General features: G+C 38.3%; 1 protein-coding gene and 1 non-coding gene across 2 annotated transcripts; one reads left to right on the forward strand and one right to left on the reverse strand.

Moving 5' to 3' along the window:
• The first annotated feature begins 288 nt into the window (after positions 1 to 288).
• MRPS31 (mitochondrial ribosomal protein S31) lies at positions 289 to 28,523 on the forward strand. Its single transcript, XM_057707670.1, has 7 exons — positions 289 to 494; positions 3,696 to 3,977; positions 8,150 to 8,308; positions 9,455 to 9,595; positions 12,196 to 12,275; positions 15,903 to 16,046; positions 28,225 to 28,523. The coding sequence occupies exons 1-7, from the start codon at positions 370 to 372 to the stop codon at positions 28,452 to 28,454; spliced, it is 1,161 nt and encodes a 386-aa protein (XP_057563653.1). The 5' UTR covers positions 289 to 369; the 3' UTR covers positions 28,455 to 28,523.
• Positions 28,524 to 29,075: 552 nt separating this feature from the next.
• TRNAG-GCC (transfer RNA glycine (anticodon GCC)) lies at positions 29,076 to 29,148 on the reverse strand. Its single transcript has one exon. It is a non-coding gene; the product is annotated as a tRNA-Gly (tRNA).
• Positions 29,149 to 50,781: the final 21,633 nt, after the last annotated feature.

Consider the following 50,781-nt stretch of genomic DNA (forward strand, 5'->3'; position numbering starts at 1 on the left):
CAAACGCCGCACAGTAGGGTCAGCTCTGCGCCTCATCTTACGGGCCCCACCAGCAGTTTTGGCACAGTTGATCGCCCCCTCCACTCTCAGCTCTCAGGTCAGGGTCCCGCCCGCAGCGCCGTGCCGCACCCTCACGGACCTCAGTCGACTCCACCTTTGGGATCAGAATCGCCGCGGGGTAGGAGCCGTCTGGAGGCAGCGGGCTCGGCCGCGGGCGAGCCCGGAACACAGTTACCGGCCTCTGTTGTCCGCCGGAACACGAAGGGAGAGGAGCGCGTCGGGCTGGGGAACGGAAGCGGGAGCGGGGGGCGTGTTTGGCGGAGGACTCGCCAGCCTCGCTGTGTTCCTGGTTCTGTGTGTTTCTCCGTGATGTTTCCGAGGGTCTCGGCGGTCCTCCCTCTTCGCCCCCTTTCCCGCCTCTGTCTGTGCTCCGGAGGCCCGGAGACATCGGCGGCCGCCGTCGTGCTGCTCGCTTCTCCGCGCGGAACGCTCAGGTACCGCGTTTCAGCGCTGTTGGCCCCGCAGGTCCTCAGGCAACTCCTGTCCCCACTCCTGTACATTCAGTTCTCTCTCTCTGGCTTCCTGGGGTCCATGTTATGATCCGCGGGATCTCAGAAGTCGTCGCTTTCAATCTGAGCAAAGGGAAATCCCAGAAAGATAAAATGACTCGCCCAAGGTCGTAGCGTGCGTGAGAAACAGCTCTGGTGATAGGCCTGGTCCGCCGCCCTGTGCTGTTTCTACTACACACCGTGCCTCATCCCTCTTGCCACTTCTCCCCTCATTTTATCCAGGTTCCAGAAAGCGGAGTTGTTTTTGTTTGTTTGTTTTGTCGTTGTTTTTGCCTCCCAAGACTCTGATGGATTCATTCTTACCTCCATTATTATAAAGCGCTTACCGTGTGCCAGAACTGGGTTTAAACCCGGAATAACATAGTCCTGCCATCGCAGAGCTTGGAGTTCCACCAAATAGGCAATTCAGGTGTAGCAGAGTAATCGCTGAGATAGTGTAGGTAGCACAGAATGCCGTGTAATTCATTGAACAGGTAGTTGCTGGATGAGCAAATCGAAACGCCTAACCATTGCAGGAGAGATTCAGAGTATCCTTTCAGGAAAAGAAGTCTGATAAAATCTGAAGGGGGCCCACGGGTTGGAGTTAGCCAGGCAAGAAAAAGATTTGCAGCATACTTGGTGTTGGTATTTATTCTCTGAGAACTCTGTTGGTGATGAGAACTTAATTCTTCCGCCTGTATATTCCGTGCAGATCAGTTGGGGGACCGTTTAGTTAAGTAAAGCCCTGAAGCAGGTTGGGAGCAGTGGGGATGAGAAGAGGTAGCTGGATGGAGAAGAATTCACAGGTGAAATTACTGGGATGTGTTGTATGATGAGATAAGGGTAGGGTAGTCAGAGCAAAGATTTCAGCTGGCTGCCTGGAAGGAATAGGGTACCATTAATGTTAACAGAAGAATGAGGAGCAGCTTTGAGAAGGCTTTTAAAATATAGTTTTTAGAATACAAAAATACCTATTTATAGTAAGAGGCCCCTTCAGTACAGAAGAGTGAAAAATGGAAAGTCTGAGAAGCAAGCTCTTGAATGTGGTTTTGAATGTGCTGCATTTGACATGCTGATGAGATGCTCTCAGTGCGAAGAAGCCCAGGTGGGAGGTTAGTGCTCGAGTTTTCTTATTTTAGTGTTATGGAGTTACTTCCTTATACTTGATTTTCCTAGTATAAATATAGGTTACTTTCTGTAGCACTAGAGCAGTCTTGGAAGGAAACATTGAAGTACGGTTTGTATGTGAGACTCATTCTCCTGATTGCCACCTTTCTGTTGTAATACCTTTAGTATTAATTTAATTTTCACATGTGAAATAATAGAGCATTCTCCTAAATTCATTGGTAGCACATATTGAGTATTATAATGAGCATCCTGTGTACTGATTATAAGGATACTGGTTACTCAGTTTTCATTTTGATTTTTAAGCGTCTGATGTGTTGGCCTCTGGCATTCTTACGAGCAGATCAAATAGTTTGTTTCAGCATTTTTGGAAATAGCCATTTTCTCTTTCATTAAAGGGTCCCTAGTCTGGCACTACCACTTGCTAGCTTTGAGAACTTGAGATAGTATTTAACCCAGGGTCTGATGCAGGTTCTTGAAATCAGTTGCACCAGAATCACCTGAGGTCTTGGCTAAATGCACATCCTTGGGCCTGATTCCAAATCTACCGACTGAGCATCTCAGAAACCCATGTTTTAAATAAGCTCCCAAGGTGATTCATATAACCTCTAAAGTTTAAGAACCACTAATTTAACCTTTTGAGCAGCAGTTTCTTCTATAATACAGGAATGATAAAATCTGTTCTGTAAGATTGTAAGAAGTAAATGACATGTGTAACATATTTACTCAGATATGGTCCTCTGATGGTCAGCATCAGCGTTACTTGGGAACTTGTTAGAAATGCAGACTGAGTCCCTCCCCAAAGCTACTGAATCAGAATTCCTTGGTGGAACCAAAGAATCTGTGTTTAACAAGTCCTCTAGGTAGTTATTACACATATTAAAGTTTGAGTAGCAATGCTCTAGCCTGTTAGATTCATGAAGATAGGAACCATGAAATTCTTATATACTAAGGTGTCATCAACACCTAGTCTAGTGCCCAGCATAGAGTAGATATTCACTATATCTAATAAACGACTTTTCATACATTGCACCCTCTTACTGAAACTGACACATTCATTAGTTTTTAAAGTTCTTCAATATTAACTATCAAAAAGTTTTTAATGCCACAAAATAAGGTTAGTATTTGGGTTCCTTAGAATTGGGAAATCTTTTTTTGCGTGAGTTTGAAATTGATGTGATCATTTGTGTTGTGCTTTTTCACAAATAAATCTAAAGAAGAAAGCAGAATAACTCTAGCCACCAAATATTCTTTTTTTTCTGTTCCATTTTAGCTTAGTTAACAAATAATAATTTGTTAAATGATATGTAGCTCAATGAGAAGATTAAATAGATTAGAATCACACCCAGGACTTTTTTTTTTGAAGAAAGTAATCTTTTTTACTGATAGAAATTTATTTTCATATTGTTTAATTATGACTTTTTATAGAGATATTATATCAGGTTAAGAGCAAGGACTTGGCAGTCTGTCAGTTTAGGGTTAGAGAATAATACATTGAAATTTATTGACGATGTCAGTGTTTTGCAACTTTCTTAATGTCATGGAACACATAGACAGTGATATTAGTACCAAACCTTGAGGTAAATGGAAGGAGGCAACAGGCGCACCAACAGCCTGGGGCCGCCCACAGCCACCTCAAGAACCAGGTGGTCATTATCTCAGCACACCTGTAACTCATTTGTGCTCATCCGTGTGTCTCGGGCCTTAGTGAGCTCTGAGCTACATGCACTTGGGTTAGTTACTTCTATGGTTTCCAGTTTCCTTATCTGCAAAATGGGCATCATACCTACCTTTAATGGAGTTGATGTGGGTGTGAGAAAATGGACATAAGATGTTGCATGAGGCTAGGCACATAGTGTACGTTCAGTAAATGTTAAATTGCCGTTCTTACCGTTGCGAACAGCAATGATAAGCAAAAGGGAAGGGTCTGGATTGAAAAAATTTTAAACATGTAGAAGCAGCGTTTTGAGCCCTGTATCATTTTGCACTGTTTTGTTTTTCATTGTTTTCTTTAATCTTCAGGACAAAAAATAATATTCAAAGGTATCTTGGCACTAACAGCGTGGCCTATAGCAAGAAAGATGAGCAGTCTGTTCCAACCCGTGAGATTTCCAAGGAGTCAGAGAGCCAACATAGTGTAAAGGAGAATGTGAAAAAAGACTTGGTAAATATTATTAAGAGCATGAAACTTGAATTAAGCACAACAAATGTACAAACGACAAAGCCACCCAACAGAAGACAACCTGAAAGTTTGGAGGCTGCAGTTGGCAGACTTCAGAAAACTCCAAAAGTCCCCCAAAGGAGGTAAATTGAATTGCAATTTGAATGTTTTTTTTTCCAGTAATTTTTGAAACTCCAGTAAGCCTTTTCTTTTAGAAAAAAGATTTTTTTTTAGAGTACCTTGGAGACACAGAATTAATGAAGACTAAATATTAGTTTGTAAACACAGAGGCTAATAATTACATGAGAAATACTATTATTGTTCTCTATTTAAATAAGTGGATATCTATATAGAGGCTAGAGATAGGAACAGTAGTGATCTCATTGAGAATTCCACATTCTCTTACATATCCATCAGTTATTAACTGCGTTTAATTGCTTCTTTAAGCTGTTAAGAAATTATTTACATCCTGATTTGAAGATAGCTTTGTGTCTCTGAAGAACTTTTCTTTATTTGAAATTTTATTAGAAAAAATTCCACCTACCATAGAATTTTGGCATGTTAATTACAGCTGTTTTATATGACTTCCTTTGACCAGTAATTATCAGGGCTCTCAACTTATGCGGTTTCCTCAAAGTAGTGTAATTACTTGTGCTTGTCAAAAGAGTATAATATTTTATTGATTCTAAGGGCAAAATGATATTTTAGCATTGTGTTGTAGTTTAAATGGCAGAATTTTGTTTTAGTGATATATAAGTATGTAAATAATGGTTGTATCAATGACATTGTCAAGTAATAAGAAATGTGGCTTTAAGATCCCCATCACTGACTTCCCTTAGAAGAACAAACAGATAGTAGAGATTTCTATTCCCAGAAAGACTTAGCACTTTAATGGAACTGCTTGGTTTCTGCATTGTATCATATTGTATCTAAACTACCACTGGAAAGCATAACTGGGTGGTAGACAGTAAGCTAATTCAAACAGGAAATGCCCGTGATAGGTATCCTCTCCTCCTTTTTAGAAACACTATAAAACAAATAAACAAAAAATATATACATATATAATTAGATAATACTCAAATACATAGTTATAAATACCTAATGAAGAGTGAAGTTTTTTCTCCAGCTTCCAGACCTGTTTATGATCCATTTTGCTTTCTATTATAATTATACAATTTAATTAACTTTTAAAATATTTAATTTATTTATTTATTTTGGCTCTGCCAAGTCTTAGCTGTGGCACACGGGATCTTCATTGCAGCATGCAAGATGTTTAGTTGCGGCATGTATGCAGGGCCTAGTTCCTGGACCAGGGATCGAACCCAGGCCCCCTGCATTGGGAGCACTGGAGTCTTACCACTAGACCACCAGGGAAGTTCCCAGTTTAATTAACTATTAATGAAATGGTTAAAATAAGTTGATTGCTTTGCAAAGACTTAGTAAAGGTCATTTTAAATGTTGCTTTCCATTTAGGTGTGAATGAGACAAGCATAAAAATCTGGAAAAATTCTGCACTCAGACTGCTTTGTAAGCATTTTAAGTTGTTGCTCCATGTTTCCACTTTAAAGAAACCAAAATTGGCAATTGGTTGGAGGATGTACTATGGGCGTGGTGTGCATATAAAAGATGTACCTTGGGTTCTGTCAGTGGTCCTATGTTCAAAAAGAGGCTTTGGTCCTACCTCAAAAGATTGCTGAATGAGATATATTTGTTTTGAGTTTTAAAAAATGTATCTTTTAATGATTCCCACCCCCCTCCAGTCTGCTTTTTTGGTTTTTTTTTAAAGGCATCCCAGATGCACAGAATTCAGTGAATCATCATCTTTGATTCCTGATGTACTGTCCTCACTGCTCTGTGCATGGCCTGCTTGTAGTTTGTTTATTTGTATTCTATATTGACCCCCCACACACACACATTGATATAGTTACCATGGGTACATAACAATTGCCCCCAAATGCAGCAGCATAAAACAGCCATGTTTTAATGCACACAGATTCTGTGGATCAGTAATTTGGATGGAGCACAATAGAGAAGACTAATCTCTGCTCCATGATGTCTCAGGCCTCAGCTGGAAGACTTGGAAGTTGAGGGGCTGGAGTCATCTGTGGGTTTGCTCACTCAGGTAGTCAGTGCTGGCTGTTAGCGGACACCTTAGCCAGGACTATTACAGAAACACCTATATGTGGCCTGGGCTTCCTCACTGCATGGTGGCTGGGTTCTAAGGGTGAGTGTCCCAAGAGAAAATGAGCCCCTAGGAATTTGTATGGTTTTTATAACCTAGTCTTGGAATCAGATTGGACAACGTCACTCTCATTCCTGTTCCATATTGATTTTTGAAGGGTCACAGCAACTGCTAGAGAGCCATCTTCACAAAGATACGGTGGCATCGAAAGGAATGCAGTGGTCTAAAAACTATTAAAACTGTGACCTACTTTGACTTAGTAGTTCACACAGTCACTGACAGATATGGTTAATATTTCCCTATGGTATTCCGGGGTGCCTTAGGGCACAGTTTGGGAATCGAGGTCATGGTCTACATTGAGCTGCCTGTGAGAGGCCCTGGGACCACACCTTTAAGTTTCTTAGGATTCCTGTTGTCTGAGGCACCATCTTAAATCTTTCTAAGATCTCAACAAAGGGTTTTGCAGCCACAGCTTTATCTTTAGACCATGTTTTCCTAAATGCTGCCCTGGTTGATCTCTGTACAGAAGCCATTTCTAAATTTTAGCATCATTTGCTATCTGGAGAGGCTAAGAATGAGAAATGTTTTACTTTTGATCCCAGCAAGTCTTGGCTCCTTTGTGTGGAACAGTTCTTTCTTATGTCTCTCCTCTCACATTTTACCATCGGCCACTGAGAAGGCAGGAGACGCCTTCAGTATTCTGCCTGGAAGTCTTCTTACTAGATCATCCAGTTCACTGAGCATATCTCTTGTTTTCCATATTACTTCAAGCAGTAGTGTTGCTAAACAAAGGTCCACTTTCCTCCAGCTTCCAGTAACATTGATTTTCCTACAGCCCTCACGCACAGCTTCCTTGAGGCCCACCAGGCTCTGTCTCTTTGAGGCTCTAAGCTTTCACTGACGCTTGCCTTAGGATCTTTCTGGTTCCCCCTTCTGCCCAATAGCCAAACCTCTCCCATACGTTTTAGGGTTTTGTTTTTTGTTTTTAATTACAGCAGCACCCAACCTCTAGGCACCAAAATCTGTTCCAGTTATCTGTTACTACATGATAACCATCCCAAGGCTTAGTGGCTGCATCTCTCTGCAGTTTGGGCAAAGAGCTGCAAAGATAGCTGTGTCTGCTCCACTCAGCATCAGCAAGGGCAGGTTCAAAACTGGTATCTGGAATCCTCTGAAAGCTTGTCCATGTGCATTCCAGTGCTTACGGAAAATTTAAAACAGAAGTAAACAAAATCGTATGATGAAGTTTTGATAATTATCACATCTTGCCATTCTTGTGTCATCTATACCTTTACCCACTTTCCATCTCCCACTTGATGATGATTTATGGGGTTTTTTTCTAGGTAAAATTTACATACATTAAAGTGTACAAATCTTAGCTGTGAGATATTGACAAACTGATGTGCCCATGTAACTGTAACCCACACACTTTCCAAGATGCAGAGCATTTCCTGTTTCACCTTGCCTGTCAGTAACCTTCTGTTCTGAGGCAGCCACTGTTCTGATTTTTTTCATCTTGATTTGGCCTTGTCTAGAGTTTGATATACGTGGACTCATACAATATATACTTTTTAAAGTCCAGCTTCTTTCATTCAATTTCATACATGCTGTGGCAAGAGCGAAGTACCGTTCCATTGGTCAGATATCTCACAGTCTGTTTATCTGTTCTGATGATAGACCTTTGGGTTGTTTCTAGTTTGGGGCTTTCTGATTAAAGCTTGTATAAACAGGTTTAACCACTTTTATATTTATTTGCGGTATGTATTGTTTTTGAAATAAAATGGCATCTAACTTAAAAATCCACCAATTTATCATTTCTGAGGTTGATCTTTCATCCTTCACCTTATTACATTGTTCTGAGTTAGCATTGTGCTTCAGCAAGGATCCATTCACTTTAACCTTCAACATTATAACATTTATATAAAACTCATACCTAATATTTAAGAATTCTTTTTTAAAAAACATTTTTATTGAAGTATAGTTGATTTACAATATTGTTAAGAATTCTTGATTTTGTCAGAAATTGAGTTGAATGATACTTTTTGAACAACAGATTTTCTCCCAAGAAATCATTTTACTTTCCACGAAAGTAAGGCCTCTTTTCTCTCGTTTGTTTTCCGGGTTCTTCTTCAGGAGGGAGTCCCTGAGCCCGGAGTTGGTGGCGGCTGCGTCCGCAGTTGCAGACTCTCTCCCTTTTGACAAGCAGACGACCAAGTCAGAGCTGCTCAAGCAGCTTCAGCAGCACGAGGAGGACTCGAGGGCACAGAAGGATGGAGGGAGACCTAAAATTAGGTTAGTAAATCAAATAGCTGTGTCAGTGATGCTGATATCTCAAAACAGGCTGGCTTCACGTGAGTGCGAATATACATAATATATTCATTTGTGTATAAAATACGCCTCATAAATATTAGCAGTTTGATTTCTTTTAAAACTCATGTGTTAAGATAGCTGTTTTAAAAGACCAATTGAATGTTTAAACTTCTTTTGAGAAGTTATTGATACATAATTTCTTGTCCCTGAAAAAGAAGTGGTAAATTCAATAATGTTACTATAAATAAATAAATAACAGGATAAGACAGTTTCTCTGAGAAATTTTTTTTTTTCAGTTACATAATGTGCTGGTTTTATTTATGTATTTTTTTGGCCATGCCCTGCCGTTTACAGGGTCTTAGTTCCCCAACCAGGGATTGAACCTGGGCCCTGGCATTGAAAGCACTGAGTCCTAACTTTTTGACCACCAGGGAATTCCCATGTGCTGGTTTTATGTACAGGATGATCACTCATTTTGTTTGTGTTTGAACAAATGCAAAGCAACAAATAAATATGGCTAAATTTCAGCTTTAATACAGTTTTTTAATCTAGGTGATAGGTATATAGATATTGATTATATATCTACTTCTCTATATGTTTGACAATTTTTCACGAGTGACTCTTACTTTTTTTTCTTATTTTTGGCTGCATTGGGTCTTCATTGTTGTGCGTGGGCTTCTCCTTGCAGTGGCTTCTCTTGTTATGGAGCACGGGCTCTAGGTGCATGGGCTTCATTAGTTGCAGCACATGGGCTCTAGAGCGCAGGCTCAGCAGGTGTGGCGCACGGGCTTAGTTGCTCCGCAGCATGTGGGTTCTTCCCGGACCAGGGATCCAACCCATGTCACCTGCATTGGCAGGCGGATTCTTAACCACTGTGCCACCAGGGAAGTCCTTAATTATTTTTTAAATGAACATTTCTGAAGAACATCTTTAAAAGACAGAAGGCAACATCAGTCTTAGTGGTCTGTGGTGTTAATGTGCAATGTGTAATCTTTTATTTAAACATGACTTTTTATGAGGTACTAGTGCGTACAAGTGAAATAAGTGATATGAATCTCATGTTTAAGAAAGCTTATTACTTTTCTGTAGCTAAAATTTCTACCACATTTGACCTTTTTCTTATTTCAGTTTCAGTAACATCGTATCAGATATGAAAGTTGCCAGATCTGCCACAGCGAGAGTTAGCATGAGACCAGTGCATCAGATTCAGTTTGACGAAGGGTCTGATGAGTTTGTTGACCAAGAGAAGATCGCTGAGCTGAGAAAAAGGTATTCAGGCCCCACAGTCTGCTTGGTTTTGTTTGTTAAACGGTAGATTTATGTTGTTGCTGTGCATATTGTTGCTGTTGGGTATCTGAACATCACGATGCATTTGTATCTATCTCCTTACTCTCCATGTACCATTTCCTAGGGAAGGAAAGATGTAGTGGGTTTAGCAGCCCTACATTTTTCTATATTGTAGATCGGAACGGGCACTGCCTCACATTTATCCATGGTGAATAAAGGTCTCCTGATTTAGAGTAAGTGGAGTTGACCAAATTCTGAACAAATGAATGTTTTGTGAGAAGCATTATTTTTCATTCTGATGTGTACCTAACAGTGTACATTCATGCACCTTTATATCTCTCTATAATCATCTTTCTTCACACCTGAGAGAAATAACCCACCATCAAAAAAAGGAAGAAGATCCGTTATGATACCTTAAAGTGGTGGATCATTTGTGGCAATCTGAATTTGGTAATTTTCAGTTCTTAAAGATGCTAAGCCATGCCTTATGTAGTTATTTTATAATAGAGCTGTCTGTATGTACATAAAGTATCTGTTCTTTCTCTCTTTCAAGTCTATAAAGTGATAGTTGGGGAGGGGGAACCAATTATTTAGCGTGGTGTGAAAAATACTAACTGAACTTTATAGCAGGGTGTGCTTACAATTGGAATGTTTTCTGTGTGTTGTGTATTCCATGGGTTACTTCTGTGTATAATCTCAGGAACCTGACCTGACTTAGCTCCTTCTGAGTATTAAATTATTAATTTGTACAGGAAAATTGGAAAAGATGGTCAGCAGTTAACAAAGGAAGTGCAGGGTTATACTGACTGGAAGATTATTTGAATTACTAATTTAAAGTGATTCTTATATCTATGATATTAAATAAAGTAGAATGTTTTACTTGGAGTTTAACTTAAGAGTCCCGCAGTAATGACCTATCTGGGAATGGAATCTAAAAAAGAGTGGATAAATGTATATGCATAACTGACTCATTTTGCTGTACAGCAGAAACTAACACAACATTGTAAATCAACTATATGCCCCCAAAATATTAAATTAAAAAAAAAACACAAACCTTGAAAACCTAAAAAAAAAAGTCCTCCAAAATATTTAACTTTAGTCTTCTTTGAATCATTCTTTGAAATGATCCTGTGCAACTACATTAGAATGCTATATCATAGGCTGATTTTTAATGATTTGAGCTGTCGTCAGAAATTAGAAGGCGGTGAGGAAGAAGCTAAGAAAGTAGGGAAGGGGTTTAATGTACATATAATGACTGCATTAAAAAGCTGCCTAAAGGACTCTAGAATAAGGGGAAGCTATGGTGAGGTACCAAGTCGTTCACCTGCTCTGACTTGGGACAGCCTGAGACAATCCAGGCCTGGACTGACTCCTTCAGGTAGGGATGGAGAGGTGTGAGTCCGGAGCACTGGCTTTGGAGTCTCGCTGGCCTGCACTGTGCATCTGACTAATTCTGTGACCAGACATCTTTCATAGCCTCATTAGTCTGCTTCCCTGTCTATGAAATGCTGGAAGTGAAGCCTGCTTAAATAGCTTTCTTGAGGAATAGAAATGTGTAAATGATATATAGTAGATGCACAGCAAATGTCCTTTCCCATCCCTTCTCTTAGTACATTCCTCTTTTAAAATTCCATACTTTAGCAAATCACTCCCTCTTGACTGTGAGTTACTTTAATGCATCATCCTATTCACCTGGCACAAAGCTGAGGGAATGCTGGGTGGGGAGAAGAGTGCAAGGCACTGAGCGTAGTTCCGTAGCCTTTGTTTACAAATACTCGGGGACCTGCTAGAAGAAAAACTATGTGATTTGAGATCATGTTATCTAATTTTAATGTGGTGTTTTCATTCTTTTCAGTTAGTTTAATTTGGTAGAAAGAAGTAATTTGATCCAGAAAAGAATCCAAAATTACTTTAACAACTAACCCTCCAGTTTATAAACTAGTGTTTAATCTGCCAGTTAATTTATTCAAGTAAGAACGTGAATTGATGCATAGAGCCGTTGATTAAAACATACGAGGAGAAGTTACCTATTAACTCTCAGACAGTAATTTCCAGTTAATTAAATAGTTATGTGAAGAAAGTTAATCATTATTTTTAAATTACAGAATGATTGCTTTGTAAGTGGGAATGTTTTGATTTTCCTGTGCAATCTTTTATAATTATAATTTGTAATTAAGCGTGCAGTGTTTTCTACCCTTAAACTAAGACAAATGTTGACTTTAACGACTTCTAACATCACATTTTGATAGCTTTCCACAGTGTCAGGTTTTCTAAAACCTTAATATGAAATGGATCAAATAAAAATTGTGGCAAACTAAGCTGATCTTTTCAATTAGGTATTTTGGAAGTTAAAGTGTTGTAATTGCTTTTTTGTATTATGATGCAAAAATTCAAGTGAACTTGTTTCTGTTTTTAGTTATAAGTCCTAAAGCTGTGGCAGTTTAGTTAAAATGTCTGGTATGGGGCACTGGAATTATTTTCAATTTTTACATTGAATATTTCATATTAAAGATTCTTCTCATAAACAATTTTTGTTGATTATGTATAAAAATACTCATTAAAATAATTTTTTTCTTTTTCAGTTTTCGGAAAAATATATTCAAGGGGAAGAGGCTTAATATTTTTGAGCTTAAGGCAGTTACTGAAGAGGCACCTGAAACAGGTTTGTTAAGAAAATAACAATATTTCTCAGGTATAGAAACATTCCATCTTTGAAAAATGTCCTTCATGTTTTGGTTGCATAATAATCAGGTAGTTTAATATTCCATCCTGTCATTGACCTGGAACTTGCTTAGTAATATAGCTGTTGGCATTGCTAGTGTTGGTCAGATTTCCCCCTTGAAACGTTGCAGCCCATGAGACAGCGGGAGGTAAGTACCATCAGCCGCATGAATCCAGATCTATAGTTGGCTGCTAACTTGGGTTAGAACATTAATGATCACCTACTGCTTGCAACACACCTCTGTGCTATTATGTAAAGATAGATTGTGGTGTCTGCCCTAAGGCAGCCTACTCTCTAGAAGAGGAGATAGCATTATGGATGCAAACTTATTGAAGTGATTTAGAGATTATTTAGGAGATGGGAAGGAGAGCATTCAGGGAATATATTTAGCAGACTTGAGGTGTTTTTTTCTTAACACACGGTTAGTCTTTGTTTTCCGTTTTTCCCCCTTTCTTCTTTTGGCAAGAAGTCAAATCCTTCACAGTCACCATTTTAAGCCTGATTAAAATAGAATTAGGGACTTCCCTGGTGGCGCAGTGGTTAAGAATCCGCCTGTCAATGCAGGGGACACAGGTTTGATCCCTAGTCTGGGAAGGTCCTACATGCCATGGAGCAATTAAGCCCATGTGCCACAACTACTGAGCCTGTGCACTAGATCCCGTGAGCAACAACTATTGAGCTTGCGTGCCACAACTACTGAAGCCATGTGCCTAGAGCCCACGCTCCACAACAAGAGAAGCCACCGCACCGAGAAGCCCGAGCACCGCGACGAAGAGTAGCCCCTGCTCATCACAACTAGGGAAAGCTCATGCGCAGCAATGAAGACCCAACACAGCCAATAAATAAATAAATAAGTAAATTTATTTAAAAAAAGAGGATTAAGTGTGCTCTTGCTTAACATTAAATTTGTTTTACTTATAACTTAAAATAAATGAAGAAACTCCATACAAATGGTCTTAGCTTATAAGTGACTTTCATTTCTAAGGATTATAAGTTAACTTTTTGGACCTTGGTAGAAATAATTTTATTTTTGATATTTAAGTTTCTAGACCATCTTCCAGTGGCTCATTTAATCTTTCTATCAGTTACTTATGAGAACATCTGATTTTCCACTATTCAATAAACTCCTTGATACCAGGGGCTAGGTCTCATTGATTTTTGTATATGCAATAGCCCCTACCCAAGTGGCTGACAAATAATAGAAACCCATTATCATATATCTTAAATCCTTTTTTATTTTTTATTTATTTATTTATTTATTTTTAAATAATTGTTTTTTTTTTTTTTTTTTTTTTTTTTTATGGCACACGGGCTTAGTTGCTCTGCGGCATGTGGTATATTCCTGGGGCAGGGCTTGAACCCGTGTCCCCTGCATTGGCAGGCAGATTCTTACCCACTGCGCCACCTAGGAAGTCCTTAAATCCTTTTTTAAACAAATTGAACTATAAAAAAAATATCCATGGAGGAAAGGCGTTAATTCAATCACTATTCATTTAAACTGAAGATGAAACTAAGAGAACAACCACCCTTCTTGTATTGTGACAACTGCATTTCTGTCCTATATGATGAAAAGGAAATGCAAGTGCACAGGTGTGGAAATGGATCACCTCTCCCCTGTTGAAGTGGCAGCTCTTTTTTTTGGGGGTGGCGGGGGTCACCACCCAGCTTGCGGGATCTTAGTTTCCCGACCAGGGATTAAACCCCAGCCACTGCAGTGAATCTTAACTATGGGACCACCAGGGAATTCCTAAAGTAGCAACTCTTAAGCTTGCCTCAAGCAGGGAATTTGTTGTCAGGGCAGCTGCCATGGTCCATCTAATGAACAGCCAGAGAGGCGCTTGGATTCCTGAGGGAGCCAGGTTGCTTTTTTAAATTGGAAATCTTACTCCTGAACTGAAATTAGCTGGCAAGGAGGTACTGAAGTTATATATATTTTATAAAACAATATAAAATGATTATGCTCTAATAAGGAAAATAAAGTGCAGGTTTATGTAAATTTACTCTGTCGAAGGTACTGTTTTAATAAGCTATACTTGCATGAATCTGAAGAATGTCTTTTGTTCCCAATTAAATAAAGAATAGCAACAAAGTGCAAATTTAAATTCAGCGTTTTTTTCACTGCTGTTTCCATACCATGTAAAACACTGCCTGACATGTAGTTGGCATTCAGTAATTAGTTATTGACTGAATGAATGAGTTCTTCCAGCCCATGATTCTCACATTTTGCTCACCCCTAAGTTCTTACCACAGCTGCAAAGGGTGTTGTCTTAGACCCGACCGCTTATCCTAGAGTAAACTGGAGCTGAGAGGCAGTTTAGCTTAATGGAAATAGTTTTGTTGTTGCGTAGATCTTGACCATTCAAATTCAGATTCAGACATAGTAACCTCACTGAGTCTCCCTTTTCCCATCTATAAAATGGGGCTAATACATACATCTCAAGGATTAAATGAGGTAATATAATTAAAGGGTCAGGTACAGTGCCTGGAAACAGTGGACAGTCAATAGATGGTTGCAGCTCTTAGTAGCGATGATGGTGATGACGGTTGTGGAAAGTGGATCAGTGTCCACTGAATACATTTAGAAGTTGTAACCATGATAATTAAGTTATTTTCTGTTATAATTACTCTAAATGTGGTTAATTTGCCTAGCTGCTGGGCTTTTTTTTTTTTTTTTCTGTATCAGATGTTCAAGACCAACATACTTCATATCAGCAGTCAGTGTGTGGTCAGACATAGTCATACATGAACTTCCATGTACAGGTCTTTGTATGGACATGTCTTCTTTTGGGAAGATACCTAGGAGTAAAATGGTTATATGATAAGTATATTCTTAACTTCTTAAGAAACTGCCAAACTCTTTTATTCAGTACAAAGCAGTTGTACCATTTTACATTTCCACCAGCAACGATTGGTGGGAATATGACTCATTCTTTAAAGATGCCTTAAATTTCCAAAACAAATAAATGACTGAAACATGTGATGTGATGGTGTTAATAAGCTAACAGTATGTTCCCTTACTCATAGAGTTGGTTGTTGGTTGTAAATAAACTAATGTAGAAAAAGCATGTAGCACAGAGTAAGTGCCCGGTATGCGTTAATAGTATTATTGTCATTATAATTGTAATTACATTATTATTTTAATTGTGTTAATGTACCTTATTTGGTCTTTATTAGTAGTACATTAGTGACTTAACAGACCAAAAATAAACAGGCTGGACTTTAAAGATCAAAATCAGATTGTATAAAAAATATTCACATTCATAAAAAGATCCATGTCCAAAATAGACATTTCGTTTTTCCTTTCCAGTAGAGGGGGCAGTGAGACTAGGGGTTGATTACCTAGCATTGTAGACAAAACACAAATTAAGGCTTGCAGTTATTGTGCTTGTAGTCTTTATGTATCGTTTTTGTTTCAACTTCAGCTATCAAAGAGTGACCTTTTGTTATATACTGCTTAATTATGAGCTTCAAGATCTGAAAATTACCAATTCAGGGCTGTTGATAACATTTTAAAAATGAAAGATATTTACATGAATTGTGCGTATTTTGGATATTTTATGTCAACAGTGGCAGCGCCTTCTCTTTGGGATGTAGAATTTGCTAAGCAGTTAGGGGCAGTCAATGAACAACCCTTTCAGAATGGTTTTGAAGAGATGATCCAGTGGACAAAAGAGGGGAAATTGTGGGAGTTCCCAGTTAACAATGAAGCAGGTAAGTCTCAGCGTCATGGGTTTATAAAACTCAGTGATTGAGATTAAATCTGGCTGATGTTTAGTTGTAGCTTCAGGATATTTACCTGAATTTCAAAACTTTGTGCAAACATCTTTGTGATATCCTAAAAGAAATCTGACAGTGTTTTTAAAAAGAATGCTAGGTGTCACTGAATTCTAGTTGTTTGGTAAGGAAAATAAAGAAGGAAAATTATATGGCAGAAATGCATCATGAATTTCTGTGACATAGAAGTGTTGAGAACTGCAAATGATGACAGTTTTCTACTTGCTGAAAACAGGAAATTACCTGGCAAATCTTCTAATACACTAAATACTGAGTATGAGATCACCCTTCAGTTTGGGGGAGCATTACAGCTCTTCAAGTTTTATGCTGGTATCTTTTATTTAAAAACCATTGCATTAATGAGATGCAAGTTTCTTGTATTCAGTCACTCAAAGCAAAAATGTTAGGAGGCTTTGAAATTCTTTGGAACTCCTTGGCTGCATACCTAGATGCTTTGAACTGGTAATAAAATATTATCTACTTTCCTGGAGATTTTTTTTAGAGGTGTTACCTCTTCCTCAATCAAAAGGAAAACAGTATTACTGTGCTATTTATTGTTTATGGCATCCGTGATGTCATCAGCTAAACATTTCAGTGAATTTTTATAGATGAATTTTCAGTTAGAAGTGATTCATTTATTTTTATGGTGAGATTAGCTAGAAGTTTCAAACACCTCATGAAGTCTTAGGAAAATGTAGTCCATGTTTTAACCTTTGTAGTATTTCACTGCACTGTAATATTTTAATTTTGATAACCTTTCATTTGTTTGGATTAATAAGTGGAGTGGAAACTTAAATAGTGTTATATTTTCATAAAGTAATCTTTTGTATAGGAAAACTTTAGGGACTTAGAAATCCTTTAGCAGATTCTTAATATTTTGTGTATTTGTATGATGTATTCAGTCATATAAAAATCTATATTTCATCTATTATATAATGTATTTTTTTTTTAAGTATTATGGCTTCTACATTCTGGAAGCTATCAGAATAAGGTTTAAAAAAAATAAAAAACCAAGGACTTTTATTTGTATGAACCTGAGTACAGATTCCAGCTCTGTCAGTAATTAGCCATTTGCCTGTGAGAAAATTATGTAACCTCCTGAGCCTTAGTTTCCTCATCTGTAAAACTGAAGATACCGCGTTGGAAGAATGTTTAAGAATTAAATCAGATAAGTTACTGAGTTGCTCAGCACAGTTCTTGGCATTGAATACATAGGAATAAATGTTGGTTCTTTTCCCCTCCTGTATGATCATAGAATTTTAAAAGTAGCAAACAAACTAACAAAATACAATCTGTGATATGAAGGGAAGGCTTCATTCCATATTTGATGAAACTTGGGTGTTCCAGGTCCTTGCGGTTAAAGGCATGATTTTAAAACCTAGTATTGAGGTAGAATACATGACTTGATTAGGAGAGACAGTGAGTGTGGTGGGTAGAGTTCAGGTTCCTGAGTGAGTCTTAATCTCTCCAAGCCTCACATCCTCCATTTTATAAAATGATGGGAATAATAATAGGATTATTTTATGGGATTCTTCTGAGAAACAACTGAGATTATACGAGTACTCATCCCTGTGTCTACAACAACAGTATTGTGAGGGAGTTTGCTATTATAACTGTTTTCTCTTCTATACGATAACATTTTAAAATCATAAAATATTCATGAGGATATTGTGGGTTTTCTAGGAACCACCAAATAGGTTAATAGGAGAGCATGAATTGGTGGTACATTGTCAGCAGCGGTAAAACATTTAAATTTAAGTTCATCAAAATTTTGAGTGTCCAGACTCCAAAGGAATTTATCTTATTTTTGACCTGGTTTTTGAGAAAGTGTAATTTCTAAAAAAGGAAAAAAAACAAACAAACATGTTTTCTGGTCGGGTTGGGGAGATAGATGTGACAAGTGTCCATATACCCTGTACATATTATTAATGCTTCGGGGTCGGAAGGGGAGGTATCTCATTTCCAGCTCCTGAAGGCAATTGTTATCTGAACGAAAAACAGGAAGGGAACTGTGGAAACTTTCTCACTTTGATCACTCCCTCCCATACACACTTAGGAGCTTCTGATTACTTTAAGAGGAGTGGCTAGAACGGCCTTAGCCGTTCAGTAACACTCTTTTATATTTCTTATACTTAAATTTTAACATTAATAAAACGTCATGCTCTCTCCTAATAATTAGTTTCATGAAGATTTACTTTGATGCTTTTGGGAAAAGATGTTTTGTATTTAGGGGCTCACCATGTCAGTTTGGGAATGTAATGCCGAAAATGACAAAATGGCATGTCCTGTGTTTATAGTTTACTTCCCAGTGTTGTGTTTTCCTGTTATATAAAAAATTGCAGTTGTTTGTTTTGCCGCTTAAAATGTAAAAATTGTTTTTCCAATTTGAAGTAGCTTTTTGTTAGTTTTAAGACATGGTTTGTCCCTTCTGATGCACTTTGCTAGCTCAGAGATTTATGAAAGCTGTTAGGTGAAATTATTCCCAGTTAGATTTTGTAGTATTTGTTATATATTGGATTGATAATAAGATCACTGTTATTTTAGCTCTGGCTTTGTATAAATTTTATCCCAAATTTAATCCCATAGTACCCAGTTAACAGTCTTGCTCTGAATATCCATTAGCCATGTCTATGCCACCAAACTACAGGTGTTTTTGAAATGCCCTCCAAGAATAATTCTCAGTTTAGAAGCTTCAGTGGGCCAAGAAACTCAGTCATGGATGTCAGTCACACTTTTGTTTTTATTCTTCAGTTGGATTAAACTTGTTCACTTGAACATGCCATCCTTTGCTAGGGTATCTGGAATGTGTGCTGTAATATGAGCTAGCAAGAAAAATTAGAAAAGCTTGGAATTACCATAAAACTCTAAAGAGGGCTTTTTGTTGTTATGCGGGAGGGTATATTGTGCAGAAAATTAGGGCAAATATAAAGATGATTAGGTCTGTGTTATCTGCAATAATTTGTTGGTTGTTTGAGATGGTGGCCCATGAACAAGAGCCTCAAAGTACTGACAGGAAAAGAAATAATAGTTTTGAAAAAATAGAAGTGGAAACAAGTCAAAGTGAAAGTGACTGTATTTGCTTCAGTGCTGTAATATACTCTTGTCAAAAATAATTGGTCACTATTATGAACTGGATTTTACCCTTTTTTTCACTGTACCATATTTTTAGCTGTATTCAGTAATATTTAAAGCAGAATTAGACACAGTTTTAACCTGTGTTACTTTAGTTGATTTTACACCATTTGGGATTTCTTTCTTGTATTTAATTTTCCACTCTCTCTTATTTTCTCCTTATTATATAGCATTTCTTTCATTTATTAAAAAAATATTTTAAATTACAGAAATAAATATGTGAAAATGTACTTGCAAAAAAGTTAAATAACATGGAAGAGTAGAGAATATACTTTACCCCTCAGTTCTCTTCCCTTTTCCTGAAACAACGATTGTCAATGGTTTGATATGTGTCCTCACAGTCTACTTTAAATGGTAGTTTCAGATTTATCTGTTGTTTTCGTCTATATGGGACCATAAAATAGAACTATTTTATATCTAATATAGTATGCCACTGTATGAATGCACTATAATTTATTTCACCATTTTCTTGTTGATGGATGGAGCTATAGTGAATCCTTTTATACATGTCCTTTCTGTATATGTCTGAGTACTTTAATTACTAGAAGGGTCAAACAATAGGCATATTTTATTTTTTTACTTTTTTTATTTTTTGGCACACGGGCTTAGTTGCTCCGTGGCATGTGGGATCTTCCTGGAGCTGGGATCGAACCCGTGACCTCTGCATTGTCAGGCGGATTCTTAACCACTGCGCCACCTAGGAAGCCCGGCATATTTTAAATTGCAATAAATATCGACACATTCTCTTCTGAAAGATAGCCAGTTGATCCTACTGGTGGCGATCTTGGTGGGGGGGAGGGGTGTACAGGGAATGTTTCACCATTCAGCACACAGACTTTCACTTAATTCCCCTTCTTATCAATTCAGTGACTCATCTTCCCATTTTAGTTTCTCCAAACAAAAAGTAAACTGCCCATCTTTGGGAAATGGATGGTGTAGTCATCTAGAGGTACAGGTGGAAGATGGGTCATGGGAGATCTAACTGTTCCCTAAACCAATTTTAATTAATCCTCTGTTTTTTTGTCTCTCAAACCCATTCCTCATTTCAGTGTATATGGTGCCACTAATTCCTAAAGCCTTTGAAGTCTCTTTGCTTCTTAATTTGGTTTTAGCATCTTCAACTCAATTGAGTTAGCTGCTACTTATCTGTCCACTTTCTTTCTTTTAAAATTTTCCTGATATCTCCTGTCTGTTATTGTTTCTTTTTCTGTTCTCTCTATCTTTGTGCTTTTATACTTTTTATTCCTTTAACTGCCATTTAGTAGGTATTACAAGGGAGCAGAGATTTAGGTAGCATGGGTTCAATCTGCTACATTTTAACTATAAGTCTTTGTTGCTTATCTTTTAACTGTTTAGGATGTCTTTAACCAACAGAGATTTAATTTGGAGGTAGTCAGATCTGTTAGCCTTTTCCTGTTTAATCTATCTGGAATTTATTTTTGTATACAATATTCCCTCTTTATCTTTCTCTTTTTTTCCTTTGTTTTATACTCGCCAGTACCACTTGGCTTTCATTAACTCATTGACTCATTCAGGAAGGATCTGTTCATTACGCCCTCCTGGAGCATTCCAAGTTAAAAAGATGGTTGATCTCTCATCTAGAGCCAGGGTAGTAAGAAATAAGATGACCTATGCCCTTAGATGCTTTTTCCCCTAATATAGTCATGATTGCTGTACCCATCTGACTCATAACTATATGAGAGAGATAGGTCTGTTAATGATTTAATAAACTGATTATTGAGCTTGTGTTAACATGGCTACTTTCAAAAATGGTTTCTCTTACAAAATTTTCTGTCTTAGGTCTTATATTTTAAGTATTAATACTTCTAAGAATATTAATAACTAACAACAAAAATCTCAATCCAGAAGTCACCCTTGGATTTTTGAGAGCAGTTATTACCTTGATTTATTATGTTTCCAATGCTACAGACCTTATTTTTCAACCCTAACATGCTCTTGCAAATATATGGAATATTTAAACCTGCCTTGTTTGTCATATTACAACATTGGCCATATTGTTTTATTTTTTTTAAAGAATAATTGTCACATGAAAGTGTTAGCAGTGTTTGACGGTATGGAAGAAACCTTTAGCAAAGCAAGGCTTTTATTTTTATTTTTTTACCTCTCTATGTTGCATTTCCTCCATTCCTATCCCCAAGTGCATATGCCTTAAAAACAAAAAGAAAAAAAAAAAAAAGGTAAAGGAGTAACAACATGCTTGCTTGGTGGTATAAACTATTGAGAAGCATAGAGAATTCTGAATGGGATTCAAAGAAAGATTTTTTAAACAATAATTTGTCTTGTTAAAAAAAAACACATGCATTTAGGAAAAGGACTAGAAGGATATATACCTCAGAAGTGATTAGCCTTGGCAAATGTGAGTAGAAACTTTGGGGGGTTATGGGATAGAGAACAACTCCCATTTAAAAAATTCCTACACATCTCTTTTCCTGTATTTCATTGAATATGACATACTTTTGTTTGTCAGCTTTTTAAATATCCCTGAAATTGTGATGCATCTTATTACGCTAGTCAGGCATCAGTGAGGAGGTAGTTGTTGCTGCCTTTTGCGGATGCGCATCCAAATTTGCCTTAGGGTTGTCAGAAGAGGCCACAGTGGAACCCTCTTAGGAAGTGCCGCATCACAAGTGTTTTTGATAGAATGTGGGAAAGCATGGCCACTGACTACTTGGAGTAGAAAAGCCAATTCAGAAGAATTGGATTCTGAATGTGAAGAAGTCTTAGGAGTACCTTAACCAACTGTGTCATTCAGTTTTGCTATGTAACAAGCCACCCCAAACTTAGGAAAACAACAGCTAAGTTGTAACTGCTCGTGAGCTTATGGGTTTTCTGGTTGGTTTTGGCAGGTGGCTGAGGGTGGTTCGTTCTAGAGTAGCTTCTCTCGAATGTCTAGTTGGTGCCGGCTGTTGTCGGCGGAGGGGGGGATAACAGGGTTATATGTCCCTCAGCGTCTCAGGGCCTAGCCTGGGCTTGTTCACCTGGCTATAGAAGAGTTCCTAACACAAGGAAGAGCAAGAATTGATGTGCAGGTGCTTTTCAGCCCTTTGTTTGCATTGTGTTTGGTAATGTCCCATTGACCAAAGCAGGTCACTTGGCCAACCTCACATTTAGGTGTTGGAGAAACAGGCTGTATCTACCCTTTATGGGGAAAACGGCAAAGGCATGTTGCAGAGGAGTATGTATACAAGCATAGGAGTGGTATGTGGTCATTGTTAATCTCATGTCTTGTTTTATTTCTTGTGTGTTTTAGTATTTATAAAAGTGTTGACTAGATTTCTAAATGTCCAAATAAAATTTTAAAAATCTTTCAATAAGTGTAAGATAATTCTAAGTGATTAGAGAGCATTTTTAAACTTCTTATTTTGAGATAATTGGGGGTTCACATGCAGTGGTAGGAAATGATAAATTTCCCATGTACACTTTACCCAGCTTCCCCCAGTAGCTACTGCCCACATAACCACAGGACTGTATCACAGCCAGGCAGCTGGCGTTGATAGTCTTTCAGCCATGTTCAGATGTTACCAGTTTTTCAGGTATTCTGTTGTGTGTGTGTTTAGTTCTGGGCAGTTTTATCACATAGGTAGATTCATGTGACTACCACCACAGTCAAGGTGCAGAACAGTCCCATTACCTCAAGGATCTCTCTCATATCCTTTTATAACCACATCCACTCGCCTCCCATTGCCTCCCTTCTCAGTCCCTGACCCCTGGCAATCACTAAATCCATTTTCCATTTTTATAATTTGTCATTTTAAGGAAGACATACAAATGGAATCATCCAGTATTTAACCTTTGGGGATTGGCTTTTTTTCCCACTCAGCATGATTAATTCTCTGGAGATGTATCCAAGCTGTTATATGTGTCAAGAGGGGTTTTTTGCTGTTGTTTTTATTGCTGAGTAATATTCCGTGGGTTTGAACGTACCTTATAGTTTAACCATTTACCTGATAAAAGACATCTGGGTTGTTACCAGTTTTGGGCTGTTACAATAAATGTGCTATAAATATTCATGTGCAGCTTTCTGTATGAATATAAATTTCCATTTCCCTGGGATAAATACTCAGGAGTGCAACTACTGGGTTGTATGGTAGTTACATATTTAGTTTTAAAGAAACTTCCAAGTTGTGTTCAGAGTGGCCATGCCATTTTAGACATATAGTTTAGGCCATGATCCATTCTTTGTTAATTTGTATGAGGTTGGGTTCTTTTTTTTTTCTTTTTTTTGGTCAGTGATATCCAGTTCTTCTGGCACCATGTGTTGAAAAGGCTGTCCTTTCTCCATTGAATTGTCTGTGCATCTTTGTAAAAAGTTGGGTGTGTTCATGTGGATCCATGTTAGTCTGCCAGGGCTTCCATAACAAAATATCACAGACTAGGTACCTTAAACAACAGAATTTACTTTCTCTTAGTCTGCAGTCTGAAAGTCCAAGGTCCAGGTGTTGGCAGTGTTGGTTTCTCCAGAGGTCTCTCTCCTTGGCTTGCAGATGGTCGCCTTCTTACTGTGTCCTCACGTGGTCTTTTCTCTGTGTACATTCTTGGTGTCTCTTCCCCGTCTTATGCGGACACCAGGACTGCACTCTTATGACCTCCTTTAACTTTAATTACCTTTTTTTAAAGGCCCTGTCTCCAAAAGCAGTCATACTGGGAGTTAGAACTTCAATTTATCAATTGTTCATGTCTACGGTGGGCATAATTCAGTCCATAACAGGGTCTGTTTCTGGGTCCTCAATTTTGTTCCATCAATCTATGTTTCACTCTCTGCCAATTCCATACTCTTTTGATTACAGGCAAACCTCAGAGATACTGCAGGTGTGGTTCCGGACCACTGCAATAAAGTGAATATTGCAGTAAAGCGAGTCACACGCATTTTTGGTTTCCCAGCGCATGTAAAAGTTATGTTTACACTACACTGTATTAAGTGTGCAATAACAGTACGTCTAAAAAAAAGTACGAGTATATACCTTAATTTAAAAATACTTTATTGCTAACAAATGCTAACCATCACCTGAGCCTTCAGCGAGCTATAGTATAATAGTGACACCAAAGATCCCCAATCACAGATCACCATAACAAATACAATAAGGAAAAAGTTTGAAATATTGTGAGAGTTACCAAAACGTGACACAGGGGCATGAAATGAGCAAATGCCGTTGGGAAAATGGTATAGATATATCAATACTTGCTTGACCGAGGGTTGCCATAGACCTTTAATTTGTTAAAAACAAAAACAAAAAAAACAAGGACGCAGTATTCATGAAACCCAGTAAAGCAGAGCACGAGGAGATGAGGCGTGCCAGTACTGTAGCTATACAGTCAGCTGCAGCGTTACTCCTCCCACTTTCCTCTTGTCTTTCAAGATTGTTTTAACTATGCTAGGGCTTATGCCTTTCCATATAATTTTATTTTATTTTATTTATTTTTTTTTTCCTTTCACTTTATTTATTTATTTTTCAGTACCATAGGACTTTATTTTTTTTATTTTTTTGGGGGTACACCAGGTTCAATCATCTGTTTTTATACACATATCCCCGTATTCCCTCCCTTCCTTGGCTCCCCCCCATCGAGTCCCCCCCACCCTCCCTGCCCCAGTCCTCTAAGGCATCTTCCATCCTCGAGTTGGACTCCCTTTGTTATACAACAACTTCCCACTGACTATTTTACAGTTGGTCCATATAATTTTAGAATAAGCTTGTCTGTGGCAAAACTTTGCTGGAATTTTGGTAGAAAGTACATGAAACCTGTAGATTAATTTGGAGAGAAATGACATCTTCACTATGTTGAGTTTTCCAATAATGATTTTTATTTTTATGATCTTGTATTCTGTAACCTGACTGAACTCACTAATTCTAGGAGGTTTTTTATTTTGTTTTTGCTCTGTTTTGTTTGTTTTTTAGATTCCTTGGAATTTTCTATGTAGACAGTCATGTCATCTACAAGTAGATAGTTTTATTTTTCTTTCCCATCTGTATGACTTTTCTTCCTGCCTCCCTCATTGCAGTGGGTGGAACTTTCAGTACTGTGTTGAGTAAGAGGAGTGAGAGCTGATCTCCTTGCCTTGCTCAGGAACTTAGGGGAAAAGCCTTCAGTCTTTCACTATAATATTAGCTGTAGATTTACCATGTTGAAGTAGTTCTTCTCTTTTCCTAACTTGCTGAGAGGATTTATCAAAATGAGTGTTGGGTCATAATGTTTTTTTTTGTTTTTTTTTTTAACCTGTTGATAGGGTAGATTACCTTGACTTTCAAATGTTGAACCAGGCTTGCAGTAAATCCTGCTGGAGTAAATCCCACTTGATCTTGGTGTATAAATCTTTTTGTACATTGTTGGATTTGCTTGTTAATTTTGTTTAAAGGTTTTGTTTCTAAGTTCATTAGGGATATTGTTTTGTAGTTCTCTCTCTTTCTTGCTCCTGTTTTTGGTTGTTGTTTTGTCTCTGATTTTTTTTAAACAAGGTAATGCTGGTCTCATAAAATGTGTTAGGAAGTGTCCCTTCTTCTCGTTTCTGGAAGAGATTGTGTAAAAGCGATGTTAATTCTTCTTTAAATGTTTGAGAGCTTTTAAATTACACATTTCTTTAATAGTTATAAGATTATTCTGGTTCTTTTATTTTGGCTGAGCTTTGGTAGTTCAATGCATTGTTTTTTAAGTTGTCCAAGTTGTGAGTGTAACATTCTTTGTAGTATTCCTTTACTCTCCCTTTAATGATTTCAGGATTTATAATAACCCCCTTTTCATTCCTAATATTGTTGGTATGTGCCTTTTTTCTTTATCAGACTTGCTAGAGATGTATCAGTTTTTCTCTTTGTGTTTTTTTTTTTTTTAAAGAACCATTGATTTTTCTCTGACTTCTTGTTTTCAATTTTATTGATTTCTGATGTTAACTTTATTATTTTCTTCCTTTTGTTTGCTTTGGGGTTATTTTGCTCTTCTTTTACTAGGTTCTTAAAGTGGGGACTTAGATTATCGATTTGAGACTTTTCCTCTTCTTATATGTGCATTTAGTGCTGTGTATTTCCCTCTCAGCACTGTTTTAGCTGTCCCACAAATTTTGATTTGTTGTATTGTCATTCAATTCTATGTGAGGTGTTTTTTTTAATAAATTTATTTGTTTATTGGCTGCATTGGGTTTTCATTGCTGCACATGGGCTTTCTCTTGTTGCAGAGCACAGGCTCTAGGCGTGTGGGCTTCAGTAGTTGCGGCACATGGGCTTAATAGTTGTGGCTCACGGACTCTAGAGCGCAGGCTCAATAGTTGTGGTGCACGGGCTTAGTTGCTCAGCAGCATGTGGGATCTTCCTTGCACCAGGGCTCAAACCCGTGGCCGCTGCATTGGACATTGGCAGGCAGATTCTTAACCAATGTGCCACTTAGGAAGTTCCAATTCTATGTGGTTTTTAAAATTTCTTTTGAAATTTCCTTTATGACCATGAAATATTTATATTAATTTCCAACTGCTTGAAGATTTTCCTGTTGTCGTTCTGTTACTGATTTCTGTTTTGATTCCTTTTTGATCAGAGAACATACTGCGTATTATTTTATTTTAAATGTGTTTAAGTTTGTTTTGTGACCCAGAATATGGTTAAACTAGGTGAATGTTCCATGGATGCTTGAAAAGAATTTGTATTCTGTACTAGTTTGGTAGAGTGACATCTGTAGATGTCAGTGTGATCCTGTTGGCTGATGTTGTTCAGTTCTTCTGTGTCTTTGCTAATTTTCTATTTGGTAGTTCTCTCAGTTGCTGATAGTGGGATATTGAAACCTCCAAATGTAATTGTGGATTTTTCTGTTTCTCCTTTATTTCTATCAGTTTTTCTTTCATTTATTTAGAAGCTCTTGTTTGGTGAATAAATAATTCAGATTGCTCTATCTTCTTGGTGGGTTGATTCTTTTATTATGTAATGTTTCTCTTTAATAATTTTCTTTGCTCTGAAGTCTACTTTGTCTGATATTCATATAGTCACTCATGCATTTTTTTAAAAAAAATTAACATTAGCAAGATACATCCTCCTCCATCCTTTTACTTTCAACCTACCTATATTATAGGTATTTGAAGTGAGTTTCTTGTGTATAGCATATGGTTGGATCATGTGTTTCTCTGCCAGTCTCTTCTTTTAAAAAAATAATTTTATTTATTTATTTTATTTTTTTGGCTGCGTCAGGTCTTAGTTGTGGCACGCGGAGTCTTTCATTGTGGCACGAGGGCTCTTCATTGCAGTGCGCGGGCTTCTCGCTAGTTGTGGTGTATGGGCTCTGTAGTTGTGGTGCACTGGCTCAGTAGTTGCATTGTGCAAGCCTAGTTGCCCCGCAGCATGTGGGATCTTAATTCCCCGATCAGGGATCAAACTGGCATCCCCTGCATTGCAAGACGATTCTTAACCACTGGACCACCAGAGAAGTCCCTCTGTCAATCTCTTTTGATTGATTGTAAACCATCTACATTGAAAGTAATTATTGATTTGTTAGGACTTAAGTCTCTTATTTTATTATTTGTTTTCTGTTCATTTTCTCTGTTTCTCACTCCTCTGTCTTTTCTTGACTTCCTGTGAGCTGCTTGAATATATCTTAGGATTCCATCTTATTTTATGTGTTTTTTAGTGTGGTTTGTATAGTTTTCTCAGTGATTTCTTTAGATATTAAGATATTCTTTAGCAGTAACTGCTGCTACAGTTTGAATATTTGTAGTATGCTAAGCATTGTAAAAGAGCATTATAAGCTTTGTGTCTATTTAATCTTTACAAAAACCCCATGAAGGAGGTGCTGTTTTAATACTCATGTTACGCCTAAGGAAACTGATGCTCAGAGAAGTTAATTTGCCCCAATCACATGGTTGTTAAATTGGTGAGCAAACCTCTGACTCCAAAGGTCATGCCTTTAACTGTAATACTATACTACCTCAGTAATGTTAGTTTAATACTGTAGGTTTTACATTCAAAATTGTAATGTATTTTGTCTCACTTCCTAGGTTTTGATGATGATGGTTCAGAATTTCATGAACATATATTTCTGGATAAATACCTGGAGGATTTTCCAAAACAAGGACCAATTCGCCACTTCATGGAGCTGGTGACCTGTGGTCTTTCCAAAAATCCATATCTGAGTGTTAAACAGAAGGTTGAACATATAGAGTGGTTTCGAAATTATTTTAATGAGAAACGGGACATTCTAAAAGAAAGTGGCATACAGTTCAATTGAAGACCATGAAATTTTTATTCAAGCCTTTGGAGATTCATGTTATAACTAAGTAAAATAATTTTACTAGAAGTTTTCCTATATTGTGTTCATTATTGTATCTGATTTGAATGGTATAAATATTAAATTGTTTAAAAGTATATACACTTGTAACTGAAAAATATTCCTGCATGGAAAAAAAATTACCAGCTTTTATGTATTCAACTAGTAATTCTAAACAAAAAGAATATCTTGAAATTAGTAATAAGTTTAAGATTACTTCCTCTAACCTTTTTCTTTTCATTCAGTGACCGTCCTTCTTTGAAATATAATTAGCCATATATCTGATGACATCAGAGGGCTATAACAGTTGAGATGATTTACAGACAAATTTATATGTATAGACTATATTCACATATATATGTAGTTTCTATATTTACATATACACATATTTATATTTTCACACTAAATTAACTACCCTTGCCTAAGTCTGGGTCACTACAGTGAAGTAACCTTGTAGAAATAAAGGGCTTATACCTATCCCTTCTAGTACTTCAAGTCATCGTGCCAAAATTAAAACTAATTTCTTTCTTTCTTTCTTTTTTTAAATTTTTTGGCTGCACCCTGTGGGTTGTGGGATCTTAGTTCCCCAACCAGGGATTGAACCCAGGCCCTCGGCAGTGGCAGCACCAAGTCCTAACCACTGGACCACCAGGGAATTCCCTAGGACTAATTTCTATTACAGTGCATAGCAGTGTGATTCAAATTCATACAACTGAAAGGACTGAGGATTCCTAAAAAAAAAAACTCAAAACCAGAATTTAGTTTACAGTGGCCTCAGGCTAAAGCAGTGTTTCAGGCCTTGGCACAAGCAGACTACAATTGTATGTGAAGGAACCCACCATAAACCCAGTCTTCAAATTACAAAACACGTAAGAAGACAAAGCCCCATGAATGCACACCAGCAGAAACAACAGACAGCAGAATCAGACTCATAAAGCCTTCAAATATTGGGCTTATCATATTCAGAGTATAAAATATGTGTAACTTAGCATGAAGTCTAGAACAGGAGACTATAAAAGTGGCCAAACAAATTAAAAAGAAAAAATTAGTGAAGATGTTTAACAACAGATTAGACACTGGAAAACAGATCTAAAGAAACTCCTCACGCAGCAGAGAGAATCAAAGAGAAAAGAAATATGAAAGAAGGTAAAATGTGTATAAGAAAGTAACATTTGTGCAATCAGATTTCCAGAAGAAGCGAAAAGAGAAATGGGTCAGAGGCTCTCTTTGGATAGTTTAAAAGAAAAATGATAATTTAATAACCATTAAAGAAATTGGATCTCTATTTTTCAAATCTTTCCAGAAAGAAAACAATAAGAGACCATTTCTCAGGAGCATTCAAAGTATTCAGAAGGCAAATAATCCTAACCTGATACATACAAATTATTCCAAAGCATAGAAAAAGAGGGAACAAATTCCAACTCAATTTCAAAAGATTAGAATAACAAGACTAATCTCAATCACAAAGACACATTTGAGGAATCCAAAACAAAATAGCAAACAAAATCCAGCAATGAACAGGAAAGAAGTAATTTAGCTTATTCCAGGAATGCAAGGGTGGTTTTTTAACAATGGAAAAAATATATATATCACCTCAAAGGATGTAGAAGAAATAGTTTGATAAAATTCAACAATCATTTATAATTAAAGAAAACTAGAAAACTTCAAGTAGAACTTCTTGAACTTGATAAATGGCATTTACAAAAAACCTACAGCAAACATCCTTATGGTGAATCATTAAACCATTTCCTTTAAGATGATAAGGCCATAATTTATTGTCAGCACTATACTAGAGCTTAGACTGTAGAAAGAAAAAAGAAATAAAAGTTATGATTGGGAATTCTAATTACCTTACCACCCAAAGGTAACCTCCAGTGAATCACATCCTCTCTTTGAGTGGAGGCAGAACCTGAGACTTGCTTCTAGCAAATATCAATAGAATATGGCAATGATGATGGGTGTAGTCACTCCCTTGACTGGATTATGTTCTGTGACAAAAGTGATGGAATTAGTCACTCGCATGATTACATTGTTGTATAGGACTCTTGGTGACTGGGTGAGTATTCTATTGGCTTTGAAATAGTAAACTGCCATGTGGGAAGGACTGTGAATGGGCCACAATGCAGGGAACTGCAGGGGTCACTAGCAGCTGAGAGCAACCCCCCATCCCCTAACAGTCAGCAACAAAATGGGGACCTCAGCTCTACAGCCTCAAATAAGTGAATTCTGCCCGCAATCATGTGATCTTGGAAGAAGGTCCCAAGCTCTAGAAAGGACCACAGCCTGGCTGACACTAATTGCAGCCTTGTGAGAGCCTGAGCAGGGGACTGAGCTAAGTGACCCACAGAAACTTGGGGATAATAAGTGTATGTTCTTTTAAGCCACTAAATTTGATGTAATTTGTTATGCACTGATAGATAATATAAAATGGAAGAAACAAACCATCATTATTAAGAGCCTGTGATTATGTAGAAAACAAAAAAATCTGTAAATTACAATCAATAGGCAGTTTAGCAAGTTTGCAGTTGCATGTCTATATACCAGGAACAAACAGATAAAATACAATTTATAAGATACCATTTATAGTACCATCAAAAAATTATAAATGAATAAGATCTTTCTGAAGAAAACATCTTAAAACTTTAATGAAACATAGTAATAAAATTTAAAAAATAAGCAGTTGGATAAGAAGTTCATGGGTAAGCAGATTCGGTATCATAAAGATATTAATTCTTTCAAAATTTATCTATAGCTTTGATGTAATTTCATTCAAAATCCCAACAAGTTTTTTTCCACAGAATTTCACAAATTTATGATAAAATTATAGAGGAAAGCAGAGAACTAAGAAGAATCAAAATGCTCTTGAAAAAGAAGATGAGGTCAGGTTAGGAATTTGCCTTAACTTTTAAGCTATCAAGACTTATTATAAAGCTGGGATAATTAGACATCAGGATATTACACACAGAGATAGTTAAATAGGCTGATGGAACAGAATAGTGAACCCAGAAATAGACCCGTTAGTATATGGGAACCTAATGCATGACAAAGTTGGCATCGCAGATCAATGGGAAGAGTGGATATTTAATGAATGGTGTTAGGACAATTGATTAGCCATATGAAGAGAAAAAAGTGGATTCTTTACTTCACAATATACAAAAAAGCTAATTCAATTGAATTTGAAACTTAAATGAGAAAGATAAAATTATAAGCATTTAAAACAAAAATATAAAAGAATGTCTTTATGCTCTGATGTAGGCAAGGATTTAAGATATCAAACGTACAGTGTCTAAGAAAAAGATTAGTAAATTTGGCTATGTTAAAATTTAGAATTTTTAATAAAAAAAGACACCATCAAGAGTGAAAAAGACAAGTGTCCAACACAGAGAAGATAAATGCTTCACATACAGTCACCAAATGAGTAGTATGTAGAATATACAAAGAACTCCTAAAAATCAAGTAGAAGAAAACAAACAACCCAAAAGAATATGGTCAAAATATATAAACGGGCATTTCATAGAAAAAAAAATACAAATGGCCAATAAATATATGAAAGAACATGAGGGAAATGCAAATGAAAACCATATTGAGGAAACACTAATTCAGAAAGATACATGCACCCCAAAGTTCATGGCAGCATTATTTACAACTGCCAAGGTAGGGAAGCAACTCAAGCATCCATCAACAGATGAATGGATAAAAATGTGGTATATATACACATTGGAATGCTACTGGGCCATAAAAAAAAAAAATGAAATTTTGTCATTTGCAGCAACGTGGATGGACTTAGAGGGTATTATGCTAAGTGAAATAAGTCAGAGAAAGACAAATACTGTAGGATATCACTTATATGTAGAATCTAAAAAATACAACAAACTAGTTAATAAAACAAAGAAGCAGACTCACAGATACAGAGAACAAACTAGTGGTTACCAGCGGGGAGAGGAAAGGACGGAAGGGCGGTGGGGGGGAAGGCTATTATGGGATTGTATGATATCATGTGTGTACAACTTTTGAAAATTTTAGAGCACTATAGAATTTAAAAAATCTTTCCATTAAAGTTTTTTAAAAAGCCATATTGAGATAAGATTTGTGTACTCTTTAGATGGGTGAAAAATTAAAAGCTAGGCAGTATCACTCATACGTTGATACTTTGATGTTGGTGGGAGTGTAAATTGGCAAACACTCTTGGAATTACATAATTATATATTTATACTATACTATATATAACAATATACATGAAACATTTAGTTATATCTTAATAATTAGATACAAATATATAGTATAAACATCTATTATATGTGGGTGTATATATATGTATACATATTTATATAACCTTATGAACAATCAGTTCTGCTCCTGGAGTGTATACCTAAAAAACCCTTGCAGATATGTGCTGGGAGGCATGTACAGAAATGTTCAAAGTAGTAAAAAATGAGGGGAGAAAGTGCCCATTGCCCGGAGAAATAATAAATTGTGGTTGATTCATGCAGTGGGACTCTAAACAGAAGCAAAAAATGATTAAAGTAGAGCTATGCACATCAATACAGATAAATTTCAGATGTTGAATGAAAAATAAGTTGTAGAAGAATGCATGCAGTCTACTCCCATTTTGAATATATTGCTTAGAGCAAAAAATGTGATTATAACAAGATCACAGGAATGAGAAACACAACACTGTACCTCAGGGAGGCAGGGGCGATGAGCCGTGGGGTTGAGGAGGGACCCCCAGGGAGCCTCAGTGGTACTAACATTCTGTTTCTCAAGTTGGATGGTAGGTTCACAGGTGGTCATGTTATTATCATGCTTTAAAAACTGTGTTACAGATATTCCTTTTGTATGTAACAACATTTCATGCTGTTTTAAGGAATGAATGGAAGTGGGTATATAACTGGAAGATTTGCAGAGTTTGGCCATAATTGTAAAAGATGATGATACCCCCACATTTGAGACCATGACATTAAAAACATCCTTTCTTTGTCCATTTACACACTTGATTCTAAAGAATTTACTATCCTCAGATTCCAGATCCTAAAGAATGTATTATCCTTAGATTCTTACCTTGTTACTGTTCTTAAAATTGCTCTGAAACTTGCTTGAGTAATCAACTTTAAATTATGCAAATAAGGACAACAAAACCCTCTTAATCCTAAAGTTGCTTTTAAAAAAAAATCCATGCATTTATACATGTATGCAAATTGCTATTAATTTCAAAAGATTTCATTCTAAGTAACCAAGGCTTAAGGGGCTGAAGCAAACCTTCTTTCTAAAATATATTAATTCAAGCACTAAGCTATTTCTGAAAGTGGAATGATTTATTATGTGTTTTAATCTGTTTTTGAACTAGAATATTAGTGATGGTGGCAGAGGGAGTAAATAGCTCATACTAGGGAAAGCAAACAGCTGCTGGAATATGCTTGTGATGTAGAGCCTCTTAAAAAATCATGTTAGCTGCAAAAGAAAGGAAGGACTAGTGTTTTCCAAGATTTCAATAGCATCTTTACGAAGAATGAAATGCAGGTGCTCCTTTTGAATGTAGTACGAAATGTTAGCAAACACCATGGTTTCTGGCATAGTACACACCCCTAAGAGGGAGCATTTCACGTATCTGACAGTGGCTTACCTTAACCAATTTTAATTGTGACAAAGGTAATATTTCTGTCTTGTTCTTAAAATGGAGAGCAAAAGCTGGTGAAATAGTTATCTTTGCATGTCTACTATTTACTAAACAGTTCAGAGGGCAAGGAAGCAAAGAGAAATGCTCTGATTACTTTTCTGCTTTCCAGCTCCTGGACTGTTGACAAGTCTACAGGTCCCTTTCTGTATTTTTCTCTCTTTTCTTCCGTGTTCTTCTCTATTTTGGAGTCAGAAACTTCCGTTCAAATCCCTGCTATGTCAATGTGAGTTGTGTCATGTAAGAACATGACTTAATCTCTCAGCCTCCGTTTCCTCCTTTGTAAACAGTGGTTATAATTCCCATCTCACAGGATTTGTAGGTGCAAAAATGAATGAGACAATGTATATAACAGTGACTGGCGCATAATGAGTGCTTCAAAAATTATGTTGGTTTTCTTTCTCTGTACTCCTCTCTGGGACCCCAGTGTCAGGAATGATGCACAGTGAGTCTTTTTTTTTTTTTTTTTCACTACCCAACACCTGGAACTGGCAGCTTGAACCTTTACACCATCACCTCCCATCCTTAGTTTCTATGATGTATTGTCCTCACCTTCCAATACCCATAAACACCCATTTCACCACTATTTTCATCACTATTTAGTGGACTCTTGCTTTCACAGGCAGAATTGAGGACAGGCAGATGTTGGGATGGGAGAGTTTGCCCTCTGATTGCTGGGTACTCAGTCCTGTACCTGATAGCTCCAAGTTCATTCCTGTGGAAAAGGGGCCCAGGTCTGTCCAAAGGAGCAGATACCTTTAATGAATGTTTTTCTCCATGATCCGCTTTGATAACTCTCTGGGTATCCCAGTGAAGCAGAATAAAAGTAGATCTTCCCATATCAACAAAATAATAGCTAACACTTGTGAGTTAGTTTTATAGCTTGTAAAGTGTCTTCACATCTATCACACATTCATTAATTTGTTAAGCATTTGCTAAGCGCTGCCGTGTTCTAGGACTCTACTAGACACCAGAGAATAAATGCACTGGTAAGGCACTCCATGTCCTTGAGGCTCTGTAACTTCCCAAGAAATCTCACTTCCTGAGAAATGTCACTTCCTGAGAAAGCTTTCTCAGGCTTCCCTGGCGGTGAAGTGGTTAAGAATCTGCCTGCCAATGCAGGGGACACGGGTTCAAGCCCCGATCCGGGAAGATCCCCCATGCCGTGGAGCTACTAAGCCCGTGTGCCACAACCACTGAGCCCATGTGTCACGAGTACTGAAGCCTGAGCGCCTAGAGGTGGTGTTCCCCAACGAAGAGTAGCCCCTGCTCTCCACAACTGGAGAAAGCCTCTGTGCCGCAAGGAAGACCCAACGCAGCCTATAAATAATTATAATTATAAATAATGAAAGAAAGCTTTCTCTCCCTGCTTTAAGTTCCTACCTTCTCATTGTCTAACACAGCACTCTGTTTCCTTCACAATATTTCCTATCCTGATCTCCTTAAGGTCCGAGGTTATGTCAGTTTCTGTCACCTCTGTGAGTCCTGTGCTCAAGACCTGGCATATTGCTAGGCCTCAAACAGGCTCGTAATAAAACAAGTTGAGTGAGTAGAAGAATGGACAAATAAAACACGCTCATTGGAAGAGAATGTTAAAGATGCCATGCTGCTTTAAAGGCTGAATAATATTCTGTTCCCATTGCAATAATATTCCAATGTATATGTCGAATTTTGTTTTTCCATATATCTGTTGATGGACATTTGTTTCTACCTTTTGGCTATCATACTGTTATGTACATGGGTGTACAAATATATGCTTGAGTCCCTGCTTTTAGTCTTTTTGGGTATATACCTAGGAGTGGAATTGCTGGACCATAGAGTAATTATCTGTTTAACATGTGGAAAAGAACATAAGTTTAATTACTGTTACTTATTAAATGACTACTGTGTGCTAGGCACTTTAAAAAAAAAAGATTCCATGCTGCATAGTGTGATGAATACTAAGGTAGAGCCACAGGTGGAGGGTATAAAAGACAAGAAGGGACTTCCCTGGTGGTGCAGTGGTTAAGAATTCACCTGCCAATGCAGGGGATACAGGTTCAATCCCCTGGTCCGGGAAGATCCCATATGCCGCAGAGCATCTAAGCCCGTGTGCCACAACTACTGAGCCTACGCTAGAGCCCATGAGCCACAACTACTGAGCCCACGCACCACAACTACTGAAGCCCGCAAGCCTAAAGCCCCAAGCTCTGAAACAAGAGAAGCCACCACAATGAGAAGCCCAAGCAGTGCAATGAAGAGTAGCCCCTGCTCACCACAGCTAGAGATAGTCTGCACACAGCAATGAAGACCCAACACAGCCAAATAAATAAAAAATAAAATAAAAGATTTATCAAAAAGAACATCTGGATAGATCTGTCTAATCCTAGGTGCAGAGTGATGAAGGCCATTTGCCCACAAATAGAGATAAGCTGCACTCTCCAAAATCAACGTTGTTTATAAAGGTAGTATTCCCGTCTTCACATGCTTGACTCTTCACTGTCTGTCTCTTAAATGGTTTAGAATTTGGGGAGGGAAGAGGCACACTATTTATTGCCCGCTCTCATACTTTTTAAACTAAGATTCCAATTCTTATGTTAGCCTTTTGTCTGCTCTCCTTATCATTTATAAAAAATAGATCAAACTGACCTGATCATATTTTAGGAAAATACTATTTTTCTCTTTAGGAAAAGGAAACAGAAAAAAAAAGGTAAATGACTTGTCTACTTATCACAGCACAGAATTAGAAATCCCAGTCTTTGTGGCTGCCAAAAAATGAGTAAATGGCCAAAAATAAAATAATTCATAATTCTTCCTGGAATTCAGTATGTTTGTATGATGAAATGTAATAGGTCTGAAAATAAAGATATAAATTGCAGCAGAATATAAAATATGATAAAGTCTCAATAGCCAAAATGTGGAAACAACCCACATATCCATCAATGGATGAATGGGTAAACAAAATGTGGCCTGTACGTACAATGGAATAGTATTCAGCCTTAAGAAGGAATGAAGTTTGATATAGGCTGCAACATGGATGAACCTTGAGGACATTATGCTAAGTGGAGTAAGCCAGACAGGAAAGGCCAAGTACTGTATGATTCCACTTACGTGTTGTACTTAGAATAGTGAAATTCATAGGGACAAAGTAGAATGGTCGTGCCAGGGGCTGGGGGAGGAGGGAATGGGGAGTTATTATTTAATGGGTACAGACTTTCTGATTGGGAAGATGAAAAAATTCTGGGGATGGATAATGGTGATAGTTGCACAACAATGTGAAAGTACTTAATGCCTCTGAACCAGACACTTAAAATGGTTCAATGGTAAATCTTATGTGATACATATTTTACTACAATTAAAAGGAACGAAATTAAGCTATTCATAGTGAAGTGGATGGACCTAGAGTCTGTCATACAGAGTGAAGTAAGCCAGAAAGAGAAAAACAAATACTGTATGTTAACTCATATATATGGAACCTAGAAAAATGGTACTGATGAACCTAGTGGCAGGGTAGGAATAGAGATGCAGACGTAGACAACAGACTTGAGGACACCAGGGGGAGGTGAAGCTGGTGGTGAGAGAGTAGCACTGACACATACACACACTACCAAATGTAAAATAGATGGCTAGTGGGAAGCTACTACAGAGCACAGGGAGACCAGCTTGATGCTTTGTGATGACCTAAAGGGGTGGGATAGGGAGGGTGGGAGGGAGGCTCAAGAGGGAGGGGATATGGGGATATATGTATACATGTGGCTGATTCACTTTGGTGTACAGCAGAAACTGACACAATACTGTAAAGCAATTATACCCCAATAGAGATAAAAAAAAAAAAAAGAAAAGAACATTTATCCCTGTAGAAAAAAAAGTTAAATATGGTAAAGTGTGGACCACATATATAATAAAGATACTCCAACCATTTGAAAAAGGAATGCTCTGTTCTCAAGCCAGAGCACCAGATACTGTCCCGGGAAGGAGTGCACGTTAGCCAAGGTGCAGGAAAGCTGGAAGGGTGCAGCTTGGTAGCTGAGGGCAGTGGCGGTGGTGGCTCCGTGCGTGCCAGTCTACGAGTAATGACTCATCATCGTGCTTGGCATCGTCACAGCCACCACTGACAGGGTCCCTCTTGGCTGATTGGCCTGGTGCTGTGTGCTTCACATATATTCTTTCCCTGTATTTTTGAAATATCCTCTAAGGTAGGTATTATTCCCATTTACAGGAATTTAATAAACTTCCCAAGGTTGCAAATAAGTGGTGCAGCCAGGATTTAAACCCTAGATCAACAGCTCCAAAAACCAAGTATTTTTTTTTCCTCAAGAAGAGATTTGAGCACAATGATATGGATACTTTGGATTAAAGGGAAAAGGAATTTCTTCATTTGGATTCAGTGAAATGTTCTAATGGGATGGCCACAAACATAGGAACTTCGAAGCAGTAGTTACTGTTTAGATGAAAAGTCATGAAAGAGTGGAATAACAATGCAATCGAAGAGTTCTGGGGAGCTAATTCAGTATGGCTATTTGGGAAGAAATTCAAGGCAGAAAGCTCAGTGGGGCACATGTCAAAGTGGCCACAATGAAAGCAAGAATTTTTAATGGGATGCTAAGTGAGAAACAGCACTGAGAAGTCATTTCTCCTGTGTCATTATAGGCAAAAATTGTTCTTTCATCCAGCAATCCCACTCCTGGACATATAACCAGAGAAAACCATAGTTCAAAAAGATACATGCACCCCAATGTTCATGGCAGCACTATTTACATCAGCCAAGACATGGAAGCAACCTAAGTGTTCATTGACAAATGAATATATAAAGATGTGAGATACACACACACACACACACACACACACACACACACACACACACACACAGTGGAATATTACTCAGCCATAAAAAAGAATGAAATAATGCCATTTGCGGCAACATGGATGGACCTAGAGATTGTCATACTAAGCACAGTAAGTCAAAAAAAGACAAATACCATACAATATCACTTATATGTGGAACATAAAATACGAAACAAATGAACATATCTACGAAATAGATACAGACACAGACATAGAGAACAGACTTGTGGTTGCCAAGGGGAAGGGGGGTGGGGGAGAGAAGAATTGGGAGTTTGGGGTTAGCAAATGTAAACTATTATGTATAGGATGGATAAGCAACAAGGTCCTACAGTAGAGCACAGGGAACGATATTCAATATCCTGTGATAAACCTTAATGGAAAAGAATATGAAAAATAATATCTATATGTATAACTGAATCACTTTGCTATGCAGCAGAAATTAACACAACATTGTAAATCAACTGTACTTCAATAACATTTTTTTAAAAAAGAAAGAAAATTGTTCTGTTGGACTCTAAGTAGCTTGTCATAATCCAGAGATTGGTGGTTTAGGCCACTGATGTCTGGCTTTGAGTCTATCTCTATTCCCTATACCATCACCAAGAGGGATCAGGAAAAGAAAGGGGAGAAAAGAGGGGTTCCACATTTGTGACTGCCAAACGAAGCTTCCGTGGGAAAGGAACTTGAAATGTGGTCCTAAAATGAAGTTTCTGATTCAGATGGATTGAATTTCACCATGTGAAAATAGCTCACTGCTATTCACTACTGTGTAAAATCAAGAGATTTAAATGAGATCAAGATCTTTATTAAACTTTCTGAGACATTAAAAGTTAAGAATCCAATTACCTCTGCTACATAAATTAACTTTGGTTAATGCCTTGACACATTGAGCTACAAACTGGCATTCACAGTCTTTCGTCGCTTCCACACCAAAGCTTTCAGCCTAACTTGGAGGTGGAGGTCAAGCTAATAGGCCTCAGGAATTCCGAAAACGAAGCACAGAATTCCCAAACGGAGAAAGACTAATATCTTTTACTAATTCTCTCATGTCATAGGTTTGAAAAGTGGAGGCCCAGAGGGAGTAACTTGCCAGTGATTTCACAGTTTTTGTTTTTTATTTTTTATGTTTTTGGCCGCGCCACACCTCACAGCTTGCAGGATCTTCGTTCCCCAACCAGGGATCAAACCCAGGCCCCCAGCAGTGAAAGCACCATCCTAAACACTGGCCCGCCAGGGAAGTCCCTCATAGTTCATTTATAGCAGAGCAGAGACAAGAACCCCAGATTCAGATCAGGGACCCTTCCACTGTGTCCTACTTCCCTTTTACATTAATCAGTAGCTTAAGCTGGTAAGAGTTATTTTCTGAATGAACAACAGTGAATTCCGTAAACTCAAAGATGAAAGGAGAGAAAGAGAATGCAAGTTGTTTTAAAAACATTTCAGCGTTCTGTGAGAGCACATGGTCTCACTGAAGAGCAGCCCAGTATGAGGGGAAATTCTGAATAACACTCAAATCCTCAGCGTAGCCGTGACCAGGAGGATGTGGTTTTTAATGTGTACTATGAAAATCATGCTTCAGATGAAGCTTATTTCAATATTTTTAATTTTGAAATAATTTTAGACTTACAGAAACATTGCAAACATAGCAGAATTTATATATACCCTTCACCCAGCACTTCCGAATGGTAACTTATACAACCATTGTACAATGATCAAAATCTGAAAATTGACATTGATACAATATTATCAATTAAATTGCTGCTAAGGGTCCAGGTTTGATCCCTGGTCGGGGAACTAAAATCCCACAAGCCGCTCTGTGTGGCCGAAAAAAAGAAAAAAAAAACCCCCAACAACAACAAAAATAGAAACTCAGATGTGTACACAAAGGGGAAGCTTACTTTTTGATGATTGTAAAGCTTATGTAGGGACTTCTCTGGTGGTGCAGTGGTTAAGAATCTGCCTGCCAATCCAGGGGACACAGGTTGGATACCCTGGTCCTGGAAGATCCCACATGCCGCAGAGCAACTAAGCCCATGCACCACAGCTACTGAAGCCCATGCACCTAGAGCCCATGCTCCGCAAAGAGAAAATCCACTGCAATGAGAAGCCCAAGCACCACAATGAAGAGTAGCCCCTGCTTGCCATAACTAGAGAAAGCCCACCTGTAGCAATGAAGACCCGACACACCCAATAAATAAATAAATTTATTTAAAAAAAAAAAGCTTGCGTATCAGAAAATTTACCAGTATAGGATCACACAGCATCTCTAGTAATAATTCTGAAGCAGGGCAGCCAATTATACATGGGTTGCCTTTAAACACAGTTTAAAATGCTGTTTACAGCAAGATGTGCATTAGGCATAAATGCCATTTATAATCAAAATTGAGAAAGTGCTCTTCCTTCCTAAAAATCTCCTTTATTCTTTAGCAAAAATGTTAATTTTCTTCTCTTTTCGGTCTCTATCCTTCTATCCATTATGTCAAACTAATTACATCTAAATAATAGAATGATAAAATGTTCAATCTCAATACTGAAAGATATGCAACGTTAGCAACGAGATTGCAGCCATCTTATGAAAATATTAACAAATATTGAAAAGCTTAGTAAGGTCCAATATTATTGAGTGTGAGAAAGCAGATTCTCTAGGGCTCCTTTCTGAGAGCGATTGGTAGTATTGATTGAAACATTAAATGTGCATTTGTCTTCGCAATTTTACTTCTAGAAATGGATCTATCAGAGATGTAGGTACAAGTATAAAAAGGTGTGTGTGTATGTTTGTGTGTGACTGCATTGCTGGTAATTATGAAAAACTAGAGACCACTTAAATGTCCATCAAAAGAGGGCTGTTTAGATGCTTGACATTGCTAATTATTAGAGAAATACAAATCAAAACTACAATGAGGTATCACCTCACACTGGTCAGAAGGGTCATTATCAAAAAGTCTACAAATAACAAATGCTTGAGAGGGTGTAGAGAAAAAGGAACCCTCCTACACTCTTGGTGGGAATGTAAGTTGGTACAGCCACCATGGAGAACAGTATGGAGGTTCCTTAAAAAACTAAAAATAGAGCTACCATATGATCCAGCAATCCCACTCCTGGGCATATACGCAGAGAAATTCAAAAAGATATATCCACCCCAATGTTCACTGCAGCAATATTTACAATAGCCAGGACATGGAAGCAACCCAAATGCCCATCAACAGATGAATGGATAAAGAAGATGTGGTGTGCATATATATATATGCATATAATGCCTTTTACAGCAATATGGTTGGACCTAGAGATTATCACAGTAAGTGAAGTAAGCCAGACAGAGACAAATATCATATGATATCACTTATATGTGGAATCTAAAACTAAAACATGATACAAATGAACTTACATGTAAAACAGAAATAAACCCACAGACATAGAAAACAAACTTATGATTACTAAAGGGGAAAGAATAAATTAGAAGTTTGGGATTAATATTTACACACTACTATATATATAATAGATAACCAACATGGACCTACTGTATAGCACAGGGAACTATACTCAATATCTTGTAATAACCTATTAGGGAAAAGAATCTGAAAAAGAATATATATATATATGTATACATATAACAGAATCACTTTGCTGTACACCTGAAAGTAACACAACACTGTAAATCAACTATACTTTGATAATTTTTTTTTTTTTTTAAAGAGACTGCTGGTTAAATACTGTATTGTGCAGCTAGGGGAGAGTTACGAAGAAGTGATGTTTAAGTTGCGAACTAAAGGATGAATAGGAAAAGGTGTGTGTGTGTGTGTATGTGTCTGTGTGTGTGTCTGTGTGTTTGGGAGTGAGGAGAGGCATTGGAGAAGAAGCTATAGCACATAGGGTGGCCTTGAGGTAGGAAAGAAGATAGTATGTTGAAGACTTGGAGACTAGGAGAGAGTGATAGGGAGAGGGGTTCAAGAAGGGGCTGGAGAAGGAGGTGGGGATGGATGGGGCAGGGACTTGACAAGCAAGTTGGGCTCCATGTGGAGGATACAGCTGTTCATGATTTTTTTCACAGCTCAGCCCACAGATCCTCCATTGTGGAGCACAGGCTCAGATCCAAGTTCACTTTGACCTCAAGTCACTCACTTATTTCATGCATAACTGCTTCCAGAGGCCTCCTCTGCCCCTCCGTATACAGCGGGCTTTCCTCTAGCACTGCACCCGCCATGTTGAATAGCAATCATGTATGTGTGAGTCGGTCTCCCCATCTTCCCTGTGAGCTCCTTGCAGCTTAGTTATCCTTGCATCTCCATGTCTAGCACAGATTGACATGCAATAAATAGCTGTTGAATTAATGAAGTAATTCAACTGACCACCCCTGGAACAGGGTCTTAACCTGGGGTCTAAGGTCCCACTGGGGAAGGAAGTGTATTTGTGGTAGAGTTCAGGGTGGGGGAGAGTCTGTGAACTTAGCGAAAAAAATTACTTCCTTATTTCCACTCGCCTTTAACTGAAAATTAGCATTTCCTTCAATTATGAATGTACACAACAAAACACAGTAGTAATAGTAGTAAGACTCTGTCACCCATAGAAGTCACAGCTATTTTCATATCACATTAGAACTGTTGCAGATATCTCCAAATATAATTTACACTCATTCAAAATTACAGTAATTATTAGACCTGCCACTTGATCTTGTTATTTGATGTGTTGAAAAAGAATAACTCATTATTATATCACATTAAAAATATTTTGATAACTGTATTTCAACATAATTGGCTTCCTTTATAGTCCTATATATTTTATTTTATTACTTGGAGAGGGCATCCACAGGTTTCCTTTTTTTTGGCCACCACGAGAGGCTTGTGGGATCTTATTTCCCAGACTGGGGATCAAATCCAGGGCCCCGGCAGTGAGAGCACTGAGTCCTAATCACTGGACTGCCAGGGAATTCCCCACAGGTTTCTTTGAGTTCACAACCAGGGAATTCCCTGCCAGTCCAGTGGTTAGGACTCAGTGCTCTCACTGCTGAGGGCCAGAGTTCAGTCTCTGGTTAGGGAACTAAAATCCCACAAGGAACTTCCCTGGTCGTCCAGTAGTGAAGACTCCGTGCTCCCAATGCAGGGGGCCTGGGTGCGATCCCTGGTCAGGGAACTAGATCCTGCATGCTGCAACTAAGACCCACCACAGCCAAATAAATAAATTAATGATGTAAAAAAAAAATTAGGCTTTAAAATCCCACAAGCCAAGTGGCGTGGCCAAAAAAATTAAATAAATAAAAGATTCACAACCAGGTGGTTAAGAACCCTGCCCCTAGAGTGTACACTCTGTGTAAATGTGCATACCACACTCTCTGTGATGAAGTATTGTTGTAAATTGCAAGTGTCACCACTCAACTCCCTTTCTGTCAAACAGGTGTCACCTTTTTCTCTCCCATCCCCAACTGGGGCCATTCTGATCTCCTTCTGTCCTCTCATTTGAACAAACCACTTGTACTCATGCTCTCAATTCTTATTTCCATAAGAATGACTATTCAATATGAATATCCAGCCTGACCTCCCTCTGGGCCCTAATTATATATTAACAGTCGTTTCTATTTCTTGTTGTGTGTCCAACATTATCTCAAGTTCTCCATCTTTCTCCACAAATAACCTCTGCTTCCTAATATTGTGTCTCCCCTCTGGTCAGATAACAAAACCTATGAATTCTAGACCTTTGAGTTCCACAGGGTTAGGTTGTCTGTAGGGTGATTTACTTTAGAATACTTCAGTATTAACAGTGTGATGTTGTACACCTGAAAGTAACACAACATTGTAAATCAACGATATTACAATAAAAATTAAAAAACAAACAAAAAACTGTGAGATGTATGTGTGTATAAATTAACTTTAATCCATACCCTAGAGGCTGTTCACATTAGAAATACACTAATTAGGAACCCACACTCTATAGCGGATTAGTTAACATTTGAATACCTTCATCAGAAATTCATTCTCCCCAGGCAGTTACTCACGCACTTCAAATCCATTATTGATTTACAAATGAAATAAGATGTCAGGGATTTGCCTCAAAATAATCCAGGAGGAGGAGCAAATAGGAAAGGATACGGCCGAAACAATGTTGACCGCAAATTGGCAATTGTTGAAACTGGGTGGTGCCTAATATGGGAGGTTTATTAACATTCTCTGTATTTTGTATACATTTGAAGCTTTCCATAATAGAAGGTGTTGAAATATGTCATAATTGCCCTCTGTACCAGAGTTTCTGTCTATAGATAACAGACTGAACTCCTGCCATCTACCTTCCTTCCTAAAACCTCACTAAAATGACAGTAAAGTATTTTAAGGCATAAGCATGTAAAGTTAGAAAGAATGGGAGAAAAGATGAAAAGATTTTGGAGGCTGGATGGACAATGGGTGAGTGATAAGAGATTAGCAGACCAAGCAAATGGGAACAACCTGTTTTACTCTATAGAACCAACACACCCCATCCCCCAGCAAGATCAGTAATTGATTACACCAGATTCCTCTGGAAGTGAAGGCAGAAAGTGGTAGGTATAATAAAATAAGAAAGATTGATCAAAAATCTGTTTAGGGGACTTCCCTGGTGGCGCAGTGGTTGAGAATCCGCCTACCAATGCAGGGGACACGGGTTTGATCCCTGCTCCAGGAAGATCCCACATGCCGCAGAGCAACTAAGCTCTTGCACCACAACTATTGAGCCTGTGCTCTAGAGCCCGAGAGCCACAACTATTGAGCCCATGTGCAGCAACTACTGAAGCCCGTGTGCATAGAGCCTGTGCTCTGCAACAAGAGCAGCCGCCGCAGTGAGAAGCCCACCCACCACAATGAAGAGTAGCTCTCGCTCATAGCAACTAGAGAAAGCCCGTGTGCAGCACTGAAGACCCAACTCAACCAATAAATAATTTTTTTAAAAAAATGCAAACCTTTGTTAAAAACAAAAGAAAATCTATTTAGGAAGCAGCTAGGTACAATATATGAAATAAATAAGCAACAAGGATATATTATACAGCATAGAGAAACACAGCCATTGTTTTGCAATAACTTTGGAGCAGTCTATAAAAATGTTGAATCACTGTTACACACCTGAAACTAATATAATACTGTTAATCAACTATACTTCAACTTAAAAAAAGCAGCAGCTAGGTACTTACTCTGACAGAAGACTGGAGATTTGTTCCACAGAAGGTAAAAGAGAAGTTTTGAACTGAAAGATAAGATGTACTGGTAAGAGGTACTGTACTTCCAACAGAAGGATTAAATGATAACCTTCTAAATGTCTAAATCTCTCACAATATTGAAATGCATAGGCACCATCAATTTCACCTTGAAGAAGTCTTACCTGGCAGCTTTTCACATGCTCCATACTGGTTGCCCTCTGCACATAGTGAACAGCTATTATCCTGGGATCTCTTGCTACGTCTTCCTAAGGATACCTCTCTCCTAGTTTCGTTATACTTCGTCTTGTAGGCCAGGTCTTCCTCCTTCTTAGTTTACTTCATCTCTCAGTGAAGCACATCCTCTAACAGCTCCTGCTATAATATGCTGCATAGCAACCAATCACAAAAGCTTAAGTGGGCATCTAGCCGTCAGCCTGGGCGCAAGATTGAGCAGGCCTTCCTTCAACCTGTAATCGTGATTGGTTATAAGAATCACCTGGGATGCTTATTAAAAACAGACCCCCCAGGACCCATCCCAGACTTTCTGGTCAGAGTCTCCCAGGCAGGGATCTGGACATTTGTGTAACAAATTCTGTCCTCTGGCAAGTATGAGAAACACTGCTGTGGATATTGGGTCTGTAAATCCAGGTCTTCAAAATCGGCCCCCGGCAGGCATATTGGAGCCAGCTGGGGAGACTGATAAAAATACAAATGCTGGGCTTCCTAGGTGGCGCAGTGGTTAAGAATCCACCGGCCAATGCAGGGGACACGGGTTTGATCCCTGCCCCAGGAAGATCTCACATGCCGTGGAGCAACTAAGCCCGTGAGCCACAACTATTGAGCCCATGTGCTGCAACTACTGAAGCCCACATGCCTAGAGCCCGCGCTCTGCAACAAGAGAAGCCACAGCAATGAGGAACCTACGCACCACAGCGAAGAGTAGCCCCCACTCACCGCAACTAAAAAGAAAGCCTGTGCACAGCAAAAAAGACCCAACACAGCCAATAAAATAAATAAATAAATAAATAAATTCATTTTTAAAAAAAATACAAATGCTGCTAATTCAGTCCCAGAGACTCTGATTTCAGAGACTCTGGTGTGAGTCTTGGGAATCTGAAGTTTTAACAACCCTCCCTCTCCAAGGTGATTCCGAAATACAGTCAGGAGCCAGGGGACTAACGCTTTAGTAGATAGTGCCTCCAGTTATACCTTTCATCATTTCCCACCGATTTTGACCTTTACTGTGTTCAAGATACTCCCTGCTATTTACAAAAACCACTGTGGGAAAGAAAGATAAATCAGGTATGAACCCTAGCTATAGCACCTTCAGTCTGCAGTGAGAGACAGGTATACAATTAGTTATAAGACAGAGCTAATCAGTGATCAGTATATTTGAACCCAATCAGATTATATATCCTTCCAATTGTCCCACACATATTGATTGAGCGCCTATTTTGTGCTAGGTACTATGTAGGTTGAACATTTGACACTTCTCCAAATCCATACATGAATTTTGGGAATATGGGCTGATTATTCTGTGGTTTAATTGCAAAGCAATCTAAATCTGATGGTTTCTGCTTCTGATATTGTGTTCTTTGCTTATGGAAAATCACTTCAGCATGTATCATTTCTCTCTCTGTCTCTCTCACTTGCTGGTGATATCTGAAAATCTCAAGACATTTATTTACAATCCTATATAAACTCGTTATAGACTGTTACTGCCCCACTCAGAGGATACCTAAAAATGTGTGTTGGGAAGATAGGTTTCTTTTTTAATTATTTTTTGTTGGAGTATAGTTGATTTATAATGTTGTGTTAGTTTCTGCTGTACAGCAAAGTGACTCACACATAAACATACATATATGTACATACATATACATACATACATATATGTATACATACATATATACACACATACACACACACACATATATATATATATATACATACACTCTTTTTTCAATTCTATTCCCATATAGGTCATTACAGAGTATTGAGTAGAGTTCCCTGTGCTATATAGTAGGTTCTTATTAGATATCTATTTTTTATATAGTAGTATGTTTATGTCAATCCCAATCTCCCAATTTATCCCTCCTGCCCCACCTTTCCCCCTAGGTAATCATAAGTTTGTTTTCTATATCTATGACTCTATTTCTGTTTTGTAAATAGGTTCATTTGTACCATTTTTTTAGATTCCACATGTAAGTGATATCATATGATATATGTCTTTCTCTGTTTGACTTTCTTCACTCAGTATGACAATCTCTAGGTCCAGCCATGTCACTACAAATGGCATTATTTAGTTCTTTTCTTATGGCTGAGTAATATTCCACTGTATATAGGGAAGATAGTTTTTCGTTCTTTTTTTTTTTTTTGCCAAGTGGCATGTGGGATCTTAATTCCCCTACCAGGGATCAAACCCAAGCCCCCTGCAGTAAAAGTGTGGAGTCTTAACCACTGGACTGCCAGGGAAGCCCGAGGGAAGATAGTTTTTGCTTTTTGGTTGTCACCATGACTCTTAGGGTCCCAAAGGGTCCAGTCACCCTCTGGATGGTGCTACTGGTATTTGGTGACTGGATGCCAGGCATGCTAAACTTCTTGTAATACACAGGACATTGCCCCAAATGTCAATTCTGCCCCTGCTGAGAAACGCTGGAAGTATATTTCTGTCAGTAAGTGTTGGGTTGAACTATATGGAACTGCTGTTTATGTAGCTCAAAAATAGTCATATAGTGGCCATGTTATATGGCTCAACCTACTACTTGTCCAACTGTTCAGAGCAGCCCTACGGATCTAATCTGATTTGGGCAACGGGGACCAAGAGGCTGATGTGGTTACAGGAGCAAATATGGAATCAGTGTTACCAGAGCTGAGGATCTATCAAGGCATGATGCCTGAAATGGCCCCCGGGACCTGCCCATGGAGACGGAAGTCAGTGTGGGCTGTTCTACTTGGTCTAACCCTAAACCTCTAAGGCTGGGCCAACATGGGTTGGCCTCAGTTCTGCTGTTCTGCTAATTTTCCATCGATGTGTTGCCTTCTTTCTTTGCTAACTCACAGCCCTGGCATAGCAGCGGTGAAAGGAGTAAATCCTGGGAACTGGAATTCTGATCTCATCCCTTGCTGGCTTTCGCTATCATCTGCAAAGATCAATAGTAGCTTTTTTTTTTTTCTTTTGAGGAGAGTGAGGCAAGTTCTTAAGAGCATTTTGAGGAGTAACTGGCACATAGTAAACACTTGTGGTGGGAAAAACATGGAGATCGTATTGATATTATTTTACATTTTGTTCTTTGTGTGTTTTTCTGCCCTCACTCCCCTCCCCTCCAGTTCCAAGAGGGTGACTGGACCCTTTGGGATTCCTGGACTCAGTGGACAGTTTGCAGGACTCAAGAGTGGAAGCTTCCTAACACCAGCAGCTCTCACAGCCTGTGGTAGAAGTCTAGACCACTTGATGAGCTGTCGTGTTAGGTGTCCTGGAGGCAGTTGGTGGGTTGGAGGGGGAGTGGCCTCTGAGGGCAGGAAAAGGGAGAAAGAGGAAGCTTCTCCAAGACTGAGAAAGGAACTGCTTTTTGGCCTGAGGGGCAAAGATTCCGCACCCAGGCAAGAAACATCCTGCAGACTTGAAGCTCCGTGAGAGACTTGGCCCGGGGCATCTCAGCAGTGGCCACACTGGAGCAACATCCTTGCTGAGCCCTGCCCAGTTCTGGCAGGGTCAGCCTGGCTGCCCTGGGTGGGAAAGGAGTCCCCATCAGAGCTGGAACTTTCTGTCTCACCCATATGATGCAGAATCAAAGTCAGATCCGCCGTTTCATTTAAAGAGAATAAAGAGATGGGACATTATTCGCACCTGAGTTAGAGTGGACTTCCTGCCCATTAAGCACGTAATCAACAGTGGCAATAGTGTTGCTTGTTATTGTGCTGAGGTCACAGGAGAGGTCATAATGGAGAAAGACATTCAACAGGCCTGTCTCGAGCTTCACTTTTTAGTAAGACAAGAGCCTTACAGATCATCTGGGAATCAGAAAAAGACTCCTACAAAGCTGCTGCGGGGCAAGCATAGGGTGAAAGATTGACCCTCTCTCTCTGTATTTAATTTAGAGTGTAAATGTCCTTGGGCTTCCCTGGTGGCACAGTGATTAAGAATGCCTGCCAAAGCTGACATTGCAGATGCCTGGAATAAATGATTCTAGGACAATTGTTATCCACATGAGAAAGAAGATTCTCTCCAGAACTACCTTCACAAAGAATGAAATCTGGGTGCATATATGTAAGACCAAACATAAAACAACAAAATTTTAAAACTTTGAGAAGAAAATATGAGGAGACTTATGACCTTGGAATAAGAAAGGGTATTTTAACCATGTCACCCAAAGCACAAACAAACAAACAAACAAACAAATAAAAGAATCGCCTGCCAATGCAGGGGACACGGGTTTGAGCCCTGGTCCGGGAAGATCCCACATGCCACAGAGCAACTAAGCCTACGAGCCACAACTATTGAGCCCACGCACCACAACTACTGAAGCCTACGTGCCTAGAACCCGTGCTCTGCAACAAGAGAAGACACTGCAATGAGAAGTCCACACCCTGCAATGAAGAGTAACCCCTGCTCTCCGCAACTACAGAAAGCCTGCGCGCAG

Source organism: Hippopotamus amphibius, chromosome 14 (assembly GCF_030028045.1).
Source record: "Hippopotamus amphibius kiboko isolate mHipAmp2 chromosome 14, mHipAmp2.hap2, whole genome shotgun sequence".
In the NCBI taxonomy this organism is placed as follows: domain Eukaryota; kingdom Metazoa; phylum Chordata; class Mammalia; order Artiodactyla; family Hippopotamidae; genus Hippopotamus; species Hippopotamus amphibius.

What these genes read in the sequence shown, in the direction of transcription:
- MRPS31 (XM_057707670.1), top strand. Translation starts at nt 370, where the DNA reads ATGTTTCCGAGGGTCTCGGCGGTCCTCCCTCTTCGCCCCCTTTCCCGC. An exon ending in CCAAAAGTCCCCCAAAGGAG is followed by an intron (nt 3,978 to 8,149) that starts GTAAATTGAATT and finishes GTTCTTCTTCAG; the next exon opens with GAGGGAGTCCCTGAGCCCGG. An exon ending in CCCAGTTAACAATGAAGCAG is followed by an intron (nt 16,047 to 28,224) that starts GTAAGTCTCAGC and finishes CTCACTTCCTAG; the next exon opens with GTTTTGATGATGATGGTTCA.